The sequence below is a fragment of the Phyllobates terribilis genome, unplaced genomic scaffold (assembly GCF_046119375.1).
Source record: "Phyllobates terribilis strain yellow unplaced genomic scaffold, ASM4611937v1 Scaffold_4__5_contigs__length_816908805, whole genome shotgun sequence".
In the NCBI taxonomy this organism is placed as follows: domain Eukaryota; kingdom Metazoa; phylum Chordata; class Amphibia; order Anura; family Dendrobatidae; genus Phyllobates; species Phyllobates terribilis.
This window is the reverse complement of record NW_027362764.1, coordinates 483,766,792-483,838,880: the sequence shown is the minus strand read 5'-3', so window position 1 is coordinate 483,838,880 and position 72,089 is coordinate 483,766,792. Positions and strand designations below refer to the sequence as shown.

The following is a 72,089-nucleotide window of genomic DNA, read 5'->3' as shown; positions in this document are numbered from 1 at the left end:
TGTGTCAGTTTTTACCAGTTTCCTTACAGTCCTTTTGGCTTAAGAGAAGGTTTCTCAAGCCTCTCATTTCAAACAAAAAATTAAATCGTACAGCACTAGGATGGCATCTGAGTGCAGCATGACTTTTTTCACAGATCCATAAACTTGCATTGGCAAGTATGATCAGGGGCTCTGATGAAAATCGAACATGTCTCAGTGTTTTGGTGCGGACTGCTAAGTCTGCAAAAAACGTGAACAGCCCCATAGAATTTAATGTGTGCGAGTTAGGTGAACTGACATCTGAATGATCCCCAATACTAACGTAGTGTTAGCTTTGCATAACCCCCTTTATTTCATGAACATACCAAATTCACGAAATTAGAAGGGGTCCACATACTTTTATTTAAAAAAAAAATGGATAGAAGTAACGTGAAACAGAGATCATACTCTATTTACATGTACAAGTTTTCAATCTAACTTTATTTTCCCCTCCGCAATATTTTCCACTCTTTTTTTTTGTTATTAGACAGTCTGACTGCTCTTTATTACAAAACTCCAAATTCTATAAATTCTACCTGGGAACATTTCGCTTTATTGTCCATGCCTAATGTTATTCTTGATTTATTAAAACTGAATTACAGCTTTCTTCAGGCAGAAGGTGGTTTTTATAGCAAAAAATGATGAGGCGAATATGTGACCATATATCTGAGTGCTGCACTGAGCCCTTGGATAGACAGGTACCGTCTAATTCTAGTCTCAGATCTTGGATTTATTACACCAACCTATTGCAATTAAAGTCAAGCTTTAGGGTTATACTGAAGCTCATAGCAGATTAGATTAAAGAGATCTGTGAAAGTATTACTTGTTGCTCACTGTCCTACAGGCTTGCCTTGGTGTTAGGAGTCTTAAAAATAGTTGGTAAAATCCTATGGATATTTCCAGCTTCCCATTTTATTCAGTATCGCTGTATCTTTTAAACTATTTCTCCATTGGAGGAACTCAATCTCTGCAGACTTTCCAGCCTTATGAGCTAATTTGACAGCTCATTGGTGATGTCTATTCCACTCCAAAAAGGCATCCCCCCTGGGGCTAGCCAGCTGTATTGTGGATTCTACAGATTTGGCTTGCTGTTCCTGCTGGGTGTCATCTGTCTTCTTAGACTTGCACTAAATAATTTTTGTCTTCCTTGACATCATCTGCCTGAGCAGTTTTTGCCTGCCAGGCCTGTCTGTCCAGGTTGAGCATCAAACACAGTAGCCATACGGATAATCAGAAAAGGCACCATTCCAAACAAAGTAGCCCGGGGCTGGCTTTGACCAAGATCAGCATAACATCCCAACAACTTCCAGCTATCATGACTGCAGCAGGCCTGATCTTCCATCAGAGACGCAGCCTATGGACTTATTCTGCTCACACAAGTTGCTTTCCTCTCCCTCCCCCGCTTACTTATTGTAGTAACTGTCAGCCTAATCTCCCTTGGCCAGGAAGAGAATGCCTCAACAGGTTTGGGTCTCCCTGCCTCTTGCCGGCATTTCACTTGGATTTGCGCCAGTTGGATGAAGTACTGCTGCAGTGGATTACCATTGGTGAGCAGCCTGTGGAAAAATGACATGGTTCGGTAGCAAAGGCCTGAAACGCTGCAGTGCGGAGCGTAGTGAATACTAATTGCACGTGGCTCAGTTATACTATCATTTCAAGTCTGCGGCAACACGAAAGTGACAACAAATACACGGTGTATCATCAAAAGCAAAATGCACAATAAAGGCATATGCTATTGCTCAAGACTAAACACTTCTCTTTCTGAAGGACCCTTTGTGACTGTCTAATCTAACCATAGGCTGGCATATTTTAGTAATATGAATGATATCTTTGTAGTACGCAGCAATCAGCTTTTTGTTTTAAAGAGTAGCTAATTTTTTTATTATTATTTTATCCTTTATGAAACAGTACAAATCACTTTTGTTAGGGATTTGTCTTCATTCCTGTAATAAAAAAAATAACATGTCAGTGGCTTCCAAACCCCTGCTTTTTCCCAGTCTATTTGATTGTCTTCTGCTGCACTGATATCAGAATATACTCATTTGGAGTACAGATGATGGCAGTGATAGGTCACCACCTATCTCCTTTGAGTATTGTGCTTATCAGAACACTCTCTTGCAGCAGCTTTATCCCCAGAGTTACCAAAACACAGGTGCTGTACAAACCATTTCACTGCCATCATCTGTACTCCATATGACTACGTTCTGATATCAGTGCAGCTGAAGGCAGGCAAATAAACTGGGGAAAAGCAGGGGTTTGGAAGCCACTTGCGTGTAATATTATAAAAAGAAATGAAGACAAAACAAATCTACTAATAAAGTGATTTGTAAAGTGAAACCACTTTCCAAATAATTGTAAAAATTACAGGATTAGTTACTGTTTAAGCTGTTCAGAAGAGACCACCATCATTATGTCTCAATGAGGTGTAGCAAGGGCAACCACAACGCTAGTATATTGAGGATGGCAAAAACACAAGAAATGGGAATAAATGACAATTGTCCTAAGGCTAAGTGCCCACTATGCAAAAATGCTGCAGATTTTTTCCGCATCTCCCTGGCTGGAAAAACGCATGCGGATTTTACATGCGTTTTTCCTGCCAGGTAGAAGCGTTTGTCAAGCGTTTTTGCATGCAGGTTATCAAGCGCTTTTCCAAGCGATTTTAGCATCACTTGGAAAAGTGCTTGACAACTTGGTCACACTATATAAATCCATGCAACCGGCATGGATTTATATAGTGTAACCAAGTAATAGTTAAAGAATAAGTAAAAAATAAAGATTATACTTCCCTTCCGATGTTCCCCGGTCTTTTCTCCCCTGCGTCCGGTCTCTTGTACGGCTCACAGTGGTGTGAAAGGACCTTTCATGACGTCATTTAGTCGTCATGTGACAGGTCACGCGACCGCCAACATCAGCGGTCGAGTGACCTGTCACATGACGTCATGGAAGGTCCTTTTAGACCATCGCGAGCCGCCCAACACACCAGACACATCGCTGAGGAGACCGGGGGCCATCGGAAGGCAAGTATAATCTGTATTTTTTATTTTAAATTCTTTTTTTACAGGTACTATGGTACCTGGGTCTGGAGGAGAGTCTCCTCTTCTCCAGACCCGGGTACCATCCGCACATTGAATCGCTTAATATCCGCATGTGTGCATGTAGTCATGCGGATATTAAGTGATTCAATGCAAGTCAATGGCGGCAATTACGCTGCGTGTCCGCAAAATTAATGGACATGCTACGTATTTTTCCGCAATGATAATCCGCAGCGGAAATTTCCGCAGCATGTGCACAGCACATGCAGATTATCATTGGGGACCATGGGGTACGTATTACCAAGCGTTTTTTTAAGCGTTTTCGCTGCGGAAATTCCGAGGCAAAAACGCTTGAAAAACGCATAGTGGGCACACAGCCTAACTGTTTTATCCTATATTATAAATCATTTAGACCAGTCGATATAATAACAAGATCTAATACTGTTCATTAGATGTCATTTTTTCTTTTTGGCTTCGAAGCTACAGTAATTTTACTTTCTAGGTAAAGAAAAGTTATTTTCTGACACTATGCAGGTTATGTCATCAAGTCGAGTCAATTTGACACCAATTTCTAAACCTAGCGAGTGCCCAAACCACCTCCAGCAGACTCAGTGATTCCGGGGCAGTATAGGTTAGAACTAAGCTGTCATAGGGAGCAACGTCCTGCACAGAATCCCAGATGGCCTGTGACAAGGACTGCAAGAAGATGCTTAAGAATCTGTAGGTTAGAAAAAAACAGAAAAGAGAACCGTATCTTTAAATGGGTTGTGCACTACTGGAGAACCTCTTTTTAATGTCCCTATGTGCCTAGTAAAATAAAAATTGATGCATACTTGCCTCTCGGACCAGTGCCACTCCTCTGAGCGATGTGTCCCCCGGCGATGTCATGACATTGTTTATGTCATGTGAGCGCTGCAGCCTATCCAGCATTGTTCAGGGGGTTGGATGCGATGACCCCGGAGGTCCCTTCCAACACTAACATTCTATGATTCTATGTCTGAGATGGTTTATTGAATCCTGCATTGAGCAGGGGGTTGGACGCGATGACCCCGGAGGTCCCTTCCAACACTAACATTCTATGATTCTATCAGCGGCCACTGATGGGTTGCAGCTTTCACGCTTCCATCAGACAGAACCATTGAGGGTTCAACATTTTCCAGGCACCACCACTATCACAAATTTTTGAGTCATGTACAGCTAATAAGTCTGGGCTCTACCTCATTACTAGAGAATTGGGGGGGCGGTTCAGACAGGCAAAAACTGGTCTCTGTGGCTATGTGAATGAGCAGGACAAAGTTTGGGCATAGGCTATGTCAAATGGAAGAGACCAGGCAGCAGAAATCTGTGAAGACAGGAGAGAGCTGCAGGATGAGAGAGTAGAAGGATGGATTTTTGGAGGGGAAAGGGGGAAACATTAGGCGAGCAAGAACTTTTTGGGGCCACCATGAAAAAAATCATTTCACTGAACCTGCTGCCTGTATGGAGCACAATCACTCATACAGGCAGCATCATCTAGCTCCTTCAGGCTGTAGCATCCCTGACCATTGCGGCACATCTAGACAAAGTTGTCTCCTCACATACACTACACATGTAACCGCATTGACCATAGACCAAATACCATAATTAATTAAGACTCCCCGACCAAATAATTTGGCTGCTGTTTTTGATTCCAGCATCATGTAAGATCACTCACCTATGTGGCACACTTGGATGAAGTCTCCACCTACGTCACCTGCGTAGATCCCAAATTGGACCCCAATATTTATTCAGAACCCAACCAGCCCCCTAAATAATAAAGACCTCCAACCAGACCCCTAAATTAAGGCAGGTCTGTCATCAGATTGTATTGCGCAGTGACGGACAATGCAGAGCCGTCAATCATGCTAGGTAGGCAGCAAATGAGTTAAACTTTCATAATACTATACAGCCATTCTGACCTGGATTTTCAAAGTAAATAAAGCAGCATTATCAGGTCTAAGGGTATTTGCTGATTTTTTGTATTTGCTGCGTATTTGTCGCATTTTTTCTCGCGCAGTTTTGTCACAAAACCTGAAGGATATCCTACTACGAGCAAAGGGAATGAGAATCCTGAAGTCTCATGCACACATTACATATTTTTCCTTGCAGATATGAAGACATTTCAGATCTGCAGAAGGTCAAATCTTTCAGCATTTTTCAACCATTTTAATGACTGGGGAAAAAAACGCATAAAAAAACCCACATAAAAAACGGGTTTTTTTATGCAGCATATTTTCTGCCAAGAGCCCCATTTTTTCTGCAAAAATGTTTGCAGCAAATACTTACCATGTGCACATACCCAACAACAGTGGTCCCCACACTTTATTACCTTGAGAGTTACGTCCAGCGCCTTCCGTCCCCAGTAGTGACATCCAAAGTCCCCCATTACTGGTATAATGAAAACCAAAGCTTTCCAACAGAAGGCACATCAAAACATGCCCTCCTCCCTTATGTGAAGCATACTTAAAGTATAGGGATTCCCACTTTACCCTAAATTTGGTATTCTCGCATTAAGCACACTTATTACACTGTTGCATATAGCTTCAAGCACCCCTCTAAGGTTGCAGCCCCACTATCAGTATTTGGTCAGTATTTTACCTCAGTATTTGTAAGCCAAAACCAGGAGTGGGTGATAAATACAGAAATGGTGACGTGTTTCTATTATACTTCTCTGATTGTTCCACTCCTGATTTTGGCTCACAAATACTGAGGTAAAATACTGACCAAAATATTGATAGTAGCCTAACTGGCAGTATCATCCTATCCGTGCAGGGATGGTGAAAAGTCACCATCTGGAGACCTTTTTCTCATAGCCATTTGGCAGAGCAGTGCACATCATGGGCCCGCATGCCGCATGTGGCTCCCCAGGTTGGGGACTCCTGCCCTAAAAGATCTATTTAGTAATTAATAATGCAGTTTGTGTTGTGAAATCTGATGAGATTCACTTTAATACTGACCCTACATCAGACCCCAAAATTAATTCAGACCCCCAAACCAAACCTATGATTTAGCCTCTAAAGTAGCATGAGGATTGAGCAGCCATCAAACAAAACATCGCCTGAGATTGATCATTATGCTTCAGCAGCCATACATAATTTAGTCCATATGGGCTATAAAGCTGGTCATACACATTAGAAAGCTGTTGGCTGATCTCTCCAGATTCCCTCAGACACAGGAATGCTCGGCCGAGCAATGCTGTGTTCTTTATGAGAGAGCTGCTGCCATGCTTCTCTGCCAGTGGCTTATCTCCAAACCGAATATAAGGATCGGCATTAAAATTCAACAAACTGGATCCTTCTCTTCTCTGAAATCATCTGTCGGGGGGAAGTCAAAAGATTGGCCATTAGATGGTTGGCCAATCCTGCTAAAAGAAATTGGCAGATTTGGCCCACTTTTATCTAATGTGTGGGGGCTTTTACTATTCAACCTAGACATAAATGTTCAATGACACCATGCCATGAATGAACAAGCTCTCTTCCAATATTCTTTCAAAGAAAGATTAATCGTGGACGAAAGATCTTTTGTCCAACTTTTGGGTGAAAAAAATCAAAGACAGCAGATGTAATTTTAGACAATGAGGGTCTGTGATTGATCGGTTAAAATGATTGTTTGTTCTTAAGTTTTACCCAAGGAACTATCATTTTTCTTGATACTGTTCTACTAAAGTCTAGAGCCATCGTGCAGCCATTAAGTCAAAACATTGTGTGCATCAGTGCAGAGAAGGTCTTGATGCCACAGTGGTGGAACTTTGGAGAAAGATGGCTTCAGTACATTGCAGGGATGGTTCTTTTCTGAATAGTTATATCTGCTATGCCCTTCTCCCTTTAAGTAACTTATTGGCAGGTGGCAGCAGGAACACCCCTTTGTTGGCCGAGCAATGTAGTGCCCAGTGTCAGAAAGCTGGGTTTGCATCCTAGATCATGGGTCTTCCAGGACAATGACCCCGAACCTACTTCAAGAAGCACCCAGAAATGGATGGAAACAAAGCGCTGGGGAGTTCTGAAGTGGCCAGAAATGAGTCTGGATCTAAATCCCATTGAACACCAGCGGAGAGATCTTACAATTGGTGTTGGGAGAAGGCACCCTTCAAATATGAGAGACCTGGAGCATTTTGCAACAGAAGAGTGATCCAAAATTCCAGTTGAGAAGTGTAAGAAGCTTGTTGATGGTTATAGGAAGCGAGTGATTGCAATTATTCATTCCAAAGGGTGTGCAACCAAATATTAAGCTGAGGGTGCCAATAATTTTGTCTGGCCCATTTTGGAGGTTTTATGTGAAATTATGTCCAATTTGCCATTTTTTTGTGTTCCAGTACACACAAAAGATATAAACATATGTATAACAAAACATGTGTAATTGCAATAATTTTCTGGGAAAAATACTTCATTTTCTGGAACAATTTCAAGGGTGCTAACACTTTTGGCCATGACTGTATAACATTTATAAAGAGAACACCAATACTCCACTAACAAAAAAGGTGCAGTAAAAACGAGATGACAAACCTTGCTATACTGTTCTCCAACATAGTAAGTTCAGTTGGGAAATTTAAATGTATGAATAAAAGCAAAACGGGATTCTATGTAACATGGAGGCTCTAGAATAAGTAAAGGAAACAGTATGTAGAGGTTTTCGTTGTCATTCCATAAAGATCCAGACCCACCATCTTGGTGTTTTACACATGTATATGTTTATTGTTAGTGTTGAGTTGGTTGAGGACCAGGCTATATATTTTCAAATGACTTAATAAAGGATATGCATTAGATTCCAACACATTTCTTCTAATAATATTGATAGTAGTGGGCTATTTTGATAAGTTGTCTAATTGCCATATACAAGTGCTTCTCACTAATTTAGAATATCATCAAAAAGTTAAATTTATTTCAGTTCTTCAATACAAAAAGTAAAACTCATATTATATAGTCATTACAGAGTGATCTATTTCAAGTGTTTATTTCTGTTAATGTTGATGATTATGGCTTACAGCCAATGAAAACACAAAAGTCATTATCTCAGTAAATTAGAATAATTAACAAACACCTGCAAAGGCTTCCCATGTTTAAAAAGGTCCCTTAGTCTGTTTCAGTAGGCTCCACAATCATGGGGAAGACTGCTGACTTGACACATGTTCAGAAGGCACTAATTGACACACTCCACAAGGAGGGTAAGCCACAAAAGGTCATTGCTAAAGAAGCTGGCTGTTCACAGAGTGCTGTATCCAAGCATATTAATGGAAAGTTGAGTGGAAGGACAAAGTGTGGTAGAAAAAGGTGCACAAGCAACCGGGATAACCGCAGCCTGGAAAGGACTGTTAAGAAAAGGCCATTCAAAAATTTGGGGGAGATTCACAAGGAGTGGACTGCTGCTGGAGTCACTGCTTCAAGAGCCACCACACACAGACATATTCAAGATATGGGCTACAAGTGTTCCATTCCTTGTGTCAAGCCACTCATGACCAATAGACATCGCCAGAAGCATCTTACCTGGGCCAAGGAGTAAAAGACATGCACTGTTGCTCAGTGGTCCAAGGTGTTGTTTTCAGATGAAAGTAAATTTTGCATTTCATTTGGAAATCAAGGTCCCAGAGTCTGGAGGAAGAGTGGAGAGACACACAATCCAAGCTGCTTGAGGTCTAGTGTGAAGTTCCCACAATCGGTGATGGTTTGGGGAGCCATGTCATCTGATGGTGTAGGTCCACTGTGTTTTATCAAGACCAAAGTCAGCGCAGCCGTCTACCAGGAAATTTTAGAGCACTTCATGCTTCCCTCTGCCGACAAGCTTTTTGGAGATGGAAATTTCATTCTCCAGCAGGACTTGGCACCTGTCCACACTGCCAAAAGTACCAATACCTGGTTTAAAAACAACAGTATCACTGTGCTTGATTGGCCAGCAAACTCGCCTGACCTTAACCCCATAGAGAATCTATGGGGTATTATCAAGAGGAAGATGAGAGACACCAGACCCAACAATGCAGAGAAGCTGAAGGCTGCTATCACAGCAACCTGGGCTTCCATAACACCTCGGCAGTGCCACAGACTGATCGCCTCCATTCCACGCCGCATTGATGCAGTAATTGATGCAAAAGGAGCCCCGACCAAGTATTGAGTGCATTTACTGAACATACATTTCAGCAGGCCAACATTTCGGATTTTTAAAATTTTTTTCAAGCTGTTGTTATAAAGTATTCTAATTTACTGACATAATGACTTTTGTGTTTTCATTGGCTCTAATCCATAATCATCAACATTAACAGAAATAAACACTTGAATAAGATCATTCTGTTTGTAATGGCTCTACAGTATATAATATATGAGTTTCACTTTTTGTATTGAAGAACTGAAATAATATTGACATATACACACATATACACACACTGCTCAAAAAAATGAAGGGAACACTTAAACAACAGAATATAACCAAGTAAATCAAAACTTCTGTGAAATCAAACTGTCCACTTAGGAAGCAACACTGATTGACAATCAATTTCACATGCTGTTGTGCAAATGGAATAGACAATAGATGGAAATTATTGGCAATTATCAAGACACACCCAATAAAGGAGTGGTTCGGCAGGTGGGGACCACAGACCACATCTCAGTACCAATGCTTTCTGGCTGATGTTTTGGTCACTTTTGAATGTTGGCTGTGCTTTCACACTCGTGGTAGCATGAGACGGACTCTACAACCTACAGAAGTTGCTCAGGTAGTGCAGCTCATCCAGGATGGCACATCAATGCGAGCTGTGGCAAGAAGGTTTGCTGTGTCTGTCAGCGTAGTGTCCAGAGGCTGGAGGCGCTACCAGGAGACAGGCTAGTACACCAGGAGACGTGGAGGGAGCCGTAGGAGGGCAACAACCCAGCAGCAGGACCACTATCTCCGCCTTTGTGCAAGGAGGAACAGGAGGAGCACTGCCAGAGCCATGCAAAATGACCTCCAGCAGGCCACAAATGTGCATGTGTCTGCACAAACGGTTAGAAACCGACTCCATGAGGGTGGTATGAGGTCAAGACGTCCACAGATGGGGGTTGTGCTCACAGCCCAACACAGTGCAGGACGCTTGGCATTTGCTACAGAACACCAGGATTGGCAAAGTCACCACTGGCGCCCTGTGCTCTTCACAGAAGAAAGCAGGTTCACACTGAACACATGTGACAGAGTCTGGAGATGCCGTGGAGAGCGATCTGCTGCCTGCAACAACCTTCAGCATGACCGGTTTGGCAGTGGGTCAGTAATGGTGTGGGGTGGCATTTCTTTGGAGGGCCGCACAGCCCTTCATGTGCTCGCCAGAGGTAGCCTGACTGCCATTAGGTACCGAGATGAGATCCACAGACCCCTTGTGAGACCATATGCTGGTGCGGTTGGCCCTGGGTTCCACCTAATGCAGGACAATGCCAGACCTCATGTGGCTGGAGTGTGGCAGAAGTTTCTGCAAGATGAAGGCATTGAAGCTATGGACTGGCCCGCCCGTTCCCCAGACCTGAATCCGATTGAGCACATCTGGGACATCATGTCTCGCTCCATCCACCACCACAGACTGTCCAGGAGTTGGCGATGCTTTAGTACAGGTCTGGGAGGAGATCCCACAGGAGACCATCCGCAACCTCATCAGGAGCATTCCCAGGCGTTGTAGGGAGGTCATACAAGCACGTGGAGGCCACACACAATACTGAGCCTCATTTTTACTTGTTTTAAGGACATTACCTCAAAGTTGGATCAGCCTGTAGTGTGTTTTTCCACTTTAATTTTGGGGGTGACTCCAAATCCAGGCCTCCATTGGTTAATAAATTTGATTTCCATTGATGATTTTTGTGTGATTTTGTTGTCGGCACATTCAACTTTGTACAGAACAAAGTATTCAATGAGGATATTTCATTCATTCAGATCTAGGATGTGTTATTTGAGTGTTCCCTTTATTTTCTTTGAGCAGTGTGTGTATATATATATATATATATATATATATATATATATATATATATACACACACAAACACACACACACACACACACACACACACCCTGATGGTTGCCCTTATTGTGGGTAGGCTGGCTGCTGTGGTTCAGCCAGTCAACAGATCCTAGTGCACAGACTGGCAGCGGATACTATAACTGGAAAGCAGTCAATCCAAACAGATGTCAGACAGTACACTGTCAGCGGTGGCAGGCCACGAGCTGATGGGGGACATCCAAGGTAACATCAGCACAGACAGAACATCTGCATACTGGGAGTGGGAGACCGGAAAACTGGCGTTGCAGGAAACCAAAGTGGAATTTTTAAAGTAAAAATTTTGCAAATATGTTAAAGGCAAAGAAGTGTGTAATCTTGGGGAATGTAATCTCACTGAAGGACACTCAAAGCCGTTAATAGCTGCTTACAGACAACACCAGATTCCACAGACAAGATTAGTTTAGGTCAAATGTCACTTTAAGTAATGCAGATAAGATATATGTTAGGACACCTGCGTATTTCATGGTTGTTACATCCCGTATTGCCGATTCCAAATATTCTATATGATTTTCCCGTCACTGGGCAGAATTACGCAGCTGTTCAAATGCAAGGCCTTATATCTGCCACAATGCGTAAGTAATTAGGATATACTGCAGTTCATACAAATCTTGCCTCTGGGTTCAGAAAATCTGTCTTTCCTTTTATATCTCCCATAGGTTCCCTAAATAGAATTTCTTTCCATGCATCTCAAAAATTTCTAGCTTTCCAGGGAGGGCAAAGACATAAAACTACTTTAAAAGGCATTTAATTTCTTTACTATATAAATATAATGTGCTCTCTACGCATTCTGGATGTTCTTATTACTTAACTGTATGGAAATGAGTGTTTTCTCGGAGTCCCTACATGATAGATCAAGAATTGAATCCTTTAATTACAACAGTTATGAAGTTCTAGGTTAATTAAGGTTGATCCAATTAGTGATCTTCTGACCTGCAATTTTCACACTCGTGAAAAAAATGCAGCAAAACTGCAACAAATGGGAGCATGTTGGGGACTTTAGAAAATGCAGCAAAGTCAATAAAACTTGCAAGTAAATAAATGAAAAACGTAAATCAGATTTTCACATTTCTGGGGACTGCAGTTTTTAAAGTGCAAAAAAAAACTACAGCATAAGGTCTCATTCACAAACAAGTTCTATCCATGATTTTATAATCTTTGGAGATTTTCAAATGTCTGTGTTTTTTTGCAGTTTATGTGTCCGTGCAAAACTCACCGAGATATGTCCGCTTTTTACTGGCCTCACAGTTGAAAAGTGATGTCTAAGGGTCACCAAAGTTTTGTAATTTATTTATTTATCCCTACATGAAAAGCACTGATGGTAAAAACTGACACTGAATAAACACTGATGAAACTTGGATCCCAAACATTGATGACCCTCGTACAATGTTTTTTTTAGTATGTGAACACGAACATTGGAATGAGCCTTAAAGGGGTATTCCCATCTCCAAGATCCTATCCCAATATGTAGTAGGTGTAATAATAATATTAGCAAATATCTCCAATTAGAAATGTAGTAGAGTTCTTCTGATTAGCTATGTCGCTAACCCTATGTGCAGTGCGTTGCAGTAGCTTAGGTATCCATGGTTACAACCATACAGTGACAGTTAGTTGTTACTAGCTGTAACCATGGATACCTAAGCTACTGCAATGCCCTGTACATGAGGTAATTGACATAACTTATCAGAAGAACTATACTACATTTCTAATTAGAGGTATTTGCTAATATTATTATTATTACACCTTCTATATATCGGGATAGGATCTTGGAGATGAGAATACACCTTTAAAGGAGTTGTCCAGGACTATGATACTGATAAGGTTAGGATAGGTCATCACTATCAGAGTGGTGGGGGGCCTGTCACCTGGCACTGCGACTGATCGCCTGTTTTTAGATCACGTAGCATTCAGATGTAAACAGTGTGCAGAGTGGGAACATCACACCTCCATATTCTCCATAAACTGAGCGGACTGTGCTATGCCGTTTCCAAAACTCCAGTAGAAGCAAATAGTGGTACAGAAACACCGCTCGGCCATTTCCATAATCACGTTTTGCTCTGGACATCGAATAAGAAGACGTCTTCGGCTATGAAAGGCAATACCCTTTCAAGGCAGGTAGCACATGACACATACAGCAGAATTCTGGAGCAAACTGAATGGTTAATGTGCCCAATGCTTCACTGACATTACCATGGCTTTCCCTGACGCTGGGCTTGACAGTATACATAGAATGTTGGCATTGAAGGCACTGGCATGTCAGATGATCGGGAATACTGGAATACCCCTTTTAAGCACACGTAGCAGATTTAAAGTGGATTTTCCGCAGAATAGATCCTGCATTTCAGCAGCGTTTCCTCTGTGCTTCTGCATCAACATCTGCATGTGATATATGTAAATTTGGTTGAGAATTTTACCCAATTGATTGCAAAGGGTTCAGAATGCTAACTAAACCAATTATACAGGTATATAAAGGATTAGTTGCACACAAAAAAAAGATTTATTTTGCATACGTATGAGGGGGCTTCGGAGCACCCATGACGTGACCAAAAGCTCAGTTTACCGTTACGTTCCTTCAGTCTGTAAAATGAGCATTGTCATATCATGATTGACAGCGTTCAAGCGAGTGTTGTCTGAATTCTGCAGCTGCCCTCACATAGTGTCATTGCTGACTCCCTTCTGCAGTACAGCACCAAGCAGCAGGCGCAGACAGGGGCGACGAGATCCGGCAATCACACTGTGAGTGCATCTGCTGCACTGCCGCTGTGTAGACGAAAGTTTAAAAATCTCATTCATTTAGCAGTCATGGAGGTATCCACACCAAGTATGAGGCGCATGCATTTACCCGTAGTTCCTTCACACACAGCATTTTGGCAAGCTGCGCATTTGGTGTGACTTATCTGCAGCACAATGCTATGGCAGCTACCCGTTGGGCACATTTTCCAAGCGTAAACTGACCTGCGGCGATTTTATATGTTGCAGCGTGTCAGAATTCATTGTGGACTTCACCTCCTGCAATGCAATGGGAAAAATGCTTTAGTCTATAACAAACTTGGCATATAGCACATATATATCATGATGGGTAAGAGCTGCAGAAATGCTGCAGACAATCCACATCAGACCCGATCCATGTGCTGGGTTGCATATTGCCCAATACACGCTGCAGCCGAACGTTCGCTGGGAGTCATCAGCCGCTGCATATGGCTTTCTATACAATTGGGGCGAGCTATACAGATGGTGTTTTTCTTCACATGCACGGCCATTTTTTTTCCCTGACTGGAAAAACGCATCTGCAAATGCATATGGCATTTTCATTTCATCATATTTTTATACTCATGGAATAGTAATAAGAATCCAGGACTTCTGATTGTAAAACAATACTTACTTATCATTACTACTCAATAGAGGACACATGTAATTATTTAGTAGATGCCACTGAGCCTGGGTGCCATAGAGAGGAACCCAGCAGCAATTCCTGCAGCCTGGGTGCCATAGACAGAAGCCCAGCAGCACTTCCTGCAGCCTAGGTGCCATACAGAGAAGCCCAGCAGCACTTCCTGCAGCCTGGGTGCCATAGGAAGAAGCCCAGTGGCACTTCCTGCAGCCTGGGTGCAATAGAGAAACCCAGCAGTACTTCTTGCAGCCTGGGTGCTATAGAGAGAAGCCCAGCAGCACTTCCTGGAGCCTGGGTGCCACAGAGTGAAGCCCAGGAGCACTTCCTGCAGCCTGGGTGCCACAAAGTGAAGCGCAGCAGCACTTCCTGCAGCCTGGGTGCTATAGAGAGAAGCTCAGCAACACTTCCTGCAGCCTGGGTGCTATAGTGAGAAGCCCAGCAGCACTTCCTGCCGCTTGGGTGCTATAGAGAGAAGCCCAGCAGCACTCCCTGCAGCCTGGGCGCCACAGAGTGAAGCCCAGCAGCACTCCCTGCAGCCTGGGCGCCACAGAGTGAAGCCCAGCAGCACTTCCTGCAGCCTAGGTTCCACAGAGTGAAGCCCAGCAGCACTTTCTGCAGCCTGGGTGCCATAGAGTGAAGCCCAGCAGCACTTTCTGCAGCCTGGGTGCCATAGAGTGAAGTCCAGCAGCACTTTCTGCAGCCTGGGTGCCATGGAGTGAAGCCCAGCAGCACTTCCTGCAGCCTGGGTGCCATAGAGTGAAGCCCAGCAGCACTTCCTGCAGCCTAGGAGCCACAGAGTGAAGCCCATCAGCACTTCCTGCAGCCTGGGTGCCATAGAGAGAAACCCAGCAGCACTTCCTGCAGCCTGGGTGCCATAGACAGAAGCCCAGCAGCACTTCCTGCAGCCTGGGTGCCATAGACAGAAGCCCAGCAGCACTTCCTGCAGCCTGGGTGCCATAGACAGAAGCCCAGCAGCACTTCCTGCAGCCTAGGTGCCATACAGAGAAGCCCAGCAGCACTTCCTACAGCCTAGGTGCCATAGGAAGCCCAGCGGCACTTCCTGCAGCCTGGGTGCAATAGAGAAACCCAGCAGTACTTCTTGCAGCCTGGGTGCTATAGAGAAGCCCAGCAGCACTTCCTGGAGCCTGGGTGCCACAGAGTGTAGACCAGGAGCACTTCCTGCAGCCTGGGTGCCACAAAGTGAAGCGCAGCAGCACTTCCTGCTGCCTGGGTGCTATAGAGAGCTCAGCAACACTTCCTGCAGCCTGGGTGCTATAGAGAGAAGCCCAGCAGCACTTCCTGCCGCTTGGGTGCTATAGAGAGAAGCCCAGCAGCACTTCCTGCCGCTTGGGTGCTATAGAGAGAAGCCCAGCAGCACTTCCTGCAGCCTGGGTGCCATAGAGTGAAGCCCAGCAGCACTTCCTGCAGCCTGGGTGCCATAGAGTGAAGCCCAGCAGCACTTCCTGCAGCCTGGGTGCCAGAGAGTGAAGCCCAGCAGCACTTCCTGCAGCCTAAGAGCCACAGTGTGAAGCCCAGCAGCACTTCCTGCAGCCTGGGTGCCATAGAGAGAAGGCCAGCAGCACTTCCTGCAGCCTGGGTGCCATAGAGAGAAACCCAGCAGCACTTCCTGCAGCCTGAGTGCCATAGAGTGAAGCCCAACAGCACTTCCTGCAGCCTGGGTGCCATAGAGAGAAGGCCAGCAGCACTTCCTGCAGCCTGGGTGCCATAGAGAGAAACCCAGCAGCACTTCCTGCAGCCTGGGTGCCACATAGTGAAGCCCAGCAGCACTTCCTGCAGCCTGGGTGCCACAGAGAAAAGCCTAGCAGCACTTCCTGCAGCCTGGGTGCCACAGAGTGAAGCCCAGCAGCACTTCCTGCAGCCTGGGTGCCACAGAGTGAAGCCCAGCAGCACTTCCTGCCACGAGTTCCATAAGTGAGCACCAGCAGAAAACCGATGCCCTCTCCTTACACCGCTTCCTGACAACAATAGGCGGGTAATGGTTTTGACCCAATCAAAAGACGCGAAACACATCTGGTGAATGATGAGATCAGCTTGTGTCCAATCAGAAGCCGCGTTACAGATATGACAGCGACTCTGTGCCTGGTGTAAATAGAAGCGGCAGGACAGCGGAGTCACGTGACTGAGCGCGCCCCGCACTACAGCGAGATGAGTAATCAGTCACCGGCCAGAGCGGCCGCTCCTGCCCCGCTAACCCCGAGCCCGAAGCGGGACAACGGATACTCCGTGGGGCCTGCGACCCAGCTTATCGGCAGGGGTATGGCCGCTTACTGCATTACTACAGGGCGACACTGTGTATTATGGGGACATTGATAGAATGGCTGCATGTTCAGCGGGAGACATAGGGGCTGCATCACTTCCAGAAACAGCACCTCTCCTGTCCACGGGCTGTGCCTGGTAGTGCAGCACAGCAGCAGTCAGTGACTTTCTGATATGTGTAATGTCATTAGAAACCTGTGTGATCAGATATCTCACTGGAAAATCAGCCTGGCCCCACATACAGAATTGCTGCCCCCTGATTGCTCTAGGAACTGCCTGTTACGAGGAGGACCGTTTTATACCTTGTAAAAATCCCAGAGCTCACCTTATTCTGCTGCTCTTTTTCCTTTTTTAATAAATAGAAAACATGTATTATACTCACCAGGGGTGAGCATAGAAGTCATGGGGCCCCATAGCAGAAGTATAATGCACTCCCCATAGTCCTCCATATAGTATAATGCACTCCCCATAGTCCTCCATACAATATAATGTACCCCCATGGTCCTACATACAATATAATGTACCCCCATGGTCCTACATACAATATAATGCACCCCCATGGTCCTACATATAGTATAATGCACTCCCCAAAGCCCTCCATATAATATAATATAATGCACTCCCCAAAGCCCTCCATATAATATAATATAATGCACTCCCCAAAGCCCTCCATATAATATAATGCACTCCCCATAGTCCTCCATATAGTATAATGCACTCCCCATAGTTCTCCATATAGTACAGTTATATGAAAAAGTTTGGGCACCCCTATTAATCTTAAGCTTATTGTTTTATAAAAATTGGTGTTTTTGCAACAGCTATTTCAGTTTGATATATGTAATAACTGTTGGACACAGTAATGTTTCTGCCTTGAAATGAGGTTTATTGTACTAACAGAAAATGTGCAATCTGCATTCAAACAAAATTTGACAGGTGCATAAGTATGGGCACCTCACCAGAAAAGTGACATTAATATTTAGTAGATCCTCCTTTTGCAAAAATAACAGCCTCTAGTCGCTTCCTGTAGCTTTTAGTGAGTTCCTGGATCCTGGATGAAGGTATTTTTGACCATTCCTCTTTACAAAACAATTCCAGTTCAGTTAAGTTTGATGGTCGCCGAGCATGGACAGCCCTCTTCAAATGATCCCACAGATGTTCAATGATATTCAGGTCTGGGGACTGGGATGGCCATTCCAGAACATTGTAGTTGTTCCTCTGCATGAATGCCTGAGTAGATTTGGAGCAGTGTTTTGGATCATTGTCTTGCTGAAAGATCCATCCCCTGCGTAACTTCAACTTTATCACTGATTCTTGAAAATTATTGTCAAGAATCTGCTGATACTGAGTGGAATCCATGCGTCCCTCAACTTTAACAAGATTCCCGTTGCTGGCATTGGCCACACAGCCCCAAAGCATGATGGAACCTCCACCAAATTTTACTGTGGGTAGCAAGTGTTTTTCTTGGAATGCTGTGTTTTTTTGCCGCCATGCATAACGCCTTTTTGTATGACCAAACAACTCAATCTTGGTTTCATCAGTCCACAGGACCTTCTTCCAAAAAGAAATTGGCTTCTCCAAATGTGCTTTTGCATACCTCAGCCAACTCTGTTTGTGGCGTGCTTGCAGAAACGGCTTCTTTCGCATCACTCTCCCATACAGCTTCTCCTTGTGCAAAGTGCGTTGTATAGTTGACCGATGCACAGTGACACCATCTGCAGCAAGTTGATGCTGCAGCTCTCTGGAGGTGGTCTGAGGGATTGTCCTTGACTGATCTCACCATTCTTCTTCTCTGCCTTTCTGATGTTTTTCTTGGCCTTCCACTTCTGGCCTTAACAAGAACTGTCCCTGTGTTCTTCCATTTCCTTACTATGTTACTCACAGTGGAAACTGGCAGGTTAAATCTGTGAGACAGCTTTTTGTATCCTTCCCCTGAACAACTATGTTGAATAATCTTTGTTTTCAGATCATTTGACAGTTGTTTTGAGGAGCCCATGATGCCACTCTTCAGTGGAGATTCAAACAGGAGAACAACTTGCAAGTGGCCACTTTAAGTAGCTTTTCTCATGATTGCATACACCTGGCTATGAAGTTCAAAGCTCAATGAGGTTACAAAACCAAAAAAAGTGCTTTAGTAAGTCAGTAAAAAGTAGGTAGGAGTATTTAAAACAAGAAAATGATAAGGGTGCCCATACTTATGCACCTGTCAAATTTTGTTTGAATGCAGATTGCACATTTTCTGTTAGTACAATAAACCTCATTTCAAGGAAGAAAAATTACTGTGTCCAACAGTTATTACATATATCAAACTGAAATAGCTGTTGCAAAAACACCAATTTTTATAAAACAATAAGCTTAAGATTAATAGGGGTGCCCAAACTTTTTCATATAACTGTATAATGCACTCCCCATAGTTCTCCATATAGTATAATGCACTCCCCATAGTTCTCCATATGGTATAATGCACTCCCCATAGTTCTCCATATGGTATAATGCACTCCCCATAGTTCTCCATATGGTATAATGCACTCCCCATAGTCCTCCATATGGTATAATGCACTCCCCATAGTCCTCCATATGGTATAATGCACTCCTCATAGTCCTCCATATGGTATAATGCACTCCCCATAGTCCTCCATATGGTATAATGCACTCCCCATAGTCCTCCATATGGTATAATGCACTCCCCATAGTCCTCCATATGGTATAATGCACTCCCCATAGTCCTCCATATGGTATAATGCACTCCCCATAGTCCTCCATATGGTATAATGCACTCCCCATAGTCCTCCATATGGTATAATGCACTCCCCATAGTCCTCCATATGGTATAATGCACTCCCCATAGTCCTCCATATGGTATAATGCACTCCCCATAGTCCTCCATATAGTATAATGCACAGCCCATCCTGGTATAGATATCCCCCATCGTGGTATATGGCTCTCATCCTGGTATATAGCCCCCATTCTGCTGGCGCCGCTGTTGTTCAATTTTCAGAAGAAAAAAAACGCTCCCTTTCACCTTCCCATTGCTCCCACGCCGCACTGCGTCCACTTCTTAAGCCGGCAGCTGACTTCGGCGTGAGACGGGAGCTCATGCCATCACTGCCATGCGCCCTCGGTCACGTGCACGCCAACGTCAACTGCTGGCCTCTGATTGATCAGCAGCGTGTATTGCAGGACATAGACCTGATGGGTTTGTACACTGCAGTACATTTCAGCTGAATGTGCCTCCGAGGACGCACATCCAGCTGGTGTCGGTGACCCCTCGCCCGGTCGCAGCGGCAACCGTGGTCGTTATGCCCCTGATCACTCCATTACAGAGATATTCATACTTGTTGCATTTGGAGCGCAGTAAGAAATCTCTGCTTGCAGGCCAAGTGGGTGTTTCTTCAGAGTTTTCTCTGGGGGTGTGCGCTTTCACCCCTCCCTCCAAGATGCTGCGGAACTGTGTCTCAGAGGGAGGAGTGATAGCATCATCTCCCGTCCCCCCTCGTCAGAGAAGACTGAAGAAACACCCAGTTGAACTACAAGCAGAGATTTCACATAGTATGCTCCAAAAGCAACACATGTGAATATCTGTGATGGAGTGACGTAATGGAAAAGTGCTGCGACATAAGGGGAGCTCAGGGATTTTTACAAGGTATTTAAAGAAGTTGTCCAGTACTTTATATTACCCCTCCAATGTATCCCCCCGGGCCCCTAAGGATTTTTGTAATTAGCTTACGTTGCAGATAGCGCCGCTCACAGGCAGCATGAGACCCCGTGCTGACGTCACGACAAGTGAGGCGTGACTCAGCACTGGGGTCCCCGTGGTGGCTGCTGGGTTGTGGGTGGGGTTACCACCCCACGTCACACCCAGCATCCACTGCGCGCTTTCCCAATGAATGGGGAAAGGGAGAGCGTGCGGTGGATGCCGGGTGTGACGCAGCGAATAACCCCTGCCCACAACCCAGCAGCCACCAGTGGAACGCAGAAGAGGGACCCCCGGCTGCTGCCAGCACTTGTCGTGACGTCAGCGGATGTCGGCGCCGGCGGTCACGTGATGCCTGTGAGCGGCCAGTGATAGCGCCGCTCGCAGGCAGTGTCTGCAACGTAAACTGATTACAAAAATCCTTAGGGACCCCGGAGGGTATACATTGGGGGGGTAATATAAAGTACTGGACAACCCCTTTAACTAAAAAAATATAGATATTTTTTCATTTTCTATCGGCATAGACATATGAGGGCTTATTTTCAGGGCAGAGTTGTAGTTTTGAATTTACTTTACTATATAATATATTGAAAAAAAAACGGAGAGTACAGAGAAATGGTGGGGAATAAAAACACAATTCTGTCATTGTTCTTTGGATTGGGCTTTTATGCTGTTCACTGTGCAATAAAAATGACCTGGCAGCATAATTCTCCAGGTCAGTACCATTACAGCGATATGACACTCTTATAGAAGGTTTTTTTTCTATTATGTTTATCACATTGGCTAGTAAATCAATGCTGTATATGTCTTGTTTAGTCTTTATTTTTATATTGGGACTAGGAACGATTTTATGTAATATACTATCTTTTTTTTTCAACTTTAATCCTCCTAGGGGACTTGACGCCTTCAGCAGGCTCCCGATTTGCTGTACCACTGGGACCATGCCACTGTCAAAGACTGAAAGAGTCTTTTAATATCACATTCACACGTTGAGTATTTGAGTTTTGGTGTTTTTTTTTTTTATTATACTTTTTTTTTTCTGATTGTTCCATTCCTAGTTTCAGCTTACAAATACTGAGGTAAAAACCTCACTAAATACTCAATGTGTGAATGTGGCCTAAGTGGTTAAAACCCAGCATTTGCAGTTGCTGGCTGTATACACATAACTCTGGCATACACTACGAATAATGTGAGCTCACTCTTGGAGTATGTTCACACGTTCATGTTTTCAGTCTGAGTGGAGCATGCACAGCACATGGTCCCACTGTTACTGTGCTACTAGTACTATCCACACGACCACTTCACGGACCAGACCAGCGCAGGTACATGGGCGGTTCCTGCACACGACCACAATGCGGATGGGCACATGGAGCCAGTTATCTTTACAATTTGCAGTCTTGATTGGTAGAGATGGGTAGAGCGAATCGTGGGATGCCGGTCTATCGGCCAGGTCCGTAGTCTCTGGCCGCTGAGCAGGAGGCTTGGAAATCTCTTACCTTCTGGTATTCCCGGTGCAGCATCTGTGAGACACACTGCTGACATTGCACCAACCCTGGCAAATCAAAAGCTGGGCATACAAGAAAGTGAGCGATTCACAAGGCTCCCGTCCAGCAGCCAAAAACTACTGACCTGGCCCAAGGACCAGCGTCCCACGAATCAATCCGTGCAGCTCTATAGACTTCTCTATAAATTCAGCGGCCCGGTGAGCTTAGTCAGATGTATTACACAGACTGGGATCACGTGTAGTAGCAAATTTTGTATTTAATCTTCATATAACAGCAGCCTAGTATAAAATACATTTATGTTTTTATTATATTTCAAATAATTTTACAGATATCGGAGAAATTCATTCTAGATTGTTGGATCATCGACCCATCATTCAGGGCGAAACCCGCTACTTCATCAAAGAGTTTGAGGTCAGTCATTCCACTCCTATTTTCCCTTTTTACTTTTTTTCTCTTTTCTCATCTTCTGTATGTCACCCCATAAAGGGGTTATCCCACAAAACACTTATCACCTATACACAAGAAAAATGTATGATCGGGGTGTCTGACCCCTGCGATCCCAAGAACTGAGGTTGTATGAATGTATGACCATAGCTTAATTTATAATGGGAACAGTGGTCATGCATGTGAAATTCTCATTCCAAAGAACATATGGGTCAGTAGTATTACTCTTTATGACAAATATAAAGATCACAGCTATCTTAACTACTGTGCCCACAATATCAGGGATGACAGTAAGGCTGTTACAATCAGCAATAAATCAATGCACAAAAAGTAACACAACACGTTTAAATATAATATGTATAGTAGAATAAAAAGTGTACACAGCCCTGTTCAAATACCTGTTCCTGAGGCTGGAGTAAGATTTATGATGAGGTGCACATTCACTTCTTAATGAATCAGAAGCGTACTCTCCAACACAACACCTCATCAAGATCGGCAAGAGAATCGCCCCCTGAGACTTTTTGGGTCTGAGTCTGTCAGCATTGCACATCTAGAATTTGCTATTCACACGACCATATTTTCTGTCCGAGTGCTGTCTGTGGAAAAACTGACAGCACCCGGACAAATGTTGTTTAGTTGGGCAGTGCAGATGAACTATTGTTTTTAACTGAGCATGTGAAAAAATTGCAGCATGCACTAGTTTCTTCCAAAAATCAGATGAGGCTCACCCATTGAAGTCTATGGGTGCATGAAAAAAAATGGAGATCCCACACGGAGCCACAGTACAGCACCCAATTATTATGGATACATTGCAATTCTGTAACATAGGATACTGTAAATGATTAATAGCTGCCACTTTTAAAAAAGAAAAACTTGATTGTATATGGATGACAAGTGAGAAAAAAGAATTGCCCAACTCTTCTGGCTGAAACTGTTTTTATATGCTTTTGAACCTACCCTTCCTTGCAGTAGCTCTAAATCTGTCAGATTACGAGGGAATCTCCTGTGTAGGGCCCTCTTCAGGTCAACCCAAAGATTTTCAGGTTTCGACTTTGGCTGGGCCATTCCAAAACTTTGATCTTCTTCTGTCAAAGCCACTCTGTTGTTGGGGGTCCATTTCTAGTTAATGGCAAAAATGAATGCTGGCATGTTTAGGTGGGCTGCACTGCGGGTATGAAGAGCCTTGGGATTCCAAAACGTTTTTTATTAATACCAACGCACGCGTTTCTGTGCCGGACTGGCGCCTTTCTCAATGTATAAGATCCAAGGCTCTTCATTCTTGTCAATTTTAAGCTGCTTCTTGATAACCATCTTCACTTTCTTCCATGGTAAATCTAATGTATTGGGGGGGGGGGGACTTGTACCCTTCTCCTGACTGACAACTTTCACGAATGAGATCCATTTGCTGTGTTGTAAGCAGTTTACTGACCATGGCTTTTGCCGTATGGCTTTGTGACACGTCTTTTCAGTCGGATTCTGTCCAGAATCCACCTGAAAAAGCGCCCCATAAAATGAACATAATGCACAGCAATGTCAAGACGACATTGCTTTGCACATGCTCCGTCATGCGTCACTATTTTTAACTGCTTCATGCTTTGGAAATCCCAAAACAGTTAAAATAAGTGACATGCTCATTCTTTGGGCATGGGAGAATCCTGACAGCGCACTTTCGGGGCAGTGACTGTTTCACGAGTCTGCAGTGACACGGTGACTGCAGACTTTCGTCAAACCTGGACAACCTCTTTTAAGTGCTTAATGATGCTGATCGGGTGGGTATTGCCTGTGTACCCATTTGATCCTCTGCAGGAGCCCAGCTAACAAACACAGCCAAGCTCCTAACGAAACTGTAAGGATCAGTAAGAACACCAATCTGAGCAGTTTTACCACTAGATGTCGCTGTCAATAGCAACAACAGCATCTAAGTGGTCAGACAGAAGGAGTTGCCACTACCCTCCCTCCCCAACCCCATGATTTGAAAAAAGAATAATTTAAATAAAACAGATAAAAACTCACATTATATCGCCGCCAGGTTTATAATGTTCTCATATTATTTAACCCATATGGATAAAATGGAAAAAATGCAATGCCAGAATTACTGTCTTTCACTAATGTGCCTCCCAAAAAAAGGGAAAAGAAAGTGCTAATAACTAGATTTTGATGCACAAAAGTAGGAAAACACTATATAAAAAAGAAAAATTAATAATAATTAGCGATCACCATAACCGTAAGAAGTTAATATGTCATTACTCTTACCTTATAATCAACACTGAAGGGAAATAAAAAAATATTCTCAAAGAATTGTAGAAATGCTGTGTTTTCCAATCTCTCCTCGTTCTCCACCCCTCCCAAAAAAAAAAATATATATATATATATATATATATATCTGTTAATGATGGAAACGGGTGTATGTAGCAGGCTTAGCCTGCCGTGTTTCTGGCAGATGATGGCTGTGGTGTTCGGCAATCATCTGCTTTTTACAGCCATGAGTGGATCCCATTTCATCCTGCTGCTGGTAATCTGATAAGTGTCGATGTCTGCCAGCCGCACTTACAGCGCCATTGTACGCTTCCATCAGTCCCCAGCCCATATTATCAGCAGACCTTGGCAACCTGTTGGCGGATGGCCCCAGTTCATGGCCCGGCCCTGTTCCTGGGACCCCATCATCGCCTCGCCCGGCCCTGCTCCTGGGACCCCATCATCGCCTCGCCCGGCCCTGCTCCTGGGACCCCATCATCGCCTCGCCCGGCCCTGCTCCTGGGACCCCATCATCGCCTGGCCCGGCCCTGCTCCTGGGACCCCATCATCGCCACAGGCAGTGTTTCAAAGAACCTCCGTAATGACAAGCATGGAGGTCTTCAACAGACCAACCTGCTGTCAAGAGTTTGACAGTTGCATTAAAAAGGTTAATAATTACGGGTGGTGCAAAGCAATTGTTCGAGGCACGTCCTGCCAGGTATGGAGTATGGTTAAATGAGCCATAAATACAGCTTGTACCCCAAAAAAAATTGAAATAAATAAAAGCTATATAAGAGCTTATCGTTAAAAAAAAAAAAAAAAAAAAAAATTCTGTGTGTGTAAATACATATTACTGTCCTTAAGGTCCTTTAAAGGGGGTGAGTGGTTGTGAAGAAAAGCTTTTACACAATTCCTGCATTTCTTTATGTAGCATTTTTCCTGCCTTTCAGTTCTAGCTGTGTGCAATAGGTGGCAGTAGTGTTCTACTATATTGCAGTATTATAAGGATGCTCAGTACACTGATGTACATTCTGGAGCGGTACGTACAGTAGATATGGCTGATTTTTCACTCTGAAAAAAATTGCAGCAGATTTGCAAGGAAATCTACAGCAAAACTTTCAGGCCGACCATTAGATCTCTGTAGTTATGTGCCTCGGATCCATACAAAGATTAGATTTTTTACAGTGTGGTTAATCCATGTATTAAGAATATTATTTATTATTATAGCGCCATTTATTCCATGGCGCTTTACATGTGAAATAGGTATACAAAGGACAAGCAAATACAATAATTATCAACAATACAATTGTCAGCGACTGGTACAGGAGGAGAGAGGACCCTGCCCTTGCGGGCTTACAATCTACAAGGGATGGGTGAGGATACAGTAGGTGGGGGTAGAGGAGGTCATGCAGTAATGTGGTGGAGCGAGGGTTACTGCAGGTTGTAGGCTTGTTGAAAGAGGTAGGTCTTCAGGTTCCTTTTGAAGGTTTCCACGGTAGGTGAGAGTCTGATGTGTTGGGGTAGAGAGTTCCAGAGTAGGGGGGATGCATGGGAGAAATCTTGTATGCGATTGTGGGAAGAGGAGATAAGAGGGGAGTAGAGAAGGAGATCTTGTGAAGATCGGAGGTTGGGTACAGGTAAGTACCAGGATATTAGGTCACAGATGTATGGAGGAGACAGGTTGTGGATGGCTTTGTATGCCGTGGTTAGGGTTTTGAACTAGAATCTCTGGGTAATGAGGAGCCAGTGAAGGGACTGACAGAGAGGAGAGGCCGGGGAATAGCGGGGGGGCAGGTGGCTTAGTCGGGCAGCAGAGTTTAGGATAGATTGGAGGGGTGCGAGAGTATTGGAAGGGAGGCCACAGAGCAGAAGGTTGCAGTAGTCGAGGCGGGAGATGATTAGGGCATGCACTAGTGTTTTTGCAGATTGGTGGTTGAGGAATGTGCGGGTCTGAGAGATATTTTTGAGTTGGAGTCGGCAGGAAGTGAAAAGGGCTTGGATATGTGGTTTGAAGGACAGATTAGAGTCCAGGGTAACCCCAAGGCAGCGGGTTTGCGGGACTGGGCAGAGTGGGCAGCCATTGACTATGATGGATAGGTCAGATGGGGGGGGGTGAGTGAGATGGCGGAAAGATGATGAATTAAGTTTTATCCATGTTAAGTTTTAGAAATCTGTCAGAGAAGAAGGATGAGCTAGCGGCCAGACATTGTGGGATTCTGGTTAGTAAGGAGGTGATATCAGGTCCAGAGAGGTAGATCTGTGTGTCATCAGCATAGAGGTGACACTGAAAGTCATGAGACTGTATGAGCTGTCCCAGGCCGAAGGTGTAGATTGAGAAGAGCAGGGGTCCTAGGACTGAGCCTTGGGGGACCCTGACAGATAGGGGCCGAGATGAGGAGGTGGTGTGTGAGTGGGAGACACTGAATATCATGTCTGTTAGGTATGAAGAGATCCAAGATAGGGCCAAGTCTGTGATGCCGAGAGATGAGTCTGTAGTAAGAGGGAATGGTTCACTGTGTCAAAGGCAGATGACAGGTCTAGGAGGAGGAGGACAGAGTAGTGTCGCTTGGATTTGGCGGTTAGTAGGTCGTTGGTGACTTTAGTCAGGGCAGTTTCAGTGGAGTGATACGGTCGGAAGCCAGATTGTAGGCGGTCGAAGAGAAGCAGTAGGAGAGGTGGGAGGACAGTGTATGGCATAACAATGCTGTTTTCATGTGGAATTTGTATCAATAAGTGAAATAATTGAAAGGCAAATTACATACAAATGTTAACACAGAATGTGCTTTGTAAAATTTACTCCGTGTGAACAGACTCTGGAAATAAGATGTTCTAAATCCTGCAAGACAGACGTTATGTGACTTACCACTGTGCACTTAGATTACATTCTAGCATACCCAGAATCCCTACACATAACTTCCATACAATTGAGCCATGACAGCCTGACTTCGATGCTTGATCATAACATCTAAATGATAGACTAGAGGAGAATGCTGCTTTTGTTATTAGAGCTCACATGGCTGATGTTTGCAACTGTATTAGGGGCTCCGCTGATAGCCTCCATTACAAATTCTATCAGGTTTGTCGGTCTCCTCTCCATGAGATAGGCAGAACATGACTAACCCCATTATATGTCTGTCGGGAGCTTTTCATGGTTATTTACATTGCGGCGGCAATATTTTACTATATTTCCTCCTCCTAAATGTGACGAGAGCTAGCCCAGTCACTGCCACTCTTTGTTGGGTTATCCAGCTACTAAAATGTGTATTCTTTTTTATTTTATTTTTTTTTAAGGGCTCGCATAAAATAAAAAAATGAATCAATACTTGCACTTGCCCCATGGTTACCAAGTCTCTGCTGATCTGTTCTTATTGGTCCCATTCTGACAAGCCAGAAATGCCTGCTCAGCTAATGACTGGCCAAATGTTGCCAGTGATTGACTCCATCCATTTCGATGTATGATGTTTTTTTCCTTTGGCCTCTCCTCTTAGTAGCAGCTATAACTTTATTTTATTATTGACATGCCTATACAAGGCTCTGTTTTACGCAGGACGAATTATGTAGGGGGGGTGGTTTGCGCTGTTTTGTTTTCCCTCACTGTAACTTGGGCATTCAGATCTGCCCTAGTTACAGAGGAAAACAGCAGACTACAGTGACAGAAGTCATTGGCACAGTTGATCTGGATCTGCTATGCTGGCACACACCCGTGATCATGTGATCTCCCAGGTCCTACAGAAGTTATCAAAAGTGTTGAAACTTCCTTTCACTGCATAGCGTTTACTGAGCCGTATGTAGCTGGCAAAGGAGAAAACAGAAGCCAAAATAAACTGCTTCTGTCCCCCCAGCGTCTCCGACTGTGTGACAACTGGGGACCGGACCTGCTTCTCCTAGATTGCAGGAATTCTGACCCCTTGCTAAGGGTTAAAGCCCAGGACCAAGTGCCATAACCTTTCGGCGCAAGGTCATCGCTAGGTTTATACAAGCATACACATTGTATGACCCACAAAAAGTGTGATGGTCACAAAGACATTAGGGTTTGTACTGTGCGTGTCTGATTGCATAAAGCGTTCATGATCCCATTGATTTGATGTATGTAGTACAAAGCTTTTGTGAGGCCGCTGAGAACTGGGGGAAGGTTGATTCTGAAAATAAATAATTTAGTGAGTAATATCTATAGAGTAGCCAAAACAAAGAAAAATGTTCTTCATATGAAAAGAGACTAGAGGTCTTTTCTAAAATGAAAGGGGTCCTCTGAAATGAGAATTGCAATGTAACACCTCTTTGCTCTGGCTAATAATGGGGTCAGGTTCTGAACAGAGGACCCCTTGAGATATGTTTGCAATCAGACAAGGTTATTGCTCTGGGTTTTTATACTGTCTACAACACATGCCTAACCATGAGGAACCGCCTTTTTCTTAACGTCCATGTTCCAACTTTAGAATTGTAACTATATTTGCATTTTATCCCCATGGAAATGGATAAAGGTGTTGTCCGCTCATAGGTACTTGATGACCTGAGCTGAGCGCAATATAGTGTCCATTTCTGGCTGCAGCATTAGTTTCTATTCAGTAGGACAGGGGCTGTACTGGAAATGGAGCTGCAATTCAAAATGTTTACAAAGCAACAAAAGAAAGCTGACCAGTGTGGGCGCCATGCGTCGGACCCCCATCGTTCTGGTATTGACCTATCCTGTAGATCTGTGTTCCCCAGTCTTCTCTTGCACTTAACAACATTTTCATTATACACGCAGAAGACATTGATTCATTCCTGAAGCTTCAGTGGAGTTGCTGTATCTAAACTTACAAGGGATTGTCTGGCCATAGATCGTCTGATACCTGTCTACAGCAGTGTTCCTCAACTCCAGTTCTCAAGAGCCACCATCAGGTCATGCTTTCAGGATTTCCTTAGTGTTGCACTGGTGATGGGTCATACTAAGGAAATCCTGAAAGCATGACCTGATGGTGGCTCTGGAGGACTGGAGTTGAGGAACACTGCTGTAGACAGGTATCAGACGATCTATGGCCAGACAATCCCTTGTAAGTTTAGATACAGCAACTCCACTGAAGCTTCAGGAATGAATCAATGTCTTCTGCGTGTATAATGAAAACCTTGTAAAGTGCAAGAGAAGACTTGGTTACTCCCTCACAATCATGTAGTACGTCCTTCCATTTTTTTGGTACGTGAATTACTGGTCTGTATGACGTTACACTGACTTATTCACAATCTGCCGGGCAGAAAATGATTAGACAGTAGTAGACTTGTCAAATAGATATATTGTTGTAGTTAATTTTATAGGAAGACTCAGACATCATGTCGCCCCCATTAGTAATAGTATGTCTCCGCTGTCAGAGACCAGAAATGGTGGCGGTTCAAAGGTCTCCTGTTATGTGACTGTATCGGGTAAGGCAGGGCCTGGCAAAAGGAGACAAGACGGCTACACATCATGGCTCCTCTTTTATGCAGTGGGGTGTGATGGTTTAAAATGATCAGTACGTTTTTTATTTCGTACTGAATATTGCTGAGTGCTGTAATATAAATCCTGGTTATAAGTGCATCTAATGGTCACGGTACGATAGGGTCTTCAGATAAAGGAAAGGCAAATCTCCATGTTGGGTTATCTACCAATATTTACCCAATGCAACACAGCAGTGCAAAATGACTTCCACATAGGTCCATGCTTGCTGCTTTGTTATATCTCTCTATCTCAGCATTTTAACAACGAAGGCTGTGCACTTGTAGTAAAGTTTATATAGGAATGTTAACAAGTTTACCAGTCGATTGCCGCTACTTACAAAACAAACAGGGATTTCATCATCTTACCATTGTAAAGTTGCTACTAATTATAAATTTATGAATGAGACTGAGCTGGTGTCAAAACCTTGGCTTACCAACTCCACTGCCAAGGTGACCACTGTAGGGGGCAATTCATCAAGACTGGCAATTCTCTCGCCGCTCTTCATGAGGGGGCATTTTGGAGCAGACTCTCCTGATTAATTAAGAGGCTTAATCCTTTTTTAAAGGGACTGGCAAGGTGTGCGATGGCGTGCACCTCGCCACAAATCTTACACCAAACCCCTGCTGGAGTCAGGTTTGTGGCATAGTGAACACCACCGTTCGTCATGAATCTGCCCACTCCAGTACATGGTTTGGAGAATAGGCTATATATCATCATTTGCTATTTATAATACTGTCTGCTGGTTCTCTTTAGCCTGGCAGCTTCTGCAGTAGTGAGCATTGGGAATGGAGCTGCTGGCTACTCTGGGGCTTAGATGGTATCATTGGGGGGAGTGAGGAGAGGACATTATTGCCTTTTCAAATATCAGAGCTAAGAATGGTTTAGGGACCACTCTCATTGTAGTCCATATGATTGCCTAAACAAAGAAGGTAGTCATATACCTATGTGGAATGTTGACTAGACCTTGTAATTTTGACATGACTGACAGTCCAATGTCCCTACTGCCCCTGGGGTGAAAGAAGAATGAGCAAGATGTTTGAATTCCTCCTTTCTACTCATTGCATATAAGCGGCACCAAAGGTGTCTTGAAGCAGCTTTTCCCTCTACCCATTGAGAACATATGCACACTCAGCTGAGCCTAGCATGTATGTGCATGGAGGGGTGGGGAACAATAGCCCTTTACTCGTTCAGGCATGTCTATTTTTGTCCCAATTCAAAAACACCACAAATGTATTCTGTATGAGGTAGTACAAGAAGGCACCACCGTGCCTACTCTTTGTTTCTGCAGTTTTCAATGATCCTCTGAAGTTGCATCGACCCAATGACGCCACTAGGTGGAAGTAGACCATAACTTTTAATGTGCTGCTGACAGATTTACTGAGCTGCCATTATCTTGTTAGCACAGCTCTTTGTGTATGTGGCTCCTAATGTTCTTCACCTCAGAAAGGCGGGTCATGCAGAGCAGACACGACAAACACATGTTCCAAACAGATGTCCTTTGAGGCGTTTGTGTGAGGTGCCGTTGTGAGCTAATATCTTCCAGTGCTCCGCTGGGTCTGTGTTTCATTCCACTAAGGGTTTATTAAAGCTCACATAGTCTTTGTAGTGGAGATTCTTTTGAAGCATTTTCCAGGCCTGCAGAACTCATCTTCTGCTGTGTGCTGAGAGCAATGGTTTTATGATTCTGTGCTGATGTTTTACCTTTATTCACAATGCGCCCCGGTGTTCCTGACACTTTGTGTATGGGGGTACTCGGGGCACACGTCTTTCCCCAGAGACGAGGAAAGCTGAAGAAGACTTATTCATCTTCTCTAATCTATTACATTCAACATATCCATATACACTTTTCACTATCAGTATGTACAGGAAAGATGGGCATAAGTCAATAAGTATTCCAGATATTGGCATGCCATGTTATAGTAGGGACAGTCTGACCTCTCACCTTCAACATTTAGACCTTCGCTCTTGTCTGACATGCTATTGGATCCACGTCAAGTTTCCTACTGATTTTTTCTGTAGTAATATCAGTGTTACTACTTCTTCCACAGTAAAGGCTTGTTCACATGTAGCTTTTCTTTTTTTCCCCCTCTCATGCGGAAAAGTGTATTTAGGTAATCGCAAATGAATGAACTTTCTAAAATGTTATTCACATGAGTTGTTTTATAAAATGCTTTTTGCATTTTACTGCAGTTTTCCCGGCTGAAATGAAATCAGAATGGCTTGGCACACACGAAAAAAAAAAAAAAAAAAAACTATTTCCCATTGCGGTTTTCTGGCAAAAGCCCATGTTTTTCTGAAAAAAAAAAAAAAAAAAAAAACTACTTGTGAACGTACCCTTTAAGATAGTCATACTGGACAGAATTGTTGTGCATCTGCTCTTGACAAAACCATCTTGCATGGGGTTGGGTTCTGTTCCACTTGCCAGTAACAGGATGGGTCATTTAGGATTGATCGTTTTGTACAAGCATTATTGGTATTGTCCTTGGCAAAAACAACTTGTTAGTCACCTAAAGGCTTGTGGATGTATAAGGTAATAAAGGAGCTGTTACTCTCCTCCCTTGGCTTCAGCACCAACTATCTAATGCTGCTCTGATGCAGAAGTGGTATCACATCAACTGTACACATGACCGCTGCAGCCAATCTCTATTGCGGCTATATTGAATATTGTGCAATATTTATTTTATTTTTTTCTCCACTTTTAAGGAAAAACGTGGACATAGGGAACTGAGGGTTCTAGAAAATGTGAAAAACAGCATATCTGAAACCAGTAATCACGTTCTTCCAAGATGTACAGATGTGATGCAAGATCAGCTTGGACCGATGCTGAAATTACGTAAGTCGGTTATTGCATGACAACAAATACTTTTTTCTGAATGCCCTGCAAAAAAAAAAGTAGGACATAGACTGGGCTTAAATAAAACTCTGAAAATTTGGTTGCTGCCTGGTAACAGGACTTACCAATATTTCCCTTCGAGGTCTACACTCTTGTACTCTACTAGAGGAGTGTTAGTATTGAGTTGAAATTCATCGGTCCTCAGCGCTGAAGCAAGAGTATAAGACTATGTTCACATGGAGTGCGAAGCATCGGAGTGGAACATGTCAGAAGAATGGATGTGTCCGCTTGGCATTTTTAGAAACATGAAGCAGCTAAAAAGATGTTCAAAAGCCTGAACGTGTGACGAGCAAGTCTTTTTACATAAAAAATGCATGTGTTCATTCTTCTGAGCGTTTTCTGATGGGTTTTTCAGGCTGATTCCGCCTGAAAGACATTGAATGTACATAGCCGTAGACTACGTTCAGATTGTTTTTTTTGTTTTTTTATATGTTGAAAAACTGTGGATCCCCAAGAAAAACACTTCTCACAGAACCCTGTGAACCTAGCCTGAAGGAAGTGTGCGGAGAAGAGGGACGATGTTAAAGACAATGGGGTCCTCTCCAAAACCTGCCTGAAAAAACACTCCGAAAACACTCAGCATTGCAAATGTTCATTCTTTTATGTAAAAATTATACATATTCAATCTTTTGAGCATCTTTTAATTGCTTCAGGTTTCCAAAGATGTCAGTCTGTTAAAGCAAATGGCCTGACCATTGTTCAGCTGTTTTCCGCTCTGGAGGCGCGTCATTCTTTAAATGGGAAGGCACAAACGACACCTGGACATCGTTTGAGCATTTTAACGTTTTTCCTTCGACTGCTGGCAGCTTCTTCATTGTTGAATAGAGATAAAGAAGAAAAACTGTTGAAAATGCCGGTAGAAAAGATGCTAAAAAAAGTCAGAAACCTCTCAGGAAATACTACTACATTATATACACAATGTTATTGATGGCCATGTACAAATTACATGCGTTTTTTATGCGTTTCCACTGCAGAAACTCACTAAACGCATGTTTTGGGATTTTCCTCATCAAATGCAAGTCTAGTCGCAAGAGAAATTGACATGTTGTTGATTTGAAACGCACCGCAGGTCCGTTTACGCTGAGTAAAGCACAGTGGGCATTAGACTTTTATAAATCTCATTCACTGGAACTGAAAGACGCTGCATTTTTGATGCATCAAAAACTTAAAGAAAACTCCTTGTGGACACACTCGTCTTCAAGATCCTATCCCAACATATAATAGGTGTTCTAATAATATTAGAAAATACCTCCAATTAGAAATGTAGTATAGTTCTTCTGTTTAGCCATGTTACTTACCTCATGTAGTGCATTGCAGTAGCTTGGGTATCCATGGTTACGACCACTAACAGTTAACTGTCACTATTTGTGGTCATAGCCATGAATACCTAAGCTACTTCAATGGCCTACATGGAGTAAGCGACATAACAAATCATAACAACTATACTAAATTTCTAATTGGAGATATTTGCTAATATTCTTATTACACCTACTACATATTGGGATAGGACTTTGGAGATGGGAATACCCCTTTAAGGTATTCAAAATGCTAGAAATGTTTTCTGAAGCGTCTTCCACTTGAAAAAAAAAATGCCCATTGTAACCACCTGAAAAGAAGTGATCATACCATTAGACTGCTATAAGTATTTCCTCATTCTCCCTGGCTTCTTGTTATTGTTCTGCGGTGAAGTCCAGTAATGTAATACATTTGTACAACTGTCTAATTATGGATATTTTATCTATTCTATCTATTGACCTAATATAAATTGATTGTGGCATCCAGTAATATTATACAGATGGTGCTACACCATGATACATAACTTTTTAAAGTGTATAATATGACAGTGAGTCATGGCTGAAAGTGTTGGCACCCTTGAAATTGTGACAGAAAATTATTGCAATTACACATGTTTTGTTATACACATGTTTATTTCCTTTGTGTGTATTGCAACAACACAAACAAAACATAGAAAGGCAAATTAGACATAATTTCACACACAAAAATGGGCCGGACAAATTGTTGGCACCCTATAATATTTGGTTACACCCTTTGGAATAAATAACTGCAATCAATCATTTCCTATAACCATCAACAACCTTCTTACAAACTTCAACTGTAATTTTGGATCACTCTTCTTTTGCAAACTGCTCCAGGTCTCTTATATTTGAAGGCGCCTTCTCCCAACAGCAAATTTGTAGGATCTCTCCACAGGTGTTCAATGGTATTTAGATCTGGACCCATTTCTGGCCCCTTCAGGACTCCAGTGTTTGTTTTCATCCATTTCTGGGTGCTTCTTGAAGTATGTTTGGGGTCATTGTCCTGCTGGAAGACCCTTGTCCTCGAACGCAAACCCAGCTATCCGACCCTGGGCACTACATTGCGACCCAAAAGCCTTTGGTAATCTTCAGATTTCATGATGTCTTGCACACAGTCAAGGTTCCAGTGCAAAAGGAAGCAAAACAACCCCAAAACATCTTTGAACCTCCATCATATTTGACTGTAGGTACTGTGTTTTTATTTGTAGGCCTCATTCAGTTTTCGGTAAACAGAAGCATGATGTGCTTTACCAAAAAGCTCTATCTTGGTCTCATCTGCTCACAAGATGTTTTTCCGAAGGATTTTTGCTTTCACGCATACATTTTGGCAAACTGTAGTCTAGCTTTTTTGTCTCTGTGTGTGTAGTGAGATCGTCCTGGGTCTCGCACTATTTCATTTAATTTAAATCAAAGGTCGATGGATAGTTCACTCTGACACTGATGCACCCTGAACCTACAGGACAGCTTGAATTTCTTTGGATCTTTATTGTGATTGCTTATCCACCATCCAAACTATCCTGCGTTGTAATCTTTCATCAATTTTTCTCTCTCGTCCACATCCAAGGAGATTACAACCCATGGCACTAAAGCTAAACTTTATTATTTCGCAACCTTGGACAAAGGAACATCAAGATTTCTGGAGATGGACTTGTAACCTTAAGTTCTCAAACAGTTCTCTTCTCTCCTTTCTGTTCTTCATGCTTAGTGTGGCACACATACACAATGCAAAGATTGAGCCAACTTCTCCCTTTTTTTTTTATCTGGTTTCAGATGTGATTTTCATATTGCCCACACCGGATACTTGCCACAGGTGAGTTTGAACAAGCATCACATGCTTGAAACAAAGTTGTTTACCCACAATTTTGGAAAGATGCCAACAATTTTGTCCGGCCCATTTTTGGGGCTTTGCTTGAGATGATGTGTAACTTGCCTTTTTTTCTCTTTTTTTGTGTTCCCATACAAAAAGGGAATAAACGTGTATAACAAAACATATGTAATTGCAATAATTTTCTGAGAGAAATACTTTATTTTCTGGAACAATCAAGGTTGCTTTTCGACTGTGTGTGTGTGTGTGTGTGAGGGTAGAACATGCTGATCATTGGGGACCAAACCACTGGCGCTCTGGAGCCACATTCAGAATGGAGCAGAGGTGTCTATAGGACTGCCTAATATAGCGCTTAGCTATTTCTAACAGTCCCATAGAGAATGAATGGAGCAGGGGTCGAGCAAGTACACCTCCGCTACATTCAGTACTGGGCTTCAAATCCCTGATCTCTGGATTGTGAGGGGTCTTAGAAGTCATCCCTCAGCGAACAGCAAGTTATCCGCTATCCTATGGAGTAACCCTTTTAAGTTCAGAGTCAGTTTAACCTCAGGTTCTCAGGAGAGACTGATTTGTAAGGTTATAGTCACACATTACATATAGACCGACTTTCTGGCTACAAATTCTTATTACAGTAGCAGTGTTGTGGACTTGTCAATATCGCCATCTTGTGCTGCATAAATTGACCTGCGGTGCAGATCTTTAGTCCACAGGCTATGGATTGCACCTTAAATCCACAGCAATTTACAGTACAATATTATTCTAAAACCCCATTATCGCATTATGGGGCTGAATGAAATGAGCGAATGCTGTGGATTTTCTGAGTAGTTGTCACCCTATGCAATGCTTTGTGATAGAGTAGGTTGAAATCCACAGCCAAATCTGCTAGTAACACATGCAGATCATTTGGGATTTATTACCAAATCATTTTGGCTCGCTCACATCGGCGCAAGAACTGTTTGCTTGAAGAAGTGAAGTATTACATTGTGCCCATTGAAATCAATGGGGTTCTGGGTTATTCACTGCCAAATCTGGCCAATGGACAAAGAAACTTTTGTTAGCTGCTCTCTCCGTTGGGTAAGGCCAATCTTCCACATCTGTGAAATGTAGAATGTGCTTGGATAGCAATGCCTAGCCTGATCGGCGGGTCTTGAGTTAACCAGCGAGGCAGATATCTTGGGTTAGGAGACCCCCGCTTGGGCTGGGTATTGGGATCTGGACATGCAAGCCGTAAATTAACTTTGAATGCTATCAAAGGGAATTGGTAAGTGGGCCTTCTAAATCAGTCCACACTTGTAATACTGCTTGATTACTATAGTGATGTCTCCATGTACAGCTTAATACCCTACTTGTATATTTCTACTTCCAGACCACTTCTACGTTATGTACCCCTACATTTTTATGGGGTTAAGGATTTGAAGGCGACTCTGTGCCTTGAAGCCGTCATTAGTGCAGGCCAGAGTAGGCTTGGTCTGCCCTGTTCACCACAGTCTTATTCCAACATGCTGTAAAGTATTAATTGTTTCTGCATAGTCTTACATTCCTGGGATCAACCAAAATATACTGCATATGTCAAAAGGGATGAGAAAAAAGTGTTTAGCTCTTTTTGTGTGCCTTTAGCTCTTGCCAAAAAAGAAGAAAGTGACACGATCTGGCGAAATATCCCTGAGCTATGTAAAATTCGGTCCTGTTGTGGTTTTAAATCTGGCACCTGGCAAAGTTTTCACACTTGGGAAGTAGCTGGGAAAGTTTCTGATTTTTGATGCTTAAACAGAAAAATGTGGATTTAAAAAACAAACAAAAAAAAATCCCTCCCCCTCTATATACATCAAAGAGCAGTGTATGCACCTCCGGATTCTAGAATGGCAGAGACAAGGGGATGCCGCCTGCTGTTGATCCGGATGCAAGGTGCCGATGCCACTAGTACAGGTTGCTTGAAACGAGTCGCTGCGTGTGCCACCTTCTGCAGAGAAGGTATAGATGACCCTGTCTTGCCCACTGACATTTCTCGGCAGAACGTCTGATTACGGGAATCTTCTTTGTGTAATAGACGGCACAGGACATGTGGAAAGGAACTGGTAAATGAAAATGTCTGTGACAAGGAAATGATGGGGCTCCGTAGGGTGTTGCCTCATCACATGAAGTTTTTATTGTGTGCGTGTGACATAATTCAGATGTTACTGGGTGTACAGAGGAAAGAACATTTTGTAGCCATCCCGCAGCTATAGTCAGGTGCCACAGCTCCTTGTCACACGTCCTCGGTTTCCATACTGGCTTCACTTCCAGTGATATTGTTACTCTCATTATTAAAGCTTCATGTGTAAAAGAAGCATAGGTGACCTGTATCATCGCTGAGACCCCCATTTTCCTCAATGTAAGTATAATGGAGTTTTTATTTGACTAGCACTCCATTCACAGTCTATGGCAGCGGTGGTCACGCATATTCACGGCCACTGCCATAGACCCATAGAAGTGAATGTAGTGTGGGGCCCAATGTGCACATACTATACTGCTCCATTCACTGGACATTTTCTTTTTTGCTGTTAGGTGATGAATCTTTATAGGTAAATCCTTGTTAGATGGATTTTCAAACCATAGAAGTCTATGGCATATCCCAGCAGGACCCCAATAAGCACAAGGGAATAAAAGCAATTCAAGGGGTTGTTCACCTTTTGGGGGTGATATTCATTATTCTATGTACTTCGGGCTGTTAATCATTTTTGCAAATGGGTTTTATTAAATATTTTTGTGTTTGGCTTTAATATGCTCTTTGTTTGCCTGCACATGCCAGTTTGATGTGATCTGTGGTTATAATTCAGCTGAGAGGAGCTCCGAAGAACAGATAAGTGTTACAAACTCTCCTGTCAGAATGAGATCACTGATGGATGCTCAGTTAGCTCAATATGCACTCAGAAATGCTGTTACCTATATAAGGTAAACTGTGCAAACTTTTGAATGAAACTCTGTTGTTAAAATTATATATATTTATTTTTTTGCTCAAAATGCATTAAGTAAGAAATTGTCCCTCTTTAAAGCACATCTCCAGTGTTTTTTTTATTTCAGTCCTGGAGTGGTGCTACTAACATAGGGTCCCTGCACCTAATACTGTACTCGCCGTTTTGCAGGACCCTGGTTCAGCATCGGTACTCAGTCTCTGTGGCAGCCCAACTAGGGCACTGAGAAGCTCGCCTGGCATTTGAATTCCACAGCATCCTGGGTGTTTTGTGATTACTATGCACAGTGACATCATGGCATGTTTACCAAAGAAGTTGTCAGTGCCTTGGTCTGGCTGCTGTGGAATACTGTCGTGTACGCTGGACCCGCGTCCTAAGGATCTCTACGTTTAACTCTAGACTATTGCAACCTAGTTGTAGGGTTTGCACAGCCCAAGTGGCACACATCATGGCATTGAATAGTCATGAAAAGAAAAAAAGCTGTATCCAATAGACCAGGGTTCCCCAACTCCAGTCCTCAAGGCCCACCAACAGGTCATGTTTTCAGGATTTCCTTAGTATTGCACAGGTGATGGAATTATTGCCTGTGCAGGTGATGCAATTATCACTTGGGCAATACTAAGGAAATCCTGAAAACATGACCTGTTGGTGGGCCTTGAGGACTGGAGTTGGGGAACCCTGCAATAGACGCTCAACCTTGTGCATATGAAAACAAATGAAATCTTTTATTGTAAACCAAAAGCTAACATTTACTACCTAATGAAAACCCTAGAACAGGACATCTTAGAAGTCAAGATGGCCCCCTCCCAATAGTACAAATTTATAGGGCCAACTCCTGTAGATTATTTTTATAATCAATCAAGTATATTTATTGGGGACAACATACTTAACGATAAATGTCAGGTGTAACCTATATTCCTAAATAGCCCAGTACCATAAATAAAGACAAAACTGATATAAATATATAAAATACCAAGAAAGATAAAGGCAGAGATGCACATAGGGATCACTGTCCGTCCCTGCCTGGCTAGATAGGTTTTGGACTCGCATTTAAACCTTTATGGCTTGTTCACACAATGCGTTCATAATGCTTGTTGTGTTTTTGCCTCAATTTTCCAAAATTGCAGTAGAAAGGCATCAAACGTTCAGAAAATTACCGCACAGAACGCATCGCAAGCGCATTGTGTGAACATGCCCTTAGAAGGAGAGCCTTTTTTTTAGACTTGAGTGCAGTATTTTAATCGTTTGCTGTGTCACTTATTCATTTATCTGGAAATAATTTTGCTTCTGACCCGTGGGCCGTTTGGTTTAGGCATAGAACAAGTGAAATCCTTGAATGCTTGTTGGAGCGTTCTAGAACATGTAAATAGAGGAAGTATTTGAGTCTTCGCTCCATCTGTTAACAATCTGTGACTTGTCAGGCCTTTCCTTCCATATGCGCAGTGAGCTCCACATTCCCATTGCTTGTCAGCAGTATAAAGTGATGGGGCCTTAATATCCTTTCCTGCTTTGGTTTCTCCAAAGCAACGGGGTGCAGTGCGCTGAAGCAGGGACTCCCAGGCCTCACCCATGGGCACTTCCTGAACATACTGCTAAAATGTTTTACTACAATGAGTCTGCAGTCTAGCGCACACTGATGTGGACACGAGGACAGGACAGCTGATTAATCCATTCATATCTGTTTCTTTCAGTGGAAGCTGCCAATCACTCCATCCATAGGCTCCAGCAGCGAGACCAGGAGAATGAGAAGGTAAACATGGCCCTCAGCACGCCGTGTCACAAAATGTCCAGGAAACCTGCCGAGAAGCTGAAATATCCTGTGAAATCTTTTTTTTTTTTTTTATTGTATCCTTATTATAGCATAGGCAAAGATTATTATAAGGCTATGTTCACACATCATGTGTTTTTTTGGCTTCAATTTTCTGCAGCAAAACCTGATCTTCAAGGGCATTTTGTTCACGGTTTTTCTTGCAGTTTTAGTGCTTTTTTTTCAGTGTTTTTTTGACTGTCCTTCTGTCTCTTTTTTTATTCATATACATAAAGTTCTATGAAAAAAAAGAACCCCACTCTATTTTGGCATAAAACGCTGAAAAACTCCTGATACAAATTTTGATGCGTTTTCTTCACCACCCATTACTTCCTATGGGTGGTAAAACGCTGAAAGAGATGACATGCTCTATTTTCCAAAACACCGTGCAAGTCCTAAAATCCTGAACAAAAAAAAACATGATGTGTGAACAGAGAATTTTGGTTTCTCACAGACTTTGCTGATACTGCAAAATGCAGCTGAAAATTAGCATAAAAAACTGCATCCAAAAATGCTGAAAAATCCATGATGTGTGAACATAGCCTTAAGAAGCCTAAATATAGCAAATCTGCTCCGATATGCTAGCACATGTACTAAAGAACACATAGAAAGGTGGAGAACGACCACAGTTGATGCTGTATGACTGCTCATTTATGAGATGATTACATTTTTAACATGACAAAAGCAAATACAAGTTTTGTTACCGGTGATATTTGCTGTAGAGAATATGCACAAAGTTCTTTTGATTGCATTTTTTATAGTAATTGTTTACTGGATTACACCACTGCCTTGCTGGTCTATTTATCCTCTTGCCTAGTTCTGTCCTTTTGCACCATCTTTATGTTTCACTATTTGATCTCACTAATACGGAGCTCAGTAAGTCATAACTATTGCACAGTTTTCCCTACAGAGCTTGATCAATTATGCTAGGAAAATGGCTGTGGTTAAAATTGTGCAATAATTGACACACCAAGCTCTGTATTAGGGCTGGCGTGTATTACGGAGGAGTGCAATGCGAGAAAATTTCACATTGCCCTCTGACCAGTGTTTGTTTAGTCAATGAAGCTGAGCAGATCTGCGATTATTTATTTTCTCATGCCGAATCTGCATGACAAAAAAAAATTGCAGCATATCTCACACGGCGCGCACCCATTCAAGTCAGTGGGTGCATGCAAAACATCGGACTGCACTCAACTGTCATCCGAGTGCAGTACGATATTCAGAGACAGGAAATGGGGAAGATGGAGAAATTAATCTCTCCTTCTGCTCACCTGTGATCCGATTATCTGATGCGAGAGGATTAGATCACAGTAGCATGACACTTGGCTCATGCTCGCAGCATTCAGTCTTTTTTTGGTAGGAGTTTATCAACTTGACACATCTAGATTTGGCAATCTTCAGGGAAACCCACAGATTTTCTACTGGATTCAGATCTGGGCTCAGGTTGAGCCATACCAAAACTTTGATCATCTTCTGGCGGAGCCATTTTCTGTTTGATTTGGAGGTATGCTAGGCTTTTGCTGTAAAATGTCAGGGGAATTGTACTGTGGGGTTAATCTGCAGATTAATAGCATTGAGAGTTCTGCTGGCAGGAGGAAATTAACTTTATTCCTCCTGACAGCCTCGGGCTTTCAGTCAAAGGGGTGTGGCTTCAGTCACCACTCCGTGCATAGTGAGCTGCTGTAGCGGAGTCCCTTTGACTGACAGCCAGCTCAGCAATAGCATTAGCACTAATGCTGAGCTGGCTGTCAGTGAGTGCCAGGGCGTAGTTAGCCCTCCACTCACTATGCACGGAGCGGTGACCGAAGCTGCACCCTTATGACTGAAAGCTCTAGGCTGCCGGGAGGAACAAAGTTAATTTCCCTTTCAGGCACTGGACAGCTTCGGAACGCTATTAACCTGCAGGTTAACCCCATATGAAAACATTCCTTGAAAGAAGACACATAAGGTCAATGTCATGACCTGCAAATAGTCCGGATCTCAATCCAATTGAAAATCTTTGGTGGAAGTTGAAGAAAATGGTCCATGACAAGGCTCCAGCCTGCAAAGCTGATCTGGCAACAGCAATCAGAGAAAGTTGGAGCCAGATTGATGAAGAGTACTGTTTGTCACTCATTAAGTCCATGCCTCAGAGACTGCAAGCGGTTATTAAAGCCAGAGGTGGTGCAACAAAATACTAGTGATGTATTGGAGTGTTCTTTTGTGTGGTTTTTTTTTTTTTTTTTTTTCATGATTCCATTATTTTTTTCCTCAGAATTGAGTGATTCCATAATTTTTTTTTCCCTCTGCTTGGTCTGAAAAAATTTACCCTTACGGAGTACCAAATTTTTTTTCTTTTTCTTTTAGGCTATGTGCCCACGATGCAGAAATGCTGCATATTTTTTTCACTTCTCCCTGGCAGGAAAAACGCATGCGGTTTTTACGTGCGTTTTTCCCGCCAGGTAGAAGCGTTTGTCAACCGTTTTTGCATGCATTTCTGCATGCGGGTTATCAAGCGCTTTTCCAAGCGATTTTAGCATCACTTGGAAAAGTGCTTGACAACTTGTTCACACTATATAAATCCATGCAACCGGCATGGATTTATAGTGTGACCAAGTTAGTTAAAAAGAATAAGAATGGTAAAAAATAAAAAAAAGATTATACTTGCCTTCCGATGTCCTCCCGGTGTTTTCTCTGCTGTGTCCGGTGTCTTGCACTGCTCGCGGTGGTGTGAAGGACCTGCGGTGACGTCATTCAGTCATGTGTCAGGTCCTTCACAACAGCGCGAGCAGTGCAAGAGACCGGACGGAGCGGACAAAACACCGGGAGGTCATCGGATGGTAATTATAATCTTTATTTTTTATTTTAAATTCTTTTTTTACAGTTTCTATGGTACCCAGGTCTGGATGAGAGTCTCCTCCAGACCTGGGTACCATCCGCACATTGAACCGTGTGATATCCGCTTATCCACAGGTAGTGATGCGGATGTCACGCGGTCCAATACAAGTCAATGGGAGCGATTACGCTGCGTGTCCGCAAAATTAATGGACATGCTGCGGATTTTTGAGCGCAGCATGGGCATTGACATTGCGGCTTGTCATTGGGGACCCTGGGGGACGGATTACCAAGTGTTTCCGCTGCGTAAATTCTGCAGCATAAACGCTTGGTAAATTGCCTCGTGGGCACGCAGCCTTAGTGTTAAAGCCATAAAGTTGCCATTTGAAATGACTTTAGTTTTGTGCCATGTCTGTGATCTGCTTTTTTTCAACAACATTAAACAACTGAATGAACATCCTCCGAGCCCGGTGATGCCATAATTTTTGCCAGGGGTTGTATGCATTCATCCATATCGCAGAATATATGTTAGAATTATTGCGTTGTGCAAGCTTTTATAATTCTAGTCCCATCCTTATCTTCTCTTACTACAATAATAATACATTTTGGTAAATTTAACTCCTACTTAAAGCACCACTCCAGCGTTTTTTTATTGCACCGCTGGACTGGTGCTTCAAATGTAATTCCTCTGCCCCGTCTGATACTCACCTGCCGCCGCCTTCATCTTTTTTTAGCGTCACTCCCGTCGATCTCTGGTGAAAAGTGACCTGCCGGGATCTCCAGTGTTTCATGGAGCGTGTCGGAGGTCACTTTACAATACAAGTCTATGGGAGCCTCGTTCTTTCCTCGTTTTGTCTCATAGATATGCATTGAGAGCTTGTGACGTAGCTTCTGACTTCTGGCCAGTCAGAAGCTGCACTCACAAGATGGTGTGGCGAGACCGGAGCAGTGCTGAAAAACTGATGATGCAGTAGAGTGAGTATATGATCAGGGGGCAGGGGACTTACATTTAAAGCACCAATCCAGCGCTGAAAAAAATAACACTGGAGTGGTGCTTTAATCAATCCAGGACCCCATAGAAAATAAAAACAATGAATACTCGCCGTTACAGAAATGTTGGTGCTACAATTCATGGTGTGACATTAACAAAATGGTAAAGGCTGCTGCCAATCAGTGTCAAAGTGACAGAAAATTCCAGTCTGATGAAATATTGTTGCAGCCAATCAGCGGTCAATTAGTGCTGTGTCACCTGCCAGGATCAGCAGGGCTGACATCGCTGGTTGAGGTGAGTAAACATTGTTTTTATTTTCTGAGGCCTTGAATCGATTAAGCAGGAGTTGTCTAGTAGTGGACATCCCCTTTTAAGATCTGTTCAGATCTGCATCGGGGGATCTATATAGTACATACAATTCATGGAAAGAACAGGTAGTACACTTATCCCAAAACAGGGAGAAAGTCTATATTATATACAATTATTAATAACTTCAATATAGACTACCAATTTAATGGACTTTTTATAGGCTAAATCGTACAAACAAGATAGTACAAACAAGCAAGAAAACGATCAATAAGCCAATATTTGTGAAAATAATTCAATAAACTTTATTATAAATAGCAACAAGCATGATTTAGGGTAGTTATAAATATAAATATAGCCATTCCGAACCTTGAAAAAAGATTGCTCCACTAAGTACAGCATTAAACATCTAATCCACAATTGAAAAGATACATGTATGTAAACAAATATTGACAATCAATACAGATACTAGCGGGTACATAATCTACCACTAGTCAAATAAAGTGCCAAGGTGAGTGCATGTATAGTCATTTCAATAAGAATATGCAGTCCATCATAGTCCTGTCTATACATACCAAGAAATAAACGAAAGGGCTGCAGAGAAGAAATGACAGGGCACAGGAGCGTCACATTACCCAGCTGTACACGTGGAGCAACAGCCCCGACGCGCGTTTCGGATTTCCCTTCGTCATACCCGCTAGTATGTGTATTGATTGTCAATATTTATTTACATACATGTATCTTTTCAATTGTGGATTAGATGTTTAATGCTGTACTTAGTGGAGCAATCTTTTTTCAAGGTTCGGAATGGCTATATTTATAATTACCCTAAATCATGCTTGTTGCTATTTATAATAAAGTTTATAGAATTATTTTTCTAAATATTGGCTTATTGATCGTTTTCTTGCTTGCTTGTACTATATTGGGGGGATCTATGCCACATCTGGCACAAAATCCTGACCCATATATATATCTGCTAAATGGACAGACCTCATGACAAACACCTGACTGACCACATTATAGTCAGTGGAGTGGAGGGCCAAAAACCCTGTTTTTCAGTATAAGGCTATGTTCACACACGTTTTTTTTTTCTGCAGCTAAATCTGCTGCAAATCTGCTGACAACTTTTCTCTGGCAGGAAAACAGCTCCATCAAAAATTCAGGTTTTGCGTTTTTTGCAGCGTTTTGTTTACTGTCCTTTTGTCTGTATTTAGGCATTGTGGTAGGAAGACTCGCTCGGCCACTTCTGGAAGTAGACTCAGGAACCCGGGTTTTCTTTGCAGGCTTTATTAATAGCATAACGCTCTGCACTCCAGCAAAATAAATACAGCCTTACTTGGCTAAACAACAAAACAAAAGATAAACTTGTAGCACAGTCCATATATGTGTGCGCAGGTCGTCCACACAGGTTGTGTCCAGCCTTCAGCTCCCTCCTGAGCTATGGCTGTCCAGTCTGGAGACCTAGCCTCTCCAAACACAACTCAGAGAAGAAAAAAACAGGACTGAACATTTAAATGTTGCTCAGCCACACCCGGAGGTGGAGGTATGGGGAATGACGTCCCTCCCATCACTATGTCATTCCCCTAAAACCAAGCCCTTTAAGTGAGTTAACCCACCAGCATATAACATGCTGGCAGAACGTCCACCGGTTCCAGTTCACACAGGCTAGCAACCTGTGCGACACATATCTCCCCTCATATATCATACCAGTGACTCTGTCACAGCATGTACATAAATTTCTCTGAAAAAAAAATCCTATTCTATTTTGCCATCAAAAACGCTTCAAATACGCAGAAAAAAATGCAGGTGTATTTTTTGCTGCTTATTTGCAGCATTTTTTTCACCACCCATTACTACTTATGGGTGAAAAAATTCTAGAAGAAGTGACATGCTCTATTTTCCAAATACGCAAGCAAGGCAGAAAATACGCAGCAAACAAAAGCAACGTGTGTGAACAGAGAATTCTGGTTTCTCATAGACTTTGCTGGTACTGCCAGACGCAGCTGAAAATTTGCATAAAAATCTGCTGCAAAATATGCAGCAAAGCACACGTGTGAACTTAGCCTAAGCCTGCAAGGACTTGCTGAAATCACTAATCTTAGGTGTATTATAAGGGTTTGCTAGTGTTACTGCAGATAGTGGGGGGTGTAGAGGTTCCACAGTTTTCGCTGAACTTGATAAATGTGCATATGAGCTTGTCCATGTCTGCGGTGAATCTGCAGAAGAGTGCATTTTATATGTATGTTGTGAATGAGTATGTACATTGGGAGTGTATCAGCGTTCATCAATGTATGTTGTAAAAATTCATCAGGTGCATATAGAGGATCTATGGCTGGCACTATAAAATGGACATTGAGGCTAAAATAGTGAAGGTTATATAAGGTTGAAATATTCTCTTTCCATCGTCGGTGATTCCATCACTTGTCCTTACGTTGGGGCCCTACTGATCCTGGGTATGGGGGATCTGAAATGCTCCATCCAAACGGAGTGGCGGCTCTATTTGCTCACCACTCATTCATTCATTCATTCATTTATTCATTCATTCTCTATGGGACTTCCAGAGATAGCCAAGTAGAGCATTCTGCATTTTTTCTGGCGGTTCAATAGAGAATGAATAGTGTGGTGGTGAGCATGCCCGGCTAATGTTTTATTAAAACAGAGCATTCCAGAGCCCTGTTCTCTGGATCTGGGTGGGATGTCAACTATTGGACCCTGACAGATCAGCAAGTTATTAAGTAAATTCCAGAGATGGGGATAACCCTTTTAAAATGGATCAAATCAGAAAAATCTCTTAAACGTGAGTAGCCTTGTCTGGATTGTGCCGGACCCCACTGATCAGAATGTGCTGGTATATTGTTATGTCACTATAATATGTAATAAGAAAACCCACCAGAGCAGCATATTTTACCTGTATTTGGAATAATGTGGATCTCCGTCTGCTTCCACCCCCACGCAGCACTGATTGATGGTCACAGGCTAATATAATGTCAATCAGCACAGCACGTTCCATAGATCACCATGAATATTGGTGGTTGCTCTAAATGCTTTCCTATTATCATATTTAGTCTACAATGGTATTTATCATTTTAGCCTTACCCTCAATTCTGTTTTTACACCTGGAATCCTTGTTATAAGATGTAGTGATGTTTCTCTGCATAAATGGAGGGCTCTTAACGTTGCATATTCCATAGTAGTGCAAATCGGAGCTATAGCAAATGATGTACCCCTCTTTGTATAAAAAAAATACTCCTTAAAGATACAAAAAGGAGTAACTTTATTGTGCTGTAGAATATGTAATGTGATGTCTGAGTATTCAAGTATGAAATTTGTCACCTGTCATGGCTCTTATTAGATGAATTACACTTATTTTTATTTTTGGATCCATTTCAGGCAAACCATTGACCTTTTCCAGCAGGGGCATCATTGGTACACATGCTTAAAACTCCTTGCATTCCATATTGCCCCATGCTGCACTTTGGTGGCTTAACTTTTCCACATGTTCCCTTTCTTGTTTATATTTTAATGGATTTTTTTCACGTGTTGTAGAAGACCCTAGTGAAAAGGTAAAGCTTCCATCTATTGGACTTTATGTAGTGGCAGTGGTAATTAATAGGGGAGCACATGAATCATTTAAGTGTCCTGTTTGACTGCTTGTTTGATTTAGGATTGAGCAAACTTACTTGTGTGAACACGTATATATCATGAGGACCTCTTGGCAGAAATGTGCGACCTCCAGTACTTCTATCAATATTTTTTTTCTTTTTTTTTTTGCATTTAAACCCTTAATGACTGGTATGGTTAAAATCCAGAGTGTTGTTTTTCACTCTGACTTTCTGGAATCGAGAATAACAAGTGTATCTACACTCCTCAACATTGAAATTGCAATACTAAGAAGGAAAAGTCATGGATACATGGAAATCATAGGAACGATAGGCGTGGTAATGATGTACAAGTTAGGAAAAAAAAAATCTAAACCGATTTTATTAAAAATGTCTTTAATATCCCGTATGAGAGTCTATACACACTTTCACACCTTTGTATCATATCAATGATGTTATTACTGGTTGTCTGAGGAATGTTCTGCCACGCTGGGATTCACTGCGGGCAGCTCCCTCTGCAATTGCTGATGATGTGCTCGGTGGCAATCTGGAGATGATCCAGGCTGTGGTACCATGTTTATGCAGGCTACTTACAGAAACACAAGTAACATAGTCTCATTGAAAAACAGTTCCTGTTACACGTTGGAGAAATGGTCATACCACTGGTTCCATGTCCAAATCAATGTTTGTATACAACAAGAATGAATTGAGGGATCCAGCTACTGTACTTTGTGCCACCCCATACCAAAGTCCTGGCACTGGTGTGATGTTGCCGTGTCGTGAAGTCCTCTTCAAGGCTTGGCACACATGGTTATTAGACCAATCTTTGGTTGTCATTGCATTCAAGACAAAAATGGGACTCTTCGCTGAGGATAGCCCTCTATTTCAGCCTCCATTGCACTCTTGTTCGGCAGCATAATAGCCTTTGACAGTGATGGCATGATGTCAATGGAACACTTATAGCTGAACGTCCAGGCTCTTATCCCGATGTCATGCAAACGCCTTCTGATGGGTTGTGTAGACACAGTTTGAGGCCTTAGGCTTGGTATTTTACTTGCTGTACAGAATGGATCAATTTTGGAACAAGTAGTACAGCCATTTCTTTAAAGTGTCCCAGGAGCTGTTTTTCGACACGACCGTGCCAAGCCGTTTGTTGCTCATGGTCTACATGGCCTAAACATGCTGCCATGGCCTGTAGTGTCTCTGAACCTGTCTCCCATCAACCATATTTGGGACATCATTGGTTGACCAATGCAGACGGAGCTGCCAGCAGTGGCTCTTGAATTCAGAGTTGTGGAGTCTGTGTCCATTTTGGTGGAGTCGGTATAAAATGGTCCGACTCCTAAAATATATAATAAATTGGGTACAGTACTTCAATGCAGTTTGTGGGGAATATGTTTTCATAATAATTTGGGAAAGTTATGAAATGTCCTATTCCTGATCTAAGGGTCTAGACTTTTAGCTGAGATGAATCTGTTTTACAGTAAATTTATCACTTACACATGAGCCATGTATGAGGGAGTCGGGGTCGTGGCGTCTGTGTCATGGAAATTGAGAGGAGTCTGAGTTGGAGGTTTGGCTTACCGACTCCACAGCCCTGCTCTTGATTGGCATGCCCAAGTGCATCACTGAAGAGAATAGACCTCCATTGACATCTTGTGTGTGACTCAGACGACGCTCGTCCTTCCGTAAGCCCTACACTGGGAGATGGGGGACTCTGAGTCGGGTCCTGTGATGTAGAGATGGGGTGCAGCTGTGGCCCGGACCCGCTCCGTGCCCAGGGTCGTCACACTAAAACAAAAGAGATGGTACGGGCTTATCCGGGTTGAGTGGCTGATCTCGACTACGCCACCTGTGGCACCTGGTGAAGGCCACCAGCACTTCTGCAATCCGCTGAGGCATGGTGTTATGGCAGCCGTCGTTGTTACTACTCCCCACAGGCGGAGCAGGGCCTCAGGGCAGAGGAACAGGATGGAGGGGGTAGTAGTCTAGGAGGTCTGGTGCTGCGTAGTGCGGTGTAATGCAGAATAAATAGTCCGGAGGCCATAGGGGTTAACTTCCAGGGTTTTTACTCACGTTGAAGAGTACAGCTGCAAGGCTTCTCGCGGAGTTCTGCGGTCACCAGAGACGGGAGGGTCCAACAACCTCCGAGTAAGTCCAGTGTTCAATCAGGACCCCGCACCAGAGTGTTCCTAGACTTCAGACCGGGTTCTTTCCTGTCTGTGTGTGTGTGTGTGTGTAGATAGGCCGGGTCTCCCTCTGAACTTCTCTCAGAAAAAGGGTACGGGTGGCAGCTCCGCTCCTTCCGATACCCGGTGGGATCCTCAGGGCCTACCGGGCTTTCCTGACCAGGACGTGGAGTAGCAAGGTCAGGTGTCGGGGGCTGGTACCCCTCTTGCATCCGGAATCCCTCTGAATAGATCAGCATAGCGAGGACAGGTGGCGTATACCGCTCCGTCTGCATCCTCCCTGGGATCCATTTGCGGTGGAGCTACACTCTTAAGCTTCGGGCCTTCTTGGTCATGGTCCTTGACCGGGCTGAGACATACATTATCTGCAGCCTGCCCCTCGACCCAAGGCCGAGGTACGAGGGGCCGTGTTCCCGTCCTCTGCAGGTCCACACAGGATCCACACTCAGGGAGGAGAGATCACGATAAGGAACAGTCAAAGAACCGTGAGCCCAAGATGGCTGTGTGTTAAATATGAATTATTAAGTGCCACTAAAATGTGAGTCCTCCACCCTCACCCACTAAATGGTTCCCCTATCTCTTGGTTCCCCAGTCTCCTGAGTACCAGGAGGGGCAGCACCTAGTGCATTCTAGCCCCCTCTGGTGGGAGAAGTGTGGTGTTGGATGTGGAGGTGGGGTCCTGACCATCACACTGTTCTTACCTCAGAGGAGGAACACTACACTGCATTAGAGAAGTGCAGCATCCCTGTGGCGGTCGAACCCTCAGGGGCGCCACACTTGCTCTGCTCTGTGACAGCCTTTTAAGAGGTGTGATGTCAGTGGGAACACCTGTACTTGGACGTCCAGCTCCTAGCCCAATGTTGTGTAAACTCCCTCTGATGTTTTGTGTAGATAATGATTGACAACTTAGACTTCAGTATGTGACATCTAATTTCACTTGCAGTACGTGCAGATCACTATGTGCCAATAGTCAAATCTAACTAGACAACATGGGCCTTAACAAGGGAACATCCCGTCTGTCCCACTATTGTAGCCTGCAGCCTTTATGGACTTGTCTCCCATCGAGCACATTCTTAGTCGCCATTGTTCAGCAATTGCAAAAGGAATTCCACGTGGCAGAACATTTCTCAGACCGCCTTTAATAACTTCATTGATGACGTACAAGTACTTGTATTTCTGAGTGTGTCACTCTTACTTGTTACTGAATAAATGCAGATGCTTTGAAAATGTTTCCATTTTGTTATCATTTGCACTTAATTAACATGTCTATCGATCCTGTGACTTTCATAACTGCACAACTTTTCCGTCGTGGTGTTGCAGTATATATGCTGTATATGCTATATATGACTGGATACCCAAAAGTAGACCATGTTTGTTTATTTTCACTCTCTCCCCTATAGTTTTCCACTTTCTAGTAACTCCCTAATCCCTACACCTAGTAAGGAACTGGTCATCTCTCCCTCCATCCTGCCCATCAATCTCACCTCCTCCTCAGAACTATTCCTCAACATTCAATCCTGTGTCTCCAAACACAGACAGCCGTCTCATGCTCTATCCTGCTCCCACCTGCTAACACTTTCCCTGCTCCTCCTCACTGCCAGCAATATCTCTCCAAATCCTGGTCCTCCTCACCACATCCATATAGTCACTTCTGCCTCCTATCCACGATCTATCACAAACTCTTGCAACCTTTCTAACCTTATACCCATTCACCTCCCGCTTTTCATTACGAACAAACTTTCCTTCCTCTGAATCAACGACACCTGGCTCACCCCCTCTGACACAGCCTCTCCAGCTGCACTTTCGTACAGTGGATTCCACCTTTCCCACATCCCCATCCCAACTGCAAACATGGCGGAGGAGTTGCTATTCTCCTGTTAGATAAATGCGCCTTCACCCAAATCCAACTGCCGCCCTCCGTTACTCTCCACTCTTTTGAGGTGCACACTGTGTGCATCTACTCTCCCCTTCAACCTCCAACTGGCTGTCATTTACCGTCCTCCAGGGCCAGCCACCACTTTCTTGGACTACTTCACTTCCTTTCCGCTGACATCCTCACGATCATCATGGGCAACTTCAACATCCCCATTCACACTTCTCACTCATCTGTCTCTAAGATTCTCTCACTTCCTCCTTCGACCTCACTCAATGGTCTTCTGCAGCTGCTCACAAAGACAGCCACATACTGGACCTCATCTTCATCCGCCTCTGTTCTCTATCTAACCTCTCAAACTCACCTCTCCCTCTTTCTGACCACAGCCTACTTACAGTTGCATCTCACTAAATTAGAATCTCATCAAAAAGTTAATTTATTTCAGTTCTTCAATACAAAAAGTGAAACTCGTATATTATATATATATATTCATTACAAACAGAGTGATCTATTTCAAGTGTTTACTTCTGTTAATGTTGATGATTATTGCTTACAGCCAATGAAAACACAAAAGTCATTATCTCAGTAAATTAGAATACTTTATAACAGCTTGAAAAAATGTTTTTAAAATCCAAAATGTTGCCTACTGAAATGTATGTTCAGTAAATGCACTCAATGCTTGGTCGGGGCTCCTTTTGCATCAATTACTGCATCAATGCGGCGTGGCATTGGGGCGATCAGCCTGTGGCACTGCTGAGGTGTTATGGAAGCCCAGGTTGCTTTGATAGCAGCCTTCAGCTCGTCTGCATTGTTGGGTCTGGTGTCTATCATCTTCCTCTTGACAAATCCCCATAGAGAATCTATGGGGTTAAGGTCAGGTGAGTTTGCTGGCCAATCAAGCACTGTGATACTGTTGTTTTTAAACCAGGTATTGGTACTTTTTTGGCAGTGTGGACAGGTGCCAAGTCCTGCTGGAGAATGAAATTTCCATCTCCAAAAAACCTTGTCAGCAGAGGGAAGCATGAAGTGCTGTAAAATTTCCTGGTAGATGGCTGCTCTGACTTTGGTCTTGATAAAACATAGTGGACCTACACCAGCGGATGACATGGCTCCCCAAACCATCACTGATTCTGGAAACTTCTGACTAGACCTCAAGCAGCTTGGATTGTGTGCCTCTCCACTCTTCCTCCAGACTCTGGGACCTTGATTTCCAAATGAAATGCTAAATTTACTTTGCATTTACCTAGTGTCAATGACTGCCTTCTGGACATGGTCAAGTCAGCAGTTTTACCTGCGATTGTGGAACATACTGAAACAGACTAAGGGACCTTTTTTAAATGCTTAGGAAGCCTTTGCAGGTGTTTATTGTTAATTATTCTAATTTACTGAGATAATGACTTTTGTGTTTTCATTGGCTGTAAGCCATAATCATCAATATTAACAGAAATAAACACTTGAAATAGATCACTCTGTTTGTAATGACTCTATATACTGAGTTTCACTTTTTGTATTGAACTGAAATAAATTAACTTTTTGATGATTTTCTAATTTAGTGAGATGCACCTGTACATTCTCTGCTCTCTCCTCTCCAGGTCCACAATCCCCACTTGACCAACTTGCACACCCTCGCAGAAATCTCAAACACATTGACCTACACTCACTCTCTGAATCCCTTCTCCCTCTTCCAGACATAAGTTCCTTACACAAAGCAGATGCTGCTGCCACTTTATATAACACCACAACAGCTGCAGCTCTTGATTTGGTCGCCCCCTCACACATACCAAAGCTCGCACAATCCGCAGCCAACCCTGGCATACCAACCTGACTAAAGAATTGAGACGGACTTCCAGGGTTGCTGAGCGGAGATGGAAAAGGTCCCACTCCAACGAGCACTTCATCACATTTTAAACAGTCCCTCACTATTTAAGTCCACATTTACTGCAGCAAAACAAACCTACTTCTCATCTCTCATATCCTCTTTGTCTCACAACCTTAAACAGCTATTTAACACTTTCAAATCTCTCCTCTGTCCCCCAGTGCCTCCTCCCTCTCACCTCAGCTGAAGAGTTTGTCTCATTGACACAATCTTCTGCTTGAAGAATCAGGCAAAGCTTTTGCCTAAAGTCCCCACAGCCCCTCCTCATATCTACTTAACCCTCCTCCTCCAAAATCAGCTTGTCCACCATTACGGAAGATCAAGTTTCCTCTTTAATTTCCAAATCACACCTCACCACCTGTGAACTTGACCCAATTCCATCCCACCTCATCCCTAACCTTTCCACAGTCTTCATCCCAACCCTAACCCATCTCTTCAACATGTCACTAACAACTGGTGTCTTCCCCTCACACTTCAAACATGCCTCAATCACACCCATATTCAAAAAGCCCTCCCTTGACCCATCCTCTCTGACTAGCTATCGCCCCATATCACTTCTCCCCTATGCCTCAAAATTGTGACCATTTTGAACTGCCCTCCCACTTCTCCTCCTGCTCCCTCTTTGATCGCTTACAATCTGGCTTCCGACCACCCCATTCCACTGAAACTTCCCTGACTAAAGTCACCAACGACCAACTAACTGCCAAATCCAAGCAACACTACTGTCCTCCTTCTCCAGGACCTGTCATCTGCCTCTGACACCGTAGACAATTCCCTTTTACTACAGACTCTCTCATCTCTTAGCATCACAAACTTGGCCCTGTCTTGGATCTCCTCATATCTAACAGACCGGACATTCAGCGTCTCCCACTCCGCAACTCCTCATCTTGCCCCCTAACTGTTGGTGTGCCCCAAGGTTCCGTTCTAGGACCCTTGCTCTTCTCCATCTACACCTTCTGCGTGGGACATCTCATAGTCTCACGGCTTTCAGTATCATCTTTACACTGACACACAGATCTACCTCTGGACCTAATATCACCTCCTTAACTAACCAGAATCCCACATTGTATGTCTGCTATTTCATCCTTCTCTGCTAGATTTCTAAAACTTAACATGGATAAAACTGAATTAATCCATCTTTTCCCTCATCTCACTCAACCCCCCGCCCCTCACCCTTCTGCCCTATCCATCAAAGTCAATGACTGCCCACTCTCCTCAGTCCCACAAGCTTGCTGTCTCTGGGTAACCCTTGACTCTGATCTCTCCTTCAAACCACATATCCAAGCTCTTTCCTCTTCCTGCCAACTCCAACTCAAAAATATCTCCCGGATCTGTGCATTCTTCAACAATGAATGTGCAAAAACACTAGTGCATTCCTTCATCATCTCACGCTTTGACTACTGCAACCTCCTGCTCTGTGGCCTCCTTTCTAACACCCCTCCAATCTATCCTAAACTCTGCTGCCCGACTAATCCATCTGTCCCCCCACTATTACCCAGCCTCTCCTGTCAGTCAATCCCTTCACTGGCTCCCTATTGCCCAGATACTCCAGTTCAAAACCCTAACCTTATCATTGTGGTTTGGTCCTGATGAAGAGGTTTTGAAAACCTTGAAACTTGTTGACAAAATAAACCGCATTCATGCTTCACCTTCGTGTGTGATCACATATTTGAACAATTGGGCAGCACGGATTTTGAACCACCGTACTTCACATTTACTGCAAAAGTTTAACCTTGGCATAAAAGGCCATCTACAACCTGTCTCCTCCATACATTTGTGATCTAGTCTCCCGGTACTTACCTGCACGCAACCTCCGATCCTCACAAGATCTCCTTCTCTACCCCCTCTTATCTCCTCTTCCTACAATCGCACACAAGATTTCTCCCGTGCATCCCCCTTACTCTGTAACGCTCTACCCCAACATATCAGCCTCTCGCCTACCGTGGAAACCTTCAAAAGGAAGCTGAAGACCCAACTATTCCAACAAGCGTACAGCCTGCAGTAACCCTCGCTTCACCATACTGCTGCACGACCAGCTCTACCCTCACCTCCTGTATCCTCACCCATCCCTTGCAGATTGTGAGCCCTCGCAGGCAGGGTCCTCTCTCCTCCTGTACCAGTCGTTGACTCGTTTTTGTTCAAGATTATTGTAATTGTTTTTGCTATGTATACCCCCCCCCTTTTCACATGTAAAGTGCCATGGAATAAATGGCGCTATAATAATTTGCTCCTCAACGTTGAAATGGCATTACTTATTAGTATTGTAGTATTTAGTACTAATCACGGTCTCTGTCTAATCTCTGTATATATTACTAATCATGGTCGATAGCTGGGCTTCCCAGGATCACCAAGACAGCAGTGCAAGGAGCCTTTTGCAGTCCTCCCGCCTCCGACTGCAATGTCAAACCATCATTCCTAAACAGATAATCAAATCAGCAAAACAAGAGACTCCTTCAAAATTAAAAGACCGATATGTGGAACTTGCATCTCCTGTACACATGGGTCTCTCTTCATGTTGAAGGAGTCCTTGAAAATCTGTTCCCACTCACTCCAACCAAACCAATTTGTACATTTTGTGGAACTAGCCAGTGACGTGTCACCAATACTGAATGTAAAGCTGAGTCCTACCTACTTCATATATTTTAGATACTTGACTCTTTGGAAAAGTCTTGACACTCAACATTTACTTTTACAGCTGTTCGACTTCTTTCAGCTCGGTAAATTTTATTTTTTGACCTTTTAGGGTCATTATGGAACTGCCAAAAGCTGCTTTCCTTAAATGATGGGTATATTTTAATTCTTCTAAGAAGATTAAACCGTACTTGTTTGTATTAACATCAAGAGCGGGAAACCACTATGACCTATACACTCCCACAAAAAATCAACAGTGGTCTTCAGTCTGTGGTCAAGACTGGAGTGGTGAAAGCCCACAGGACTTGTTCATACAGTGCCCCCTCTGTTTACTGAAAAATAGGGGAAAATGCTTACAAAGGTCACCGTACAAAATAACTTTGGAAAAGGACGGTGTACTTCGATGCTTCTGCTGTTTTAGAAAATGTCTGACTGTTGTTTTGAAGATCCAACTATGCTAAAGGTGAAAAACTGTTCTGTGTTACTCTAATGTCAATGTTCAAAAGAACCTGCTACTAATGACTTGGCATATTTTATTTTACATTTAGGAAAAATATCCAATTATTCCAAATTTTTTATTGTTAGAGTTGCTACTTTCCTCCATGTATGTGGGTATTTTTATAATGTGTATATATGTTGTAGGTTTTATGTTTTACACTGATTTACAAGCAAAGCTGTGGAGTTGGTAGAATTGTATCAAATTAGACTTAATAATTAAATTAACCAATATTGAAAAAAATCCATTAAATGTAATTTAAAAGAGCTGCAACTCCCCTATTTGTCAACATTACAATTTTTCTCTACAGTAAATTTACTATTAATCATTTGAGGGAATATTGAATGTGGAAAAATAGGAGTGTAGTTGGGACCATATGCTTGTGTACAACTAGAGCAGTTCCCAGCATGTATGTAATACGATGTGAATGGAGCCTTAAAAATCACTGTTGATAAGCTATGTAGTAGGTGCAGAGGACACCTGTGCTTAACACAAAATAAAACTAAATGCGCTCTGCAGAGTGTATAAATAAACTCCAAATATCATCACCCTACTTTTACTAACTTGCCATTAAAATATGTGGACAGAGCAAAAATACTTGCACTCAATGTCCCAAATCAAACACCAAACATCCTCAAATACTTGTTGGCAAAGTCTCTATGAAACTGGCAGATTCCATCCTGGGGTCATATTTTGAAGAGTGTGATATCCTGTATCCCTCTGAAAAGGCACTAAAACCTTAAAAAATCAGATGTTGATATTAGGGTTTATTTTCTTTAACAGGAAAAATAGATCTTTTGTACCGTGTTTGCCAATACATAGAAAAATAAATCAAAAGTGAGAGTCCTCATTGGTCGATTGGCATCTTTTCCGTTGGATATCAAAAAGTAACAAATAGTAAGCTTTCGAGACTACTCATTGTCCCTTCATCAGGCCTAGAACACATCAGAAGAGTCACATATTTCTACTCAGCAGGACACCGGAATAGTGTAGTAAGTAAGACAAGTGATGTGAAGCAGAACGATCAGTGTTGGAAGAGGAGAAACAGTTGTGGCTGCACACTTTTTCCTTAGTCTCTCAGAAGTCCTGTAACTCCATTTTTGTGCATAACGAGTATTGTAGAGATGTAGAATTGCTTCATACGCCAGAGTCCTTTTGGAAATAAGATTTTCTTTTTTGCATTTGAATAGGGAAAAAAAAATTCGCACAACTGAACAGCAATATTTCTCAACATGTGACTTTTAGTTCCACTTAAGATGCGGTACATTCTAATAACCTCCATTGTGCTATAGAAAAATATATGAACTGCACCAACATTTACTGCCACAGGTGTTTCTCCCCTTCCCACATTGGTTCTGCTCCACATCAATTGTCTTCCTTACTGATTATTCCTGTGTGCTGTTGTGTATAATTATGTAACTCTTAGGTCTTTTCATCAGGCAAAATACAACACAAAAAGGTGGCTACTTTGAAGAATCTAGAATATAAGACATATTTTCAGTGGTTTCACACTTTTTTGTTAAGTATATAATTCCACATGTGTTAATTCATAGTTTTGATTTCTTCAGTGTGAATGTACAATTTTCATAGTCATGAAAGTACAGAAAAATCTTTAAATGAGAAGGTGTGTCCAAACTTTTGGTCTGTACTGTATACAATATATTAAAATATCATTTTGGCTGTGTTTCCTCAACAGCGGAAGTCAGAGACTCCCTGGCGCCTGCGCAATAGAGCACTCTGCTCATACAAACCCGGCCGGGAGGAAACAAAGCACGGTCTATAAGAGCCGGAAGGAAGATGAGCTGCCAAGAACTATTATCGTTTCTGTAAACCATTATAATGGACTACGTGAAATGAGTTCTCTTGGGAGCACTTGTTAACTATAATTGAACAGTGTAAATGATCCATTAGTTTTATCGTCTGATAGGAAAAAAGGGTTTACATTACATATGTACAGCACCCTAGCGTTAAGGGTGCTTCAAAAATAAAAGCTCTAGGGCTTTTGTAAAAAATAAAAAATATATATATATATATACCGTACAGACCAAAAGTTTGGACACACCTTCTCATTTAAAGATTTTTCTGTATTTTCATGACTTTAAAAATTTTACATTCACACTGAAGGCATCAAAACTATGAATTAACACATGTGCAATTATATACTTAACAAAAAAGTGTGAAACAACTGAAAATATGTCTTATATTCTAGGTTCTTCAAAGTAGCCACCTTTTGCTTTGATGACTGCTTTGCACACTCTTGGCATTCTCTTGATGAGCTTCAAGAGGTAGTCACCGGAAATGGTCTTCCAACAATCTTGAAGGAGTTCCCAGAGATACTTAGCACTTGTTGGCCCTTTTGCCTTCACTCTGCGGTCCAGCTCACCCCAAACCATCTCGATTGGGTTCAGGTCTGGTGACTGTGGAGGCCAGGTCATCTGGCGTAGCACCCCATCACTCTCCTTCTTGGTCAAATAGCCCTTACACAGCCTGGAGGTGTGTTTGGGGTCATTGTCCTGTTGAAAAATAAATGATGGTCCAACTAAACGCAAACCGGATGGAATATCATGCCGCTGCAAGATGCTGTGGTAGCCATGCTGGTTCAGTATGCCTTCAATTTTGAATAAATCCCCAGCAGTGTCCCCAGCAAAGCACCCCCACACCATCACACCTCCTCCTCCATGCTTCACGGTGGGAACCAGGCATGTAGAGTCCATCCATTCACCTTTTCTGTTTCGCACAAAGACACGGTGGTTGGAACCAAAGATCTCAAATTTGGACTCATCAGACCAAAGCACAGATTTCAACTGGTCTAATGTCCATTCCTTGTGTTCTTTAGCCCAAACAAGTCTCTTCTGCTTGTTGCCTGTCCTTAGAAGTGGTTTCCTAGCAGCTATTTTACCATGAAGGCCTGCTGCACAAAGTCTCCTCTTAACAGTTGTTGTAGAGATGTGTCTGCTGCTAGAACTCCTTGTGGCTTTGACCTGGTCTCTAATCTGAGCTGCTGTTAACCTGCGATTTCTGAGGCTGGTGACTCGGATAAACTTATCCTCAGAAGCAGAGGTGACTCTTGGTCTTCCTTTCCTGGGGCGGTCCTCATGTGAGCCAGTTTCTTTGTAGCACTTGATGGTTTTTGCAACTGCACTTGGGGACACTTTCAAAGTTTTCCCAATTTTTCGCACTGACTGACCTTCATTTCTTAAAGTAATGATGGCCACTCGTTTTTCTTTACTTAGCTGCTTTTTTCTTGCCATAATACAAATTCTAACAGTCTATACAGTAGGACTATCAGCTGTGTATCCACCTGACTTCTGCACAACACAACTGATGGTCCCAACCCCATTTATAAGGCAAGAAATCCCACTTATTAAACCTGACAGGGCACACCTGTGAAGTGAAAACCATTATCGGTGACTACCACTTGAAGCTCATCAAGAGAATGCCAAGAGTGTGCAAAGCAGTCATCAAAGCAAAAGGTGGCTACTTTGAAGAACCTAGAATATAAGACATATTTTCAGTTGTTTCACACTTTTTTGTTAAGTATATAATTCCACATGTGTTAATTCATAGTTTTGATGCCTTCAGTGTGAATGTACAATTTTTAAAGTCATGAAAATACAGAAAAATCTTTAAATGAGAAGGTGTGTCCAAACTTTTGGTCTGTACTGTGTGTGTGTGTGTATATGTATATGTGTGTGTATATATATGTATGTATATGTATGGTACGGAAAGTATTCAGACCCCTTTACATTTTTCACTTTGTTTCATTGCAGCCATTTGGTAAATTCTAAAAAGTTCATTTTTTTCTCTCATTAAAGTACACGCTGCACCCCATCTTGACTGAAAAAGAACAGAAATGTAGAAATATTTGCAATTTTATTAAAGAAAAACTGAAATATCGCATGGTCATAAGTATTCAGACCCTTTGCTCAGGATTGAGTAGAAGCACCCTTTTGAGCTAGTACAGTCATGAGTCTTCTTGGGAATGATGAAACAAGTTTTTCACACCTGAATTTGGGGATCCTCTGCCATTCTTCCTTGCAGATCCCCTCCAGTTCCGTCAGATTTGATGTTGAACGTTGGTGGACAGCCATTTTCAGATCTCTCCAGAGATGCTCAATTGGGTTTAGCTCAGGGCTGATGTGTCACTTAATAATCCTTAAATTTGCAAAATATGGAGGGGGTACTCTGAGTGCCCCCTCCATATTTTGCAAATTTAAGGATTATGTAAATAAATATTTTTTTTTCTGCAATTTTGTAACTACATTTTGGAGAGCCAGATTCTTATTTAATTGTAGTTTCAATATAATCAGCATTTTATCTGCAGGAGATTATCACTATCTGACTACAGCTCACATACAGTGTAACTCTTAGCTCTACTACATTTACATCAGACAAACCAGGTACTGTATGAAAACTACACCAAGCTGTCCAGTAAGTGCTGCATCTCTGGAATCAGGCCTTCTTGCCTTAGGCTATGCTGCAATCAGATTATATACCAAAAACCTGCTGATGGATTCCCTTTAAAAGAAGCGCTCCCACAAAGGTCGTCCCCCCCCCCCCAAAATCTGTGTATACCTTCTGGTAGTGTGAGTATGTTAATATACTCCCCTACTGCTGCCTTCTCTGGGATCCAGCATCACTTTGCTCCTCTTCTCAAGTGTTGTCACCACTCTTCAAACTCTCCAGGGCCCAATGCACTCTGCAGACTCGGAGGTTGCTTTTACAATATAAACCTATGGAGCTCCATGAATTTTGCATTGTAAGAGAGACTTCCGGCTTGCATAGAGTGAGCCGGATAGTCTGAAGTGCGGTAACATCACTGACAAGAGGAGTGGAACGGCGATTGGTCCCAGATAAGGCAGGGCTAGGTAAGTATATTAACACACTCACACTACATGCATATACACACAGGTTTGATAAAAAAACAAAACTTCATAGGAGGACGTTTTAAAGTTCTTGTGTTGCTTTCTCTGCATGTTTGGGTTATGGGAGTATAATGGGTTATGGGTAATGGATGACATTCACAAACAAAGGTAAGGCAGAGTAGGTTTTGATGTACAGAGAACTCCAGCTTCCACCCACTCCCCAGGTCAATGCAAACATCATAAGGTTGTGTAAGGCACTGGAGTTTCTGCCAGTGAGTTTATTAAGACAGTGATCAAGGCCAGTTAACGAAAACGTCCTTTATTGTCTAAATACTGCACATATGAAGTTTGCTCACCTCCGGATCGCAGCCGGGATCACATAACTAAAGTCCAGTTCCACTTGCCCTTGCACCCCCTTAAGGTTGTCTGGTGCTATTGTGGTTGCCCACGTCGCTGGCTCTGGCCTGTCTAAGCTTCACACAGCCAGGCATACATCCACAGCACCTTCAGCTCTGCTACATATGAAATCCAAACACAAACTGACACACCCAAACCTTAAGGCTATGTACCCACGATGCAGAAATGAATCAGAAAATTTCTGCAGCGTTTCTGCATGGTCTTGGCAGTCAAAAACGCTTGCAGATTTTGCATGCGTTTTTGCAGCAGTTTTCAAGTCCATTGGGACCTCATATCTGCATGCAGAAACGCACAAATAATGGACATGCTGCGGATTTTTCCGGAAGGAAAATCCGCTGTGGAAAAATCCGCAGCATGGGCACAGAACATGCAGATTTTCATTGGGGATCATGGGGCACGGATTACCAAGCGTTTTTAAAGCGTTTCTGCGGCGGAAATTCCGCATCAAAAACGCTTGAAAAACGCATAGTGGGCACACAGCCTTACTTCAGGTTTAAATGAAAACCTTGGCCATAGGCGACTTGTAAGACATGGACTGGAGGGAGAGATCCGTCCCACTACCATCCTACAGATCTCTCCAAAAATAAAAGCCCAAGACAGGTTTTCCTTAACTGACTTGGTCAAATAACTTGACCCAGTCCACATTTACTTTTATCTATCATGGTGACCACAGCCGTGGCTGTGATTACAATACACTCCAGTGGTTCAGTATGCTTCTAAGCACATTCTGGGGGATACATAACAGCCCTCGCATATGATTCCCCTCAATGTTTCACAGTTGAATAACCATGATTGGCTTAGTTGTCTCTTTAAAGAGGACGAATTTGATTTTGCAAGCTATGTTTCCCAACATTTTCTCTTGGAACATCCAGTGCCTTTGCACAAACAAGGGAAAGGATCCAAAAAGATAGCAATGATCTCTTAACTTGTTTGGACTACTCTCTTGACTAAGGCATCATCCATACATCTATTAGTCACGTATGTGTTCTACCCATGATTTCCACTGATAGAGCCTGTACCTATTAAAGTCTTCGGTGTTGGGGTGCGTTCATTGATCCCATTGGGGCTTACATCCAAACCCCTGGCAAAATGAGATTCATGCGTATGCGCCGACAGGGCCATAGACTATAATGGTGCTGACAGATTGATCATGTGCGCTGACTTGCAGAATGTTCGGGCTTATATCCCTGCTGTAGGCGGACCATACCCCTTGTAAAAGTGACAGCCAAACGCGCGTCGTTGGTGACAGGCAAGCCCTGCTTCCACACATAATGACCTTTGTACATCACAACGATTCATTTTGGCTGCTATGGCTTGTTATATAAATGTAAATGAACTGACATAGATTACCCTCTATGAACTGTTTAACACTAAGGGGAATTGGCAATAGTTTATGATCACTCTATCTCTCTAGCACTGACACTTTATATACTGTTTTCCCTGGCTTCAGTTCTACGAAGAGATTGTACCCTTGTTGTTTTTGAATATATACTGTACTATCTCTTGTGTATGCCCAGTGGTGTCTAAATTGTTGTAAGTCGTTTAATAGCTTAGAATTATTTGAATTCAACCTTTGGCCATTTGTTGGGCCATATACTTACTGTTATTTGGCTTTTGGGCTCCCGCCTGTTCATCTTAACATGTATTTCACCTTTTTGGACCCTGATATATATTTTAGAACTGTGAAAATATTTATTGGTACAAAATAAATAATTTCAATAAAAAAAACGTTGGCGATCATGGTTTACTCCATTCTCTCCAGTGTATGTCCCGTATACTACATCTGAATGTCCGCCTCCAGTAAGCGTATATGGCCGAAAATGATGCACGTCTGCACACACGTTCACTCTGTCAGGACCATTATAGTCTATTGTCGTGTTTTGCTGGGGGGTTCGAACGTAAGCCCCCGACGGGACCAATGAACATGTGACAAAATGCAATGTGAAAGCACCCTTATTCACTTGTCCATGTGTTTGGTTTTTTGTTTTTTTTGTTGCAGATCGTGTGTCAGATCAATTACAGACATAACTCGTGATTTATTTTTTTTGTAGAGTCGCTGATCAAAATTATCCATGCAAGTGTATTCTATCTATCCATTGTTTATTTTTTCATATGTGAACTCACTGATGAAATGCTGATGAAAATTGGGTCGAAAACTGATTTTGCATATGTGAAAAATAAATGATGTCTGAATGAAGCCTTAGTGATATTCCTAACAACTAAATGTCAGTAAGCAATTCCCTAGTCAGGTCAGGTATTTGATATGTTTTATTTTAAGCACATCTGATACAACTAATGATGCCCTTGATTAGTTTCATTAGCAAATATATTCTCTAATGCCACATTCACACATTCAGTATTTGGTCAGTATTTTACATCAGTATTTGTAAGCCAAAATCAGGAGTGGGTGATAAATACAGAAGTGGTGACGTGTTTCTATTATACTCTTCCTCTGATTGTTCCACTCCTGATTTTGGCTCACAAATACTGATGTAAAATACTGACCGTGCCTAAAGCTGTGCAGCTGCCGCACTGAAAGCCTGGCTACTGGGAGGAAATTATTAAATTAATTTTATTCCTCTCTGCAGCCTCCGGCTCACAGTCAGAGGTGTGGCTAGTGAGCTGTGGCTGTAACCCCACTTGGGCACTGACTGACAGCCTGCTCTGCAATGCATCAGTACAGAGCCTGGCTGTCAGTCAGTGCCTGGGTGAGGATACAGCCACCGTTCACTGTATACTGAGCAGTGACTGAAGCCGCACCTATGTGACTGAAAGCCAGAGGGGCTTCTGGGTTCAAATCCCACCAAGGACAACATCTGCAAGGAGTTTGTATGTTCTCCCCGTATTTGCGTATGTTTCCTCCAACACTCCAAAGACATATTGATAGGGAATCTAGATTGTGACTGTGAGCCCAATGGGGACAGCAATGATAATGTCTGTAGAGCGCTGAGGAATGTAGCACTATGTAGTCAATGGATAATAAATAAAATAATTGTTTGGAGCTTGGCTAGATATTGCAAATGGGGTTGTTTTTTTTCTATTATATACCAAGAAGAGAATTGTGCGATAATTCAACTGTTGATAATCCAGTTGCACTCCATCGTCTTCAGTGCATTCCTCCTTGAAAGGTTACTTATTTCCTGGAAAATTGTCTATCATTTTGCATTGACCTGTCTTTGGACTGCATATTGGGAGATCCCATGACTCCAGACCCTCTCCCTCATAAATTTATCATGAAGAGGAACCGGCTTCACCAGAAACTACTAATCAGTTTGTTGCTCTTATTTCTGACACTTTAAGAACTGGAGGGACTATGTAAGACTGGTTGTGATTCCTAAAGGGTTAATGCAAAATGTTTGCAAAACCCATTGAGTGGAAGCAGAAAGTTTACACTTTAGTTACTTTTTGATATGATGATTTCATACAAGTTGTGGAATTGTATGAAGGCTAAATTTTGAAAACTGACACTGTGCAAATTGTTTTTTAGACCTGACTATACCTGGAAGCAAAAACATTTTCTCATTAACCTTTTGGTCTGTTGATATGTCTTGGATTTCCATTATAATGCCTGTTTATTCTACAATAAAACAAAAAAAAACATGAAAACAAAGAGTACTGTTACTGTATTTTGTGCGCTAAGTCAGTGATTGAATCAAACAAAGATATGAATAAAAAAAAACAAAGTGTCAGTTCCAGATTATTCATAGTGAATAATGTAAAAAACAAAATAAAATTAAAATTCTGTTTTACAGGTAAGAGGAGTAGTTGGAAAGCGCTTCAGTGAGGGCTACACCCAAGTCACACCACTTTCCCCATACTTATTAAAAAAAAAATTATTACAAACTACAGAATTTACTATTTTTTTTTGTTTTCCATTGAAATACAGATGGTGGATTCTAACTTATCACGCGCATATCAATAGCCTTCCGGCCCATAAGGACCTTCCGGCCCATAAGGAGTGCTTCTCCCAGGAAAATGTTGTTCTGATGGGATCATAGTTCTTCATCTATCAGGTACTGGCTGTATGAACTCAGCCACGTATGTATGACTGAAACGCTGCCGGGGACTGAGCCACACAGGAGACTAGTCGGACAGGCCAGGCGGGTTCCCGGCAGCTTGTCCCCGCCCGCTGCCCTGGACTGACAGGTCTCTGTTTCTCTCTGGAGCGCTGCAGTGTTTGAGTGTAACGTACCTAGCTGAGTTCATACGGCCAGTGCCTGATATATGCTGCCCCTGGATCGGGCAACATGTATCGGCTGTCAGGTTCACTTTTAAGTAGCTGTGATGTATAATTGATTTTATAATGCAATTAAAAAAATATATATTTTTTCGTTTTAGAGTGACGCAGCAGAAAAAGTTAGACATGAGAAACTTCGCGTACAGTGGGAGGCATTCATGAAGGAACAGGAACAGAGACAATTGGCGATAGACGAGGAGCACAATAAAGCTGTATTGCGTCTAAAGGAACAGTATACACAGATGGACAGAGAGCTCTCCAAAATGGCCACTCTTTAAAAACGACTGCACTTCATATGCCTGTGATCCATAGATGCCTGCTTGCCATTCTGTTACCTATTAGAAAAAAGTGTTGGTAAGCTTCCATTACCTCATAATCAAGTGCCTGATGAAGATCAAGATCTCAGACCAGATCTAGAACTAGAGGGGCAGTGCTGGCGATTTATAGATACATAGTATGCTTTTCAATGTAAGTTCAGGATAGACATGGATATTTTTCTCTGTTGGTCTTGTATTTGTGCTTGTCCCTGGATTAGTGTCGCTTTCAGTCACCTTTTGTATTGATTGTTTAATGCAAACCATTTTGTACACTGAATTGTACAGACATCACCGTGGTTCTGAGCAAGCTCTAGCTCCTTCTTTACCTGAAATACTTCAGCAATAAAATAACGAGGTACAGCAAGAAGTGAGAAATTTTACATTAAAGTCAGTTTAAAACTTTTTTGACAAGTACTGATAACATGAAGCACATTGTCTTTTTTTTTTTTTTTTCATAAAACCTCCATAAAGGAGATATTGCTTTACTGCAGGTCTACATAAATGTATAATTCCAACTGCACACTTAGGGTTTTTTCTGCAGTACAGCAAGTCTATAGTTTTTATTTCATCGACGGTAGGCCATCAATAGAGACGTGGCCGCTCATCTCAGGTCACTCATCAGTGAAATGTATATCAGTAAAATTAGAGATGTTTATGTAACTTCTGTTCATTGCAATGAAGAAAGGCTACACAACCACCTTGATTGCTTTTTGGCAGTGGTCACTAATGTTGAGCAAATTTGTTCGGCATTTCAAATTCGTGTTCGGGGTTCCGGCTTGTTTGCGCCAAAAAATCGGCTCCGCCCACGAACATCCCTGATTTGTCACGCAGATAATATCTAGTGGTCACCAGTGAACCACTGGTAACCACTGAACACTAGTGATCACAAGTCCTGGGACAAGGTATTTTGGTGCCCTAGGCGGATGAGCAAGCTGTCTAACAGCCGTGACACATGCAGCCACAGCGACCGTAAAAGAAAGGCCGAGCACGCCAAAATACTCGGCAATGTAACTGCATTGAACTACTGTACCCAATTTATTATATATTTTAGGAGTCTGAGTTGGTCCATTTTCTCCCGACTCCACCAAAATGGGCTCCGACTCCACAGCCCTGATAATCATTCATTGTTTGTGGACTATTTATACAATACCAAGGATAAATAGTGATATTCATCCCTGACGTCCTATATTTTAAATGTCAGACACAAGAACAGTCATGGAAACTAATATAACTTAACTATAATGGAGACTGTTTAGTTTCCACTAGGGTATCCTCCAAATACTGGACACCTTAATTGAAACCAAACCGACCCTATAATAGACAAAGGTAAACGTATGATGGGGTTTTGAGTCATGTGACGAATACAATTTGCAACAAAACTGATAGTGGTTCTGCTTCCATATTCTTGTACTGATAGTGGTTCTGGTGGCGTATTCATGTACTGATGGTGGTTCTGATGAGGAATTCATGAGTGATGGTTGTTCTGTTGATGTAGTCATGCAGGGATGAAGGTTATGGTGCTGTATTCATCAACAGAACAATCATCAGTACATGAATACGAAACCAAAATCGTCATCGGAATATAAATAGAACACCAAAGCCATCAGTAGTACATAAATGCGGCACGTGAACCATCATCAGTAAATAGAACCACTAAGAGTACACGAATACATCACCAGAACCATAATCAGTACATTAATGCGTCACCAGAACCATAATCAGCACATAAATACATCACGAGAACCACAGTCAGTAAATAAATACACCAGTACACGAAGACATCACCAGAACCACCATCAATACATGACTACATCACCAAATTTAGTACAGCAATCAATCTTAATGTCAAGTTAGCCCCATATACATTTCTTTGCATGAACCTACAGCTCCCAGTGTGTCCTTAACAACTCCCAGTGTGTCCTTAACAACTCCCAGTGTGTCCTTAACAACTCCCAGCATCTCCTTACCATTGTTATCAGTCATTATATGACTGCAGACCATACAGGAACCACAGTACTGATGAAACAAAGTCAGTATTAATAAGTAAAGCTTTAAATCCAGGTACGTTATAGATGATGTCTTCTATGATTGGAGTTGTTTTTTCTATTCGTCTCTATCTTGTCCAGACTCCATAATGAATTTTCACATCCACATCTCATCTCTGCTGTCTCCTCTCTTCACCGGTCTTGGGCTGCACATCCCAGTGTCCCAAGTGTTATTAAAATGCCCTCAGCATACAAATATCTGTCTATACTATGATCTAAACAAGCCTTCTATGGTATATGGCTGCCACACTGTCTGCCATTATCAGCTGTAACTGCCAAACCATCCGCCCTTATTAAAAATGGTCAATGCATTGGCTTTTCCCTCTATGCTGTTTTCTGTTACACTCTTTGTATCTCCACACTGTCCCCCCACCATGCTAACCTCTTTCCATACTGTGCCCCCATTTAATGCTTCCCCCTCTCCATATCAATTTTGTGCCCCCTAAGACTGCCCACCACACTGTCCCTCTCCAGACTGTACCTCTCCTCACACTGGCCCTCTATACAGTATGGTCATCACAGCCCCCAGTATTATGTCCCTCACAGCCCCCTATACAGTATGTCTTCATAATCAGCCCCCAGTATAATATCCCCCACAGCCAGTCCCCAGTGTAATAGTTCCCCCACAGGCTGCAGCCCGCAGTATAATTTCCCTACAGTCAGCAGCCCCCAGTATTATGCCCCTCACAGCCAGCCCCCCAGTATTATGCCCCCAATGTTCTCGTCTCACACAGCCAGCAGCCCACATTATTATGTTCCCAGCAGCCCCCAGTATAATGTCTCGCGCAGCCAGCAGACCCCAGTATCATGCCCCATTTAGCCAGCCCCCACTATTATAGTACTCCACAACATGCGGCCCCCATTATTATGTCCCCCACAGCCAGCCCCCAGTATTAAAGTCTCACAGCCAGCCCCTCTTTTGATGGCCTGCATTCAGTGACCATACAATATAAGAAAAATAAAAAAAACGCTTATACTCCCCTAATCCAGGCTCCCCGTCCAGCGCAGCCTCCGTTTCTTCTATCATGTACAGCAGTGGACGCTGCAATGTCGTCACTTCATCACATTATCCCATGTCCCCTGCATACGCCATCTCCAACAGGGCGCTGGCCCGTAAGTGGCCTGCGTTCTGATGAAGTTCCTGGCAGAGCAGGGAGCCGATTACAGCTGTGCCGGTGGCAGCACATCCATTCTATTCGAGTCTGACAGACGTGAATACATTTGAGTATGGGGAGGTAAAACCGTCCGCGGCACAGTCAAAAGAGGGGTGACCGGTGTCAGTGACTGATACAGCTCACCTCCTTTCCTGCGGCCCGGCCGTCACTGTTCTGAATGCAGCTTCAGAAAGGAGCCAGACGGGCATTCAGTGTCAGGTGTTTGTTTTTTTAAAGTGTGCCCCCCTTGGGTAAGCGGGAGGTAGCGCCATAGGCGGGTGCCTACCCCTTGTCCCGGCCCTCGTGGTCACTCTTTGGAATTGAGGGCTTTGGTCTTTGGCCTGCACTATCAGATGATCATAACCTGTCAGAGGTAAATTTTTAAACAATCTATTCACCAATGTGGAAAATGTATAAAATAAATATAATGCCCAATGAAATTTGAAGTAAATAATGCTGATGTAACTGCTTGCCCTATTTGTTAGAAGTTCCAGAGTTTGAAATAATTCTGATATAAATCTTGCTGTGTAAACAGATTGTATGTGGAGACGTGAACTCACAATTTACAAAAGACAAAAGACAAAAATATATCTCATACCCTACCATCATTATATATAAATGTAAAGCAAAGTTGCATAATAAATATAGGGTACTTAGTGAACTATTTTTGATCAAAAAAAGTATACAAGCCGTCCCACCAGCGGCAAGGTGACCCTAAATTGGGACGGTACCTATACTGCCTATATTAAAAACCTTACTGTATATCAAAGTTGAAGCAATGCATATAAAAGGGTAGACAAATAGGACCGGGTCCCAACTCCAGACCACCCAGGCCCGTGGTAAGCTACATATATACCAGTCAGCTCAACAAAGGGGATGCCACACCCTTAAATTGCACAGAATGCAAACAAGACAAAAAACCAGGCAATGTGAACTGAGGTCTAAGATGGTAGACATGCAAGAAATAGGAGCATGTTCACACTAGCAAAAAAGAAACAAAACCTACAAAGGACAAAAGACAAAAATATATCTCATACCCTACCATCATTATATATAAATGTAAAGCAAAGTTGCATAATAAATATAGGGTACTTAGTGAACTATTTTTGATCAAAAAAAGTATACAAGCCGTCCCACCAGCGGCAAGGTGACCCTAAATTGGGACGGTACCTATACTGCCTATATTAAAAACCTTACTGTATATCAAAGTTGAAGCAATGCATATAAAAGGGTAGACAAATAGGACCGGGTCCCAACTCCAGACCACCCAGGCCCGTGGTAAGCTACATATATACCAGTCAGCTCAACAAAGGGGATGCCACACCCTTAAATTGCACAGAATGCAAACAAGACAAAAAACCAGGCAATGTGAACTGAGGTCTAAGATGGTAGACATGCAAGAAATAGGAGCATGTTCACACTAGCA

At 42.8% G+C, this 72,089-nt stretch overlaps 1 protein-coding gene across 2 annotated transcripts; it reads left to right on the top strand.

Moving 5' to 3' along the window:
• Positions 1 to 16,508: 16,508 nt before the first annotated feature.
• Positions 16,509 to 70,059, top strand: BLOC1S5 (biogenesis of lysosomal organelles complex 1 subunit 5). Of its 2 annotated transcripts, none has more exons than XM_073678747.1 (5): positions 16,509 to 16,732; positions 22,259 to 22,341; positions 32,765 to 32,894; positions 40,738 to 40,796; positions 59,325 to 59,616. In XM_073678747.1, the coding sequence occupies exons 1-5, from the start codon at positions 16,624 to 16,626 to the stop codon at positions 59,409 to 59,411; spliced, it is 468 nt and encodes a 155-aa protein (XP_073534848.1). In that variant the 5' UTR covers positions 16,509 to 16,623; the 3' UTR covers positions 59,412 to 59,616. The 2 variants fall into 2 exon arrangements, with proteins under 2 accessions (XP_073534848.1, XP_073534846.1); XM_073678745.1 differs by lacking the exon at positions 59,325 to 59,616 and adding an exon at positions 67,249 to 70,059 and having other exon boundaries at positions 16,513 to 16,732.
• Positions 70,060 to 72,089: the final 2,030 nt, after the last annotated feature.

What these genes read in the sequence shown, in the direction of transcription:
- BLOC1S5 (XM_073678745.1), top strand. Translation starts at nt 16,624, where the DNA reads ATGAGTAATCAGTCACCGGCCAGAGCGGCCGCTCCTGCCCCGCTAACC. An exon ending in TGGACCGATGCTGAAATTAC is followed by an intron (nt 32,895 to 40,737) that starts GTAAGTCGGTTA and finishes TGTTTCTTTCAG; the next exon opens with TGGAAGCTGCCAATCACTCC. An exon ending in GAGACCAGGAGAATGAGAAG is followed by an intron (nt 40,797 to 67,248) that starts GTAAACATGGCC and finishes TTTTCGTTTTAG; the next exon opens with AGTGACGCAGCAGAAAAAGT.